The sequence below is a fragment of the Crinia signifera genome, chromosome 4 (genome assembly GCF_055691185.1).
Source record: "Crinia signifera chromosome 4, ASM5569118v1, whole genome shotgun sequence".
Lineage (NCBI taxonomy): Eukaryota > Metazoa > Chordata > Amphibia > Anura > Myobatrachidae > Crinia > Crinia signifera.
The window spans coordinates 259665582-259737670 of NC_139220.1; the positions used below are offsets into that span (position 1 = coordinate 259665582).

The window sequence follows — 72089 nt, forward strand, 5'->3', positions numbered from 1 at the left end:
TTTCAGAAGTTCGCTTCCAGTAAATAACTTGTAAACAACTATATGTTTAAAAAGAAAAAAAAAAAGTTTAGGTTAACTAAACTGTAAACTAATCTATGATTCAGAGTAAAACAAAATAGGGAACAAGCTTGCCCGGGCTCCGAATCAGTGGGGTCACTGAAGGCTGGAAGAAGGGTATATGGACCAATTAATCTTTGGTTCATCACACATTTGTTTGCATTTTGCCAAAGACGGAGCACAATAATGGTTACGCAGAGCGTGAGTCTATGTACTAAGCCTTTGCTTGTAATAGTTGCGGCTTTGTGGCGTAATTAAGCACAGAATTCGATATTTCAAAGGGCAAAGCTTTTAATTATAGCAGAACACCCATGTTTGGCTATTATTAGCTTCTACCTTTGTAATTGTGTGCTTAAATGTGCTGGGATGCTGCGGGTATTATAAGTCGCTGCTTAGTAAATAAACCCCTGTGACAATACCTGTCAAACATATATATGATGGGCTGGGCTCCTTTTTGACTGATCCTGAGTTGGCAACTTGCGCAGAATGACTGGCATCATGAAATTTAGTTTGATTCAGTTTTCTTAAGCAAAACGAGGATTCCTTTTTTTTCTGTAATTTTTTGTTTTCTGCAAAAAAAAAATTTCAATAAAAACTGGAAAAATGTTGGTGTTCTAAAAGTTTTGACCAGTAATGTACATACTGTAAGGCCCAATTCAGACCTGCTTGATAGGCTGCGTATATTTGCTGCCGAGTGAGAAGCTAAACGCCACACACAATAGATTCAATAAAGAATCTGATCCGGGGCTGGGATTCTAAATGAATGCAGCTGCTTAAATAAGGGGGTGTCAGTCCCTTATCAACAAAGAAAAATACATTCACAATCACGCTAAAAGCATGTAAGCAGCGCTTGAATGTTAAACAAGTACAAATGTGATATAAAATTTTAATCTTTACTGATGACACAATTAATGCATAAATACACACAACAAGATAGATAAATAAAAAAATTAATTAAAATAACATGAAAGAAATAGGGTAAGTATATATTAAAATTTGGATCGCTCATCCAGGATTAGGATGAAATGCATTCCTTGTAACCCAAGTGGAGAATAAATCAAAGGTAAGTGCACTTTACCAATATATACAGAATACCGTTCCTAGGTGGATTCCAGTCCCCAATGGGAATGATCCTCACGAGTTGTAAGGGTCTCCCAGCCACCGCTGGAGGATAGTGAAATTGGTGGGAGTCAGTTGAAGTTGTATCCTCTTATTCCGGGCTGAGAAGGTTGTTTCCACTAGAGGGGTCCACACTGCACAATCCACCTAGGAACGGTATTCTGTATATATTGGTAAAGTGCACATACCTTTGACTTATTCTCCACTTGGGTTACAAGGAATGCATTTCATCCCAATCCTGGATGAGCGATCCAAATTGTAATATATACTTATTTCTTTCATGTTATTTTAAGGTACTTGTGAGTTATCTGGACGCCCGATTTTTTGATTGTATGCCTTAAGTTAAGGCATACAATCAGATGCGATGCGATGCGATATCGCATCGCATCGCATGCGACCATCGGATGCAATGACCCGATTTTTCCATAGGAATCAATGTTAAAATGATTCCTATGGAAAAAGGGGTCCTTTTCATACCCCTACTATCCAAGTGGGCATGGAGTTGGATATAAACCTGTGGCGAGCGTAGCGAGCCACCGAGCCCGAAGCGTGGCGAGCGAAGCGTGGCGAGCGAAGCGAGCCCCGCGAGGGGACGGTATTCCGTGTCCCCTCGCGGGGCTCGCTACGCTCGCCACGCTTCGGGCTCGGTGGCTCGCTACGCTCGCCACAGGTTTATATCCAACTCCATGCCCACTTGGATAGTAGGGGTATAAAAAGGACCCCTTTTTCCCATTGAATTCCATGTTAAAATGGACTCAGTCCATTTTAACATTGATTCCTATGGAAAAATCGGGTCATCGCATCGCATCGCATCGCATCCGATGGTCGCATGCGATGCGATGCGATGTGCCCGATCCGACCCGATTTTGAAATCGGGCGTCCGGATAACTCACAAGTACCTATTTTAATTAATTTTTTATTTATCTATCTTGTTGTGTGTGCATTTATGCATAATTTGTGTCATCAGTAAAGATTTAAAATTTATATCACACTTGTACTTGATTAACATTCAAGCGCTGCTTACATGCTTTTAGTGTGGTTGAGAAGGTAAACGCCACCCTGCACTATGCTTACACATCCGCTTGCATGTGGCCTCACAGACGAAAAATCCTGACAAATTGGGGGCGGCACTGGTGTCATTTGATGTCTGCCACCCGTCCCAAAAGCTCTCTCTGCAGGGGGGGGGGGGATTTGCACACACGCATGGTCGCACATGCACAGATCCCCACCACCGAGGATGTGGCCAAATTCGGAACCTGTGCAATCGGCCCCATAGTACCCAGTTTCTGTGTCTGCCCAAAACATCGCTCGTCAGTAGGGTGGCCAATCCCGGGATTGGGATCGGCGGGATCCAGGGATTTGGCCCCTAAAACGCCGGGATTTTAATCCTGGGATTTCGGGATTAGACTGCGCATGCACAGTGTAATGCCGGGCAGCGTCTGAGCTAATGCTCAGACGCTGCCCGGCTACTCCCGTCCCAGGCAGTGCGGCTCTGCGCAGCGTGCCGACGTCAGAGGTGACGCTGCGCAGGCCACACAGCCGCCGCCGTCTCCTGTGTGCACCGCGCTGCTGACCTCCTGCTTTCGCCTCCATGAGAGCACCTGCCCAGGCTCCATCCTCCGCCCACACTGCACCTGTAAGTAAATATGCGTGTGGCCGGGGCGGGTTTTTGTATTTGTATGTTTTTTGTATTAGGGAAGCCAATCCCGGGATTGGGCATTTTTCAATCCAGAATTCCGTGATTGAAAAAATGTCCGGGATTGACATCCCTACTCGTCAGGTACTGTGGCAGCCATTTTAGATGAACATGAGGAAATCAGAGTACGCTATGGATGGAGCTGGCCAAAGCGACATTTACCAAATACTCAATAAACCCAAACTACTGCTCGTGTGAATAACGGGGACACCCGTATGGTCCCACAGAGTTGGGGTTATGAGTTTGGTAGCAAGTAGGTCCCTGTTTGGAGTTTGTATGTTTTGCCAGTATTTACACGAGGGTTACTTCTAGGTTAAATGGAGTCTGAAATAACATGTGGCATGGAATATGGATTTGCAATCACTATGGATGTGAATGATCATTCTCTGTAACACGTTGTGTAATCTGTACGGTAGGTGCTCTATTCAAAACTCAATAAAATAATACACAATGTACGAATAGATTGCTTTGAAGTAAGCTCATATGCATCAGCAGAGTTTAATATTACCGTGGCCTTCATATCCATTACAGCTGAGAGTGCTATGTGCCTGGAGTTTCCGTGTTTGCCTTGTGTACATGTGGGTTTCAAATCTGTGAAATGCTTTTCTCCTGCAATCCAAAGACATACTGGTAGGTTAATTGGCTTCTGCCGAAATTGGCTCTGATGTGTGTGTCTGGTGTAGAGAAAGATTGTAATCTCCACTGTGGCGGAACCGATCTGCTTGAATAAAATTCACTGTTCAGAGCTGTGGAATATGTTGTCGCTATATAAATGGAGGGTAATAATAACTGCATTCATGCAACAGGAGCATCCAACATCCACTTCAGCTCACTGCCAGCCTGTGCATTTTGTGTTTCCTGTGTAAAATGATTGATCTGATCTGACAAGCCCATTTATTGTACAAACTCTACCTAACCAAGATAGGTAAACTTAAAATGAATTGCTGGTTTGTTCTGTCTGCAGGGGCTCCATAATAACATCTATGGTAAAGAGTGAAACAAAGAGATATGGAACAGATGAGAGGAGAGATAAAGAGGGGAGACATGAGGAAAGTTGGGCTGGGGAGCTGAAGGGACAGTCTTCATCTAGCAGTTACAGAGCTGCCTGAAATTCTTTGGGAAACATGACTCAGGCGTTAGACCTCATCATATGTTAACCTCCTCCTTGCTGGCAGTGCTGTAATGTGCCGTAAGATGGGACAAGCTTTCCCAGTCTGTACTTCCCTCCATTCCCATTAGTAGTCAGAGCTCTTGGTGAAGTCTATTAAATATGCAGGTATGTGTCGAGTATGTTCTGATTATTATTACAGTTATCTATGGTTATTATGCCACCTTGAATGTTACTTTTCTAAAATATTTGAATTAACACCTTCATTTCCAGCAGATTTTTCCACATGTTTCAAGCAATGGTTTGGACACATCATAAGGTTGCTTGGGTTGCATAGATGGATCTCTCAAAGGTCTGCGGATATAACCATAAATACAGGTTGATTAGTTGCCTCTTTACTGCCATGTACAGTATAATAAGCACCATTTCCATTTTGGGTGTGGTATGACGGTAAGGATCCTGAAGTTCAGTTTAATGACATCAGAATCACAGCTGGGGGGGCAAAAAAGCCCCTTGTGGGTTTGCTGCACTCACCACGCTGTGGGCTCGGTGGCTCACTGCGCTTGCAACAGGTTCCATTCTCCCTCTATGTGCTGGTGGTGGACCCCCACTGGGGTAGAATAGTCCCTGTTGGTCTGAATTCTGACTGTTGGGCAGTTGAACGGTTGGGATTTCAGCGTCGGGATCCTGACTGTCGGCGTGTCATCCGGCGCCAGTCAATTTCAAGTATATCTTTCTTGATCACTGTGTTCATTTTATGCCAATGTCTCGCATTTGTGGCCCTAAGGGGCTCAATAACCAAACAATTTTTGGGATTTAGCTTCAAATTTGATGTATCCCCTCAATGTATATAGGAGAAACCACAGTCGGAGGACATTGCAGCAGGTATCTCTGATAGCTGCTGTAGTTCTTACCAGCAGCCACATACCCATTAGGGTGGTTGTGATTTATCCATTTCTGGAGGGCAAAACATTCTGGAGATTGACACCATCAGCTACAGCCATCTGAACTCGGCGGTAGCCCGTCGTAGCCTATGGGCTACTCACTGCATTTGTAGTTCCAGGCATGACCCGGAACCCTCTGGCAGATATGATCTCTGTAAATATGTGGTCAGCAGGACCGCACGTACACAGAATTCCCTGCAGCCCTTACAGCACATTGCAGGCTAGTGGATGTGCATACTGCAATGTGATCCTGGGTGCTAGTTTTGCACCCAGATTACCTATGCAATTAATGATTAATGGGCCTCTTAGAGCTGAATTTTCCAGGGGTAGGACAGTTAAGGAGTAAAACGTTGGCCTTTATTCACTATAAGACAGGGGGAAATAAGGATATTATAGAGCAGGCATGTCCAAACTATGGCCCTCCAGCTGTTGTGAAACTACACTTCCCAGCATGCCGTGCCATAGTTTCAGCATGAACTAATATAAAAACTGTGGCAAGGCATGATGGGACTTGTAGTTTCAGAACAGCTGGAGGGCCATAGTTTGGACATGCCTGTTATAGAGGATTCAAATATTTCCTACCTTGGAAATTATACTAGTGTGAAAAGGAGAGATGTTTTGTAACGGGGAATCCTGCTAATAGGTCCACACCAAAAGGTCAACATTAACAAATAGGTTGCCACAAGCAAAAGTTTGACGTGGCAATGGACAACACATGAAAAGGTGATGTGAGTTTTTCACAATTTTTCCATAATTTTTGACTTGTTCATACTTTACCATCCATGTGGACCATGATTGGGAACGGTAAAGTGTGCTGAGGTAACGGAGCGAGGCACCTGACCCACTGCATGGCGAACAAAGCGCTACACTAATTCTGGTCCCCGTGCTCAGGTGTTGACATTGACACCAATAAAAGTTTCAAACTCATGTTGACATTTCATGTACCAACCTTTTCCATGTCAACTTTTTGTGTGTTGTCCTTTTGTCAGTGTCGACCATGTGCATTCTGACCTTTTGTCAATGTAGAATTTTTGGTGTTGACCTATTGTCTGTCCACCCAGACACTGTCTACCATTGCATCATACCTGCCTTCTGTTGAAAACTAGTTTCGGGGAGATTATAATTGGTAGCAGAATTTTGCACAGAGCCCCATTGAGTGTCATGCTCCACTTAAAGGGCGTGTCTAGTTCCATATATGGAGAGATTGTGAAAAAAGATTGTGAACGTGGCACCAAGAAGCGTGGGTGTGTACTGCTACATCTGAGAGGAGTCTTTTACAATGAAATATCCAAATGTAGATGAGCCCCAAAAGCAGTTAGTAAGAGATACTATACTTCGTAAAGTGCTGGGAAATGGTGCTGATGATTCCATGTAAATGGAACTATCTCTTATTCCTTTTCCCCTAAAAAATGTAACAGTGTACTGTGGGCTAGGTGAAATGAGGGAGATTGCTAGACTAATGAGGGAGAGAGGGAGATTGCTGCTATTTCAGGGAGTCTCCTGCAGAATGCAGGAGGGTAGTCAGCTATGCATTGCATCCATAACCCTTGTGAAGTGCTAGAATGGATTTTGAGACCAGTGTATATTCCTATGTATGCCTGATCCACTGCTCAATGGGAAGGTTACCCTTTTTTCCTGTGCAACCCAAGTGCTTACATTACCACCTCCATTAACTGCCTGCTATGTATTCGCCTCACTGTATGGTAGAATGGGTAACTTGGATTTACAGTATAATCCCAGCAGCAATGTGTGTATAGAAAGGGGATTTTAGTTTTGTTGTGTTTTTACCTCCTTGAAATAGCAGCTCTAAGGATTCCCTGCTCGGTGCCACAGCAGCCATTTTGAGCACATGGCGCTAGAGGGATGATATATGGGTATCTTGTATGTGTACTAATGTCAGAGGTTTCCTTAATTGCATGAGCTGTGTAACAGAAATCAGTCTGTAGCCTCATAACTGGCTAAAATGATGGTTTACATGTGCTAACTCCTGAGCATGCTGAGAGTGGGTAGGCACGGATCACTTGCTGCCCAACCTTTACAATGTTCGGGTAATTGCATGTTCTATTTTTTGCATATAGAACAGAGACATGCACCTTTTTTATTTATTCATATTTTACTGGTATCTTTCTATCCTACTATTATCACAAATTACCATGCCATCTCTCCTATCTCTGAACCCTCCAAGCCGCTTCAGAGACTTAACTACACCCACCTCACCTACTTCAGTGCAACTCTTTTTCCAAAAATGTCATAGAATATGTACTGATGGTCAATAATTTAATGACTGCTAAATCTAAAGAGCCACATCATTCTTTATCTTTTAGCTGCATCTGTCACTGACTATGGACCACTCTCTTCCGAAATAAATGCTACTTTCCCAAGGCTTTCAGGGTCCTTCTATCCTGGTTCTTTGACTTGCTCTTAGGGGTAAAAAGTTTCCTAAAATGAAAAAGGTGATGTTGCCTATAGCAACCAATCAGATTCTGTCTTTCATTTCTCTATTGCATCGTAGAAAATGATATCTAAAACCTGATTGGTTTCTATGGGCAACATCAACTGTTTTTTTTTGTTTTGGTTTTCATTTTTCTAAATCAATAGTAGATGTACCCATTATACCCCTTTTGCATTGACTTAAAAATCCCGGGTTTTTGCATGTGAACACGCACCGACCCTGGGTTTTTGTCAGTGGAAAAGGTGAAAGTAAAAAAAAAAATGGTCTAGTGACCCTGGATTCCTACCCAGGAATCAAGCAGGGTTTTTAGCGGCTTTTGCAGGTTTTTGCAATTGTGCAGATGCCTCCCGCTGCCTGCCTATCCACTGCTGACAGCTTGCCCCCTGGCAGTGCCCATCCAACCATCACTGACCCCCCTGCTGATCCCCTGCCGGTTCCTGCCCATAGCTGACCCCCGTGCTGCTGTCCGCCAACTGCTGACATCCTGCCAGTGCTCCCACTGCCCTGCCTTCGCGGATTTCCCTTTTCAGTGGAAAAGAGGTCAACCTGGGAAAACAGGGCAGTGGAATCGGGGACCATGGAGGGGATCCGCCAAAAAAAAAATTGTCCGTTTGGTTTTATTTAAAAGCTGTTCATCATTGACAAAACTCTCTCTCTCACACATATATCAATCCTTGGAGAGAGATACAGTAGAGGAGTTGCCCAAAGCAAGCAATCAACTTCTAGCTGTCAATTCATAGGCGCTCTGACAGAAGTCATAGAAGCATTATTTTGGCGCGTGTGTTGCAACAAACTTGTGGATTCTTCTCTTACAAAGTTTTCTCCAGCTGAATGTACAGTACTATACCATTGGAGCCCAAGAACTGTTGGACATTAAGGTGGCACTAGAAGAATGGCTATATCTTCTGGAAGGTGCCACTCATGCTGATCTCATGAGTTTCACCTTCCAGCTAAATGTAACTATGCCAATAGGAGACCAAGAACTGCTGAACATTAAGTTGGCACTAGCCGAATGGCGATACCTTCTGGAAGGTGCCACTTATGAGATCAATATTAATACAGACCAGAAGAGCTTATCATATTTAAAGAAAGCCCATGCCTTAACCCTTGTGAAGGCAGATGGGTGTTATTCTTTTCACAATTTAACTTCAAGTTGTCTTTCTGTACAGGCTTGTCCAACCGTAAGGCAGATGCACTTTCCTGATCATGGGAGCTGGATAATGAATCACGTACAGTACCACAGAAAAGCACCTCATGATCGACCTGATGCCATTTTCTGTAGTGGGCATAGATTCTACACTTCCTTCTGGGAAATCATTTGTTAAACCAGCATTATGCAAGAAGCTGCTTCATTGGGCCCATGCTTTGAAATTTGCTGCTCACTCCGGCATCCAAAAAACCTGTAAGTTTCTCTTCAGGTCTTACTGGTAGTCATTTCTAAAGAAAGACGTTCAAGAATTTATCTTGTCACGTCCAAAGTATGTTCAACATAAAAGTTGTTGTCAAGCTCCTGCAGGGCAACTTATTCCATTGTCCATTCCTCATCATTCATGGACACATCTGTCCATGGACTTCATTACAGATCTGCCAGAATCTGTGAAATAGAGCACCAACTGGGTAGCCATTAACCGGTTTACAAAATGGCACATTCCATTGCTCTTATTAGTCTCTCATCTGCTTCAAAATTGGCCTCCTTATTCGTCCAGGAGATATTCAACCTGCATGATCTTTCTCTGAAAATCATCTCTGACTAGGGTGTTCAATTTGTGGCCAAAATTTCGCAAAGTTTATGTTCCTTGCTGCAAATCAAACTCAAGTTTACTACCGCATACCAACCTTAATGAAACGGTTAGATGGAAAGAGTCAAACAATATTTAGAATCATTTCTTCGCTTGTAGATCTCATCATCTCTGGACAACTGGGTAGAGAATTGCTGGTTTGTTCTGTCTGCAGGGCCTCCATAATAACATCTACGGTAAAGAGTGAAACAGAGACAGGGAATGGATGAGAGGAGAGATAAAGAGGGGAGACATGAGGAAAGTTGGGCTGGGGAGCCCGAAATTCTTTGGGAAACATGACTCAGGCTCCCACGCCCAATCTCAAGACCTCATCAAATGTTAACCTCCTCCTTGTTGGAAGTGCTGTAATGTGCCTTAAGAGGGGGCAAACTTTCCCAGTCTGTACTTCCCTTCACTCCCTTTAGTAGTCAGAGCTCTTGGTGAAGCCAATTAAATATGCAAGTATGTGTTGAGTATGTTATGATTATTATTACAGTTATCAATGTTCATAATGCCACCTTGAATGTTAATTTTTCTAATTTATTTGAATTTACACCTTCATTTTCAGCTGATTTTTCCACGTTTCAAGTGAGGATTTGGACACATCATAAGGTTGCTTGGGTCGCATTGATGGATCACACAAGGTTCTGTGAAAATTACCATAATTACAATTTGATTAGTGGCCTCTTTACTACCATGTATAATAAGCATCATGTCAATTTCGGGTGTGGTATGACTCATCAGTGTTCAGAATCCTGATGGTCAGTTTACCGACATCAGAATCCCAGCCGCCGATATTCCCACACAGGGGGGGGGGGCGGCATCACAAAAAGCCCCTTGGGATCACTGCACTCACCATGCTGTGGGCTCGGTGGTTCACTGCGCTTGCCACAGGTTCTCTTCTCCATCTATGGAGGTGGTGGACCGCCACTAACAGAGAATAGCCCATGTTGGGCGGAATCATGACTGTCGGTATACTGACTGACGGGATCCCGACTGTCGGCGAGTCACACGGCACCAGTCAATTTCAAGCATATCTTTCTTGGGCACTGTGTTCATTTTATGCCAATGTCTAGCATTTTTTGTGCTAAAGGGCTCATGAACCACCAATTTTTGTGCTTTAGCTGCAAATTTGAAGTATTCCCTCAATGTATGTAGGAGAAACCAATGCCGGCGGGCATTGCAGCAGGTATCTCTGATAGCTGCAGCAGTTCTTACCATCAGCCACATACCCATTATGGTGGTTGTGATGCTGCCCTTTTTATACAAGGAGGGCAAAACATCTATGACATTTCGCTCCAGGTTTCATCGGACCATTTTCAGTAGAACTAGTTATTAATCCTGCAGTTTATAGACTGAAACTTCCACCATTCTTGAAAATCTTGAACTTCCATTTTTCGCTTCTAAAACCATTAGTGTTTAACTGCTTTCATTCCAGTGTTTCAAAAATGCAGCGGAAACTTGAGTTTGAGGTTTCTAAGATCTTGGACTTGTATCCAGTTCAACAGCCTTCAATACCTTAATGACTGGAAAGGCTACGGGCTGGAAGAACGTTTATGGTCGAATGCCACCAATGTTCATGCTCCTAAACTGCTCCAAGAATTTAATTGCAAGTTTCCTCACAAAGCTAAGACGTGTCCTAGGGCCACCCATAAAGGAGGGGGTGCTGTCACGATCTGGTGTCTGAGAAACACTTTCTTACCATCTAAGTGTGTCTCCAGGCTTGCTCTGAGACTCTTTTCCTGCTACTGTCCTCCGGTGTCCGGCCGGCGTTGACCATGGGTGACTAAGTGATACACACATTACCCTCCCAGTGGTAAGTGCTGCCGCTGCTTGAGGCCTTCCTGTCAGTGCTCCACAGCATGTCACCACTACCTGGCGTGCACTCCTCAAGCCTATTCCGCACGCGTTCTGAATGCCCTCCAGTTCCTAGCATGGGTGCGGCCATCTTAAATTCATCCATGTGGGGTTTTCCAACCAAACCTGACCATGCCATTCTGACATCACTCCACAGTGACCAATCCTCTGCACTCATTTGCCTGACCTGGCAAATCATCAGTGCAATGATGTCCACAGAGTATCTGTGTCCTTGGACTCTCCAGTGCTCCTGTTGTTTATATCAGTGCATAATTTCCATTATGCTGACTCCCTCCAATGTCCAGAGTTACTTTGGTTCCAACCAAACCTATTTATTACTTGCCTCATTGGTCATCTGACTACCCTCGCAAATATCATCATCCATCTGCATTCACTGCTTACTTCATTTGCTACCTGCTCATCTTCCCAGTACCACCCAAGTTTACCAGCAACCTTCTCAGAGTGTCAAGATTGATATTACCAACATGGGTGTATCAACATCAGTTACAGTCATCATCCGGTGGACCTCTCCTGTTCCTCTGTTAGTGGTATCTGCTTGAATTCTATATTTACCTGCAGTGCTCCTCCGTGTTTTCATACACCATCCATGGTCAACATCGGTCAGAATCGATCTCAGCATTCAGAGATTCCAGCCTGGGGGCAATTCAGACCATGGGGGCGATTCAGAATTAGCTACCCTGGTCGATGTTTAGGGTTTGCGCATGTGCAAACCCCCAGAACAAACTCCTTCGGCGAGTTTCACACTCAACGGGGTGTTTGCTTCAGGGTGGGTGGGGATGGGGCAGATGCAAGGGACCGACGCATTTTATGGGTGCGCTAGTAGAATTGCTGGGTGTACCCCGACAAACGCAGGCGTATCCATGCCTGCTTGGGTTGGGCGGCTGAAGTCACATGACATCAGACCCAATACATCGGATAGCTGGCATCTGAACAGTAAGTACAGTATACACTTTTTGGGGTTTTCGGGGACGTTCCCGTGGGAATTGATACTGTTGGGAGGTATGGACATACAGTATAATAAAGGCAGCCTTAAACTGTGAATGCATTTGTGTACATCTCAGAATTAGACCCGTAGTCAAGATACACAAAGACATGGGTCGTGCTGACCTTATATTCACCATATAATGTAAATGATCAAGGACATGTTATGTTAAAAGTTGCACTAGGGGTACTTTTTGAGAAATGGGTCCCATTTTTCACTACCAGCTTTTAAATCAATGCAGCCCTATAGGATGCAGGTGTCCCTGATTAGCTGCTTTCTCATTTTAAATTCTGGTAGTAATTTCAGTTCACATTTTTTTGTTAGATCCCTGACTCAGAGGATAAGTACATGGTTGTGCTTGTGTCTCAACTCTTTGAAGTCACTCCTTACATCGGTCCCTTGAGTATGTGAGTGATGCAATGCTGTTTGCAGAGTGAGGTGATTTTACTGTGTAATTTATAGTGGCAGTAACTGCTATGTCAATGGTGACATTTAATGTGGGTACAAGCCCCACATAGATATTTATTTCCAAAATGATACTAAGGAAAAGATTGATTTGCTATAGCAAAACAAAACAGCAAAAAGGGGCTGTAGAAGTAACAAATAAGGAAATGCATACATTTTTGACTCAAAATAACAAGAATAAAAACATCAGGTTTGTGATACCATATAATGGTTAATTTAGGTGGCACAGTAGTCAGTACTGCTAGCTCACAGCACAGTGGCCTTGGATTTGATTCTGACTACAGCACATTATGTGGATTGTTTGTACAGTTTGCCCATGTTTGCTCGGATTTCCTCCAGGTACACCTGTATTCTCAGGCCAAAAACATACATATGGGTTATGCGCCTCCTACCTCAGTGCAGGAGGGGGCATGCCACTGACCGTGAATCCCCCCTTCCGCCACTACCGCTGCTGCCCCCTGCTGCCGTCCCTGCCGAGATCGCGGGACATACTTTCTTCTACTTTTGGAAATGAATTTCAGGGAGATTATAGTGGGTAATAGAATTTTGCAAAGCACCACATTGAGGGGGTGTCATGTTCCACCCAAATGTTCCATATATGGAGAGATTGTGAAAGTGGCAGCTAGAAGCGTGGGGTGTGCACTGCTACATCTGAGAGGAATCTTTTAAAATGAATTATATCCAAATGTAGTTGAGCCCCAAAGCAGTTAGTAAGAGATATTATACTTAGTAAAGTGCCGTGAAATGGTGCTGATGATTCGATGTAAATGTATCTATTTATTTATTTACAGTTTCTTATATAGCTCAGCAGATTCCATTGCGCTTTACAATTGTAAACAGAGATAAAACAAACTGTGTAACAACAGACAGACTTGGAGGTAAGAGGGCCCTGCTGCAAGCTTACAATCTATCTCTCATTCCTTTTTCCCCCAAAAAATGTAACAGTGTAATGTGGGCTAGGTGAATTGAGGAAGATTGCTAGAATAATGAGGGAGAGAGGGAGATTGCTGTTATTTCAGGGAGTCTACTGCAGAATGCAGGAGGGTAGGCAGTTATGAGTACCATCCTAGGTACTGCGCATGCACCAGCTTCTATGAGCTGCTTCGACTGCAGCTCATAGAAGCTAAATCACGGTCCCTGTACACTGCAGATGACAGGCACTGTGAATGGCGCATGTGCAGTATTGGCCTCGGTACTGCACATGCGCAGATACCGGATTCTATGGGCTGCAGCTGAAGCAGCCCATAGAGGCATCCTGGAGGATGGGAATACATTCCAATGGGACTGCCTTGGGTGACTGGCAGGTTGGACTTCCAAAAGGAAGTCACTGCAGTCTTAAAGACCAAGGGGGAGATTCTCTAAGAATCGCCGCCCAGCTCCGCCCCCCTTCGCCGCCCATCGCAGACATAATTATCGCATATGTTCTAACATTTGCGATAATTATGGCAAAGGACAGCTCTTGCGTTAAGAGCTGTCCTTTGCGATAGAGTCAGCGGGTCCCATGCACAATATTCCTGTTGATTACTCAACTGTACTGACACCATATTCCGTGATCTCTGTAACCCACAGAGTCTCTCGGTGCATTGTTTATGATAGCCCTCTATACTTACCATCCAGGAGGGGGCAGACAGTTTTGTGGCTTCACCCAACGTAGGTAGCTGCACGGATTTAGATGCTCGATCGTGTCAGCAAGGCCCCATCCAATGCCAGATTACCAGCATTCTAAAGTGGAGGGCAGGGCTATGAATGCTCAGGTAAGCGCAAATTGTCTCAGCGACCCCCTCTGACCACCCTATTTATCGGCTGGGTGCCGTTTGCTGTGGCTGGCGGAAGCAGAATCCGGGAGACTTGTCCACTTTCTTGGGAGGGAAGGCAAGTATGCTCTGAAACCATTTTAGATCCATCCATGGTTGGAGCCTCTTTCTTCCCCAGTATTCAAATAACACTGTTACTAAGGGGCAGATTTCTTAACATTATTTTGTATTATTATAGTTTAGTTTACTACGGTGCAGTCAGGCTCGGACTGGCCCAGCGGGAACGTCGGGATTCCCCGGTGGGCCCCATTGATTTATAACTCCACCCAGTTTTAAAGGGGGGTGGGGCGTGACACTATTTGTCATTATTATTATTAATCTTATTAATGCCGCCGGGTAGTCAGTGGCATTCCGTTAGTAGCGGATGACTGATCCGGTGGTGGAGGAGGCAGCTGACTGACAAGCTGGATAGCATTGGTCTCCGTTCCCACTACGGCGGGCTACGGGTGGACGTCATGTGACACACGTCGTGGATGTCTGCAGCATCATGACGTGTACGCATCTGGACCCGCCCGCGCTTGCAGTGTTCAGAACAGGTTGCTTCGTCACACACTGTGTGAGCTTCCCGCCCAGGCTTGCCTTCCCTCCCGGAAATCGCGTCCTTCTCCCGGCCCCCCAGGAAGGTGGGCAAGTCTCCCGCATTCTGCTAATTACCCCCGATCCACCCTTGACCGCTGGTGTAACTACCACCTAAAATCGTGGGTCCTTGGAGAGGGGGTGTGGCTAAAATGACGCGATTGCAGCATTTCACAGCATTTAAGCCCCGGCCCCTCTCCGCGGCCCGCGAATCACAGAGTTTTCCGGCATGGGGGGAGGGGCCAAGTGATGTCAGACTTACTCCCGCCCCCCTGACGTGTTGCCTCTCCGGGATTCTCCCGGGGAGGTGAAATTAAAAGTGGGCAAGTATGTTCCCACCCGCTCTGCTGGATGCACCTGCATGCACTGCTGGAAGTACCCGCCAGCCCACACCACTGGAAGCAACTCCTAGCCCGCACCACTGGAGGCACCCTGCAGCCCACACCACTGGAAGCACTTGCCAGCCCGCAACGCTGGAAGCACCCACCTGCTCCGCTGGACCTGCGACCTCAGTCCACTTCACTGCCTGCAGCAAGTTATTTTAACACGGTTGCATGAGTGAAACTGGTCTTATTTGAAAGTCACATTTTGTTTTCTTTATATATTATGCGAGGGGGCAACTATGATGATTAGCCACTCCTCTCTGGTCAGGTGGCCACACCCCTTCAAAAAGACCACGCCCCTTGGTGGGCCCCTGTGAGTGCATTTCCCTGGTGGGCCCTTCATGCCCCAGTCCGACACTGGGTGTGGTGGAAGAATAAAATAGTGTTCCGAGTGCAGCGAGGATGCGGTACCCTGAGACGGTGTCCATGTCGACTATGTCGACATTTGGTACAAAAAAACTCATGTGCACCTTTTGTTTCCATAATCCTTGTGTCATCATTCTGGCCCTGTCGACCTTAGCCATGTCAACCTATTTCCTGTGTCAACCTAAGGCCTGTCGACCTTCAGTGGTTGTTGACTCATTAAATGTCGACCTAATTGGGTCGACACAATGACCCATACTCCAATGAATATATAAATAATATGGACAATATAACATCACCTGACTGCTTTCTGGTCTAAGCAATGTCTAACCAATAATTATCTAGTCATTTCTTACATTAGCCCGCCACTTAGTGGTGAAAGAAAGAATTGCATATTAATTCATCTACTGCATTTAAAATAACATTAATATGACTATATACCAAATCTTGCAGGAATTAAATTGTGTCAGAGGCTCACATCCAGCTTCTTATGTATTTGTTTTATTCCCATTAATGATTTGAACAGTGGCTTTATATATCCCGTTACGTTTTAAGGCAGACAAGCATCTACATGGCAGAGTGTTTTCATTTTGGTGCACATCCCTAACCTCCTGCCTCATGTGATGCTGTGGAGCAGCAGGGGATGCTAACAGGTCATGGCTGGAATTCACAGCTGCCCTTGCTTTCATGAGGTCACTTTCTTTTCCTCATTAGTGGCTGACACAGCCTGAAGTGCTGGTGACAAGTGTGACTCACTGCTGGGCCGGGCCCTCACCCCCTGCGCTTGCCATCCTCAGGTTTCCTATTGTGTCGTGCCTTAATTATGGCTGTGCCCTGAGCCAGACATCCCCACCTCGTGTCTCACTGTGGGGTCACCTCAATCAGCTCAGGCTGTTTATGTGGGACACAGAAGTGGGGGTTGGAAAGGGATCAGCGGGTCCCATCAGGTCCTTTCCTCTGCCTCAAATTGGGAGAACATGGCAGCCTGCCAATTCTTCAATCAAGAATTAACTCTGAAATACTCTGTCACATTTCTAGCTCCCCTCTGGAGGAAGGGAGAGGGGGACTCAGGGAAGACAATGGAGGATAAACACAGAGATGAGCAGAACTTTGCAGAGGACTGGCATCTCATGCTGTGTGATATAATAACCTGTAGCGTAATACAGCGACACGCAGAGTGGTATAATAACTTGTGTACTATAATAAAACAGCACTCACAGTGATATAATATGATAGGCAGATTTCTACAGTATAACTACAGGGTTACAAATAGCAGACATACAAAAAAGTGACATAATAACCAGAAGGCAGCAGTGATGTACAGGAAAATATTGTTCTGCCGATCGTTAAACCGATGGGGCAGTAATACAATTTCTAGTGTATTTGTAAAGTGAGCGATGAGTAAAGTATACAGTGTAATTATAGAGGAAGACATGAAAATGTATATGATTAAATGTATCACCATTTAATTGTACAAACCAAAATCTATATCACAACATTTAGTTTAACTTGGTACTAAATCATTTTTGCACTGTGATAAATGTTGGAGGGTGCCCGGGAAGCTCTAGACACGTGGACACACATGTGCACCCTACACGGTGCTGTAATGCCAATCTCCTCTCCCCTTAAGGGCCAGATGTACTAAGCTTCAAAAGTGATCCGTGGGTTAGCGCTCACTTGCACCTATGCTCACCCATGACTCTGTCATGTTTGGGAGGCTCTGCTTCCTGTGTGAGTAGTGACCGCAACCCCTTCCCCTGTCACCCCCTATAATACAGCACTAGTGTTCATCATTTTGACGGGCTTTTAACCAGTATAAAGTCCCTGGTATAAAGTCGTTCTGGGTAATCTCAAGAACTGCTGGACGGATATTGATGTGGTTTTCACCATATTTTAGAGCACTTATTCAGGAAGGTTTAGGTGAATGAAATATTAAACTATGACAAAAGAGGGCTGCATAGTGATCATTTTAGTAAGAGTGAAAAATTCAGTAAGAGAAACATTGTTGTGCTCTACACTGCACACAATGGCCAAGAGTGGTACTGCAGTAGCTGTGCTCTCAGAAGGTTTCAGAATTCTGGAAATTCATCACAGCTAATCCTTCACATATGTCCCCAGCCTAATCTACTGTCAATGCTTCTCCTTCACCTGCTTCAATGTGGCATCAGCAATATAGGCAAGTCTTTCCTACAGTATAATAGCCTCTGTACCCTCCTTCCCCAAGTGTGCCTCTGATTCCCTTCCCATGAGTGGCTCTGCCTCATACCTCCCCATGTGCCTCATGTGTATAATCTCCTCTACCCATATGTACCTTTGCACCCTGCCTCATCACGCCTGATTCTGATCAGAATATCCCAATGTGCACCAACTCCTGTTTAATGACACAAAACTGGCAGCCCAAGCAAGCATATCGAGAAACAACAAAAGTGGGTCCATACACAATCTAATGTACAAACAAATAATTAACAAAATAGAAAGTCTCAAATACAATACATCCTTTTTTTTTTTTTTTAGTGAAGGCAGATATTTGATGTGAGTCCAGGGGTGACATTTATTAGAGATCGATGTTGGGTTTTTGGCGATTTATATCGCAAAAACGGCAGTTTTTTCATTTTTTTCTCAAATCGACTACTTAATGGGTGGCGATTTGCGGCATAAATCGCACTTTTTTCCGCTAATTCGCACTTTCTGAAGTGGCGATTTACAACATCGCATCCAGATGTTTTTCCATTGAAAAAGATACAAATCCCTAATTTAATGTCTGCCGCATTTGGAAATTGGCAGCAAAATGCGATTCCCCCCCCCCCCCCCCCCCCAAAAAAAAAATAGACCAAGTACAGGGTGGCGATTTGCTTAAAATCGCCAGCGTTTGAGCGTAGAAACGGTTAAATCTCTCACAGGTGACCCACATAGCACTTACTAACTCCCCTACATATACCCCCACATGATTATGGACACCTGTGAGGCTGTTTGAGATGGACATTTTGCAGAGTGGACTGGAGGTGCTAGTGTGTGAGCTGGGGCGTTTGGAGGAGCTACGCAGGAGGGATGCTGCTGCCCACCAGATCCAGGTACCCCGACCACTCCGTGCTTCTCGTCGGTACCGTGCTAGGGTGTACCTGGACTCCCTCTCTGATCAACAGGTGGTGGACATGTTTAGGTTGAACCGACAGAACCTGTTGAACTTATATGAGCAGGTTAGAGATGATTTGGACCCTTGTGGGGGGGCCAACTATGCAGTAACTGGGCTGCAGAAATTAATGTGCGCCCTCCACTTGTTTGCCACAGGCTCCACTCAGTCTGTGAGCTCATGGGCCTTGGGGGTGTCACAAGCCACTTTCTCTAAACATTTTTCTCAAGTGTTAAATGCATTAAAGAAGCTGTGGCGGACATATATCACATTCCCACGTTGTGAGTCCGAGTGGCAGGACCTGAAGGTGGCATTCTATCGGCTCTCAGCATTTCCAAATGTGCTGGGAGCCATAGACTGCACCCACATTGGGATTCGGGCCCCGCACGTGAGGGAGCATGTCTATGTGAATCGCAGGGGCAGACATTCCCTCAATGTGCAGGTGGTCTGCGATGCCAACCTCAGAATTCTCAGTGTGGTTGCAGGCTATCCCGGGAACTGCCATGATGCCTATATCCTGCGGCACTCAGCTCTCTGGGACCGTTTCCACAACCACACCATGCCAGAGGGCTGGCTACTTGGTAAGTCACTTACCACTGTTTACACGATGTTTGCTTACCTATGTCTTTCCCTTTAACATCCATGTGTGTAACCTTCTATTCAAGAGTAATTTCTGTTGTAATTGTTTAGACCACCCCAAACAATATAGTATAGGCTGCTACTATTATGTGCAAATTACCCACATGATATGTGACCACACAAATCCCTTTACACGTTAGGTGACTCAGGATATGGGTGTCATTCGTGGCTCATGACACCTCTGCGGAACCCACAAAGCCCTGCACAGCACCGCTACAATGCTGCACATATTGCTACCCGCAATGTAGTGGAACGCACCTTTGGGGTGCTGAAAAGCCGATTTCGGTGTTTGGACAGGTCAGCAGGTACACTGCTATACCACCCTGCCAGAGTGGTTTTGGTTGTCCAGGCTTGCTGCATGCTGCATAACATAGCTTTGGGTCAACCAAATTATGTAGATGTGGCCCCTGCAGCAGTCGTGCAGGAAGCTCAAACTACTGATGTTGTAGTGCGAAGTACACGGAGGGGGGATGTGGTTCGTACACAGAGGATCCTGCAGCATTTCACAGGTAATTTTTGTGTGTACAATGAATAGTAAAGGGGAACCTGTAACACACATACATTGGTAACATTACATTTTTCCCTGTCCATGTTAATTGCCCAGAAGCAGACCAACAATAATGGCCAACACCTGCAAGCTACCCCACCACAGCATACTTTATGCCTGGCAACATGATAACACCTATAACAATGTCAAGTAAGTACTGTAGTTTTCTGTGTGTAAAAATGTCGGCAAATACAAATTAACATAGGCTTAATGGATGGAGGTGACATGGATCATTGATTGAGGTGGTTGAAATGTAGCAAAACAAGTGGCGCCTACATACAGTATGCAATTCCCAATGCTTATCCCCTTCAAATGTGACTATTTCCTTAAAATTCCATGACAAATAAGCACACACAACCCAAAGTCCCGTGGCTGCTAAAATGTCACTAGTTGACAATACATAATAGAACAGTGTGGGTAATCATTTGTTAAGAATGAGAACAAGTTTGCTGGATGCAAATCATTTTTACTTGCTGAAACATTTAGCCATAGGCCATACCATATAAAAAAATTTCATGAACATTCACTGCATGAGTGAAGGAAAAAAAGAAAGAACATGATACACATGTAAATGCAAAGAACATTATTCATTTTTGAATACAGGCCGGGTATTAGCACCCTTACCACTAGTGGCACCACCACCCCTAGTACGGACACTACGCCGTGGGGGAGTAGTGGGGGATCCACTCATGGGTGTGGAGGACACACTACTACTTTGGGTAGATGTGGTTTGGTGCTGACCTAACAAACTAGTTGCACTGAGGCTGATTTGTGTTTGTAGGGACATCAACGCAGTTGTTTGGCCATTAATAGCTTGGGTCTGTTCAACCATATTGGCATTTAGTGCTCCAAAATTAGTAGTTTGACCCTGAATGGCTTGGCCAATTTCTACTAAGCGTGTGTCTAATGTGGACGAATTTGTGTCCCTACATTAGCCCGCACACTTTGAGAAATTCGTCTCATTTGCAGAGCTATGTTCCGCACATACCTCTTAACGTTTTCTAGTTGGGTGGTCTGCACCTCCATAAAAGCTAGTTGTTTCCCCTTGAAAAGATGGATGGATTGCGCCAACTCCTCCGCACTAGTGGGAGTGTTGGTGGCTGCACTGATTGGGGGCTGCTGCTTATGTGACTGCGTATATGGGGCCTCATTGACTGGGTGTGCTTGGTTTTGTGCAGGTTCCAACGATGGCACCGTCTCAAGGATGATTTCACTCATGTCGTCCATATTTTGCATGGGATCCGTAGGTTCAGGCATCGGTTGTGAAGGGCCTACAAATGAGAAAAGAGTGGTAAGTATGCTATGCAGATTGGTGTATGGTGGGTCATGTTACTTTAGTTGGAATGGTTAGGTGTTGCTCATGCTTTATGCATTGGCACAGGCTACTGTGGTGGGGACAGCCATGTGTGAAATGTGCAATGTGTTTGTGTAACACTATGATATCTCACCTGCAGACTGGACAGTGTGAACAATCGGATGTGGCTGATGTTGCTCAACAGCAGGCTGGGACTCCAGAGATGGAGCTGTTTAAAAGAAGAAGACATTTTCCATAATGTTCATTTGCACCTAACTGTCACTTTTTCAAATATGCTGATAAAAACTTTAACAAAATCAAACTTTTTTACTCTGATATGATTACATAAGGAATGTGAAGACTTTGAACTGAAGTGGTTTTTTCAGTATTATGACTGTGAACGATATTTTTAATCCCCTTGCAAATAACATGAAAGACCAGCAGATTACACATGTAAAAGTGACTGTAAAGTGCATTTCCAACTACCCAGAGGATTGATATGGATTAACAATCAAGTACACTGCAGGCCTACAGTGATTAGGACAGCACACATTAATTGGATCTGTGGAACTACATAACCCAGCCAAATGCAGAGTCCATTATTTAGCAATGCAAGCAAGTAAAATGTGATTTTGCTGGGATATGTAGTTCCACACACAGCAATCTTTTGAACACATAAAGCATACCACCATAATAGCATGCGCACATGACATAGCAAAATGTGTAGTTGACATGTGTGGACACTTACCAGTTGGCGGTGGAGTGGGGGGCCTGTCTGTGTCGGCAATGTGGATGCCGGGAAGCACCTCCGGTGGGATGATTCGGCGTAGCACCCTCTCATAGGCCTTAAAGCGGACTTCCTGCCTAGGGCCACCTCCTGTGCGACAGGCCTCTTTCTTCTCCAGGGCAAGCTTGGCTTTGAGGAGGCGCTTGATGTCATTGTATCGCTTCTTGACGTTCCGCACACTCCTCTTGTGTGTGCTAACTGCATTTACCGCGGAGGTGATATTGTCCCACATCCCCTTCTTTCTTGCCACACTTGTGCGGTGATGGTGAGGACCAAGTAGGCGGTCATACAGGGGCAAGAGTGCACGCACCAGGGCCATATTCTCCTCATATGAGAACCTGACTTTCCTCCCACTAGCTGTACGAGCTGCATCATCCTCCTCCTCCACATTTTCAGCCTCACCCTCTTCCACCTCCTCCTCCTCCTGTCCTGGTTCTTCCCCCAGCACCTCCAAGTCAGCTTCCTCTGCCTCCTGCACAGGCCAGTCCACCTCTGAGAAATACCCCTGTAATTAATGAAAGCATATGACAATCGGTCATGTATTTCTTCTTTTGATTAAAAATATGATACATTCAGCATTAATAAAGCATTTATTATAGTGATCTATTTATAGCCCGGTTGGACTGATCACCGCTTGTTAGACCCTCGCACATACTGTTAAAGTATTTATCACAGAGCTCTGTTGGTCACTACTGTAAGAAGAACACCCTCAGAACAGGGCACCACAGTTTGGTGTTTAAATCTCTGGTGTCCCTATTGCGTGCTGACTCCTCCCCATAGAGATGACGTGAGAAGCCATACTCCGCTATACAAGTTATACATGACTGCAGTTTTGCAATGTAATGCACATTTGTCAAATGTTTATCACGGTCTTTGAAAGGGGATTCCATCTTAAGATGATGTATTGCTTCAGTGTCAAATGTGCAACGTTTACTACACATTGATTTCTGGCTTTCCATTCAGAAGGACAGATATACTAAACCACGGCGAGAGATAAAGTACGGGTCAATCTGCCCCTAACTGTCATTTTTACACTCACTATGTCATATGCTAGGGCAATGCACTAAACATCTGCCTGGGTGATGTCATGGTTGTACTGAAGGAAACTATGGGCATTGCAACCAAGCAGGTATTTCATATTAAACCATTAACACTCCTCCTTAGTTTCCTGTGGTCATGAAAAAAAGTAGTTCCTAGTGATTGCATAGGGTTAAGTGTAATAGCCCTGTAGTTGCTGGTAGCAGCAAGATATTTCTGATTTTAGGCACTATTTTTTTTGGGGGGCGGGGGGGGGGGGGGGTACAATGTTGTGGCTAAATCATTTAAATTGTGAGACGGTCTGTTAACTCACAGGCTACTGCATTTACCATTATTGTATGTGTCTGAATATTTTGCAACACTCGCTAAATTATATAAGCTTTTCGTTTGACTCTGTCTTGACGTTGTGTAAAAGGATGTATCACTGGTGCCAAAATACTGATTACTGTTTTGTTTCTTTGTCTCATTAGACACCAGCCTCTCTCTTGACGCAAGCAAGCAAGGGCACTGGTGCAGTGTAGCGTATTGGGAGCACCGGACTCGTGTAGGCCGTCTCTACGCAGTGTGCCAGCCTTCAGTCAGCATCTTCTATGACCTACCTCAAGGGAGTGGCTTCTGCTTGGGCCAGCTGAGCCTGGAGAATAGGAGTGAGGCTGCAGCCAGGACACGGGGGAAGATCGGACTTGGTATCATGCTAAGCAAAGAGGCAGATGGGGTGTGGGCCTATAACCGCAGCGACCACCCCATCTTTGTTAACTCTCCGACGCTTGATGCACCCACCTGTCGATCCCTTGTGGTGCGCAAGGTGATGCCTGGATATTCCCTCAAAGTGTTTGACTATAAAAAATCGTGCGTCCTCCAGCATCTCCCCCCACCCCCCGAATACGCAGATGGACCTTACGACCCTCACAGTGTACGTATCAGTTTTGCTAAAGGCTGGGGGCCATGCTACTCTCGTCAGATGATCACTTCATGTCCTTGCTGGCTGGAGGTTCTGTTGGGGCGGTAGCGATCATTCTGCGTACCCCACTTCTCCCTGCAGTTGATATATATGAACAAGGAAGGATATGTACCACTCTGAGCAGACAAGTTGAGTGGGTGAGCTCCCGTGGTAAACCTCTTTGCGGTCGGGGAGGCATGTATTATCTTGCTAAGAGCTGTCTTAAGCACCACACCTCGTGCCTCTTTGTCAAAAAGATGGGTTTTCCGACCTGAAACACACCATAACTGAAATGAAAGGGGAGTCATTGCCTCAGTTGTATGTAGGGTATAAATGCCATTTTAATACTTCCATCATGGTTTTTAAGGAATGCTGCTGTGAACACCTATAACAGATTGGGTGGTGCACAACTATACACAGCTTTACAAAATGACGCCCACTTTGCTCACTTACAGGAGTTGCATAATGCCATGTGACAAACCTTTCAGGTGCCATATTTTATTAACCTCTTCCTTACAGCAGGGGCCTGTATCCGCCTTGCTTGCTTTCATTTGTATCCTGCTTTGCGGTGTTCTGCAGGCCTCTGGTAGGGAATGGGTTAACCTCCTTGTGAACAGCAAGGTCCCACCCACCTACTACCCCTCACAGTTTTCAGCGTGGAAACCCCCCCACACACACACTCCTTACAGAGAGACTCTCCCAAGTACCATGCCCTAGATTTAATATAAAATGTTTTATATATTATATGGAAATATATATTATACTTGTAAATACGGAGTCATTTTTACAATGTCCTTATTTATGTATGGTGCAATGTGTATATGAACCTAAATACAAATAAAATGCACTTTGGCTTTTACAGTTCTTCCAGCACAGAATCAATAAACAAAATCAATATAGTGAAAATCTTATTTGATTACCTGTTTTTGTATTTTATTTTAATATTTTTTTTTGTTTAGGAGTTATAACTACATGTAATACATGTGGGTGTAGTTTTCTGAACAAGTTTAAACAGAAAGTAATTATTAATCCAGAATGTTTTTTAGTTACACACTTGTGGGCTTGACTGTTCCCAAACATTAGTGGATTTTGATACTCTCTGGTGGTGTGCCTCTAGCGTTTCATACGGAACACGATACAAAGAGATAAAAACTTTTTTCTGGGGCACTCTTACTAATCGGTTTTAGTAATAGTGCTTACAATGATTATTTCTTTAACGCATTGTAAATACTATCTTATTTTGCTGAATATTCTTTGACTTATTCATACCTCTCGTACTTTCTCTCTCGCCAAAGCTTAGTACATATGCCCCCTAGTCACAATTTGCTCTTAACCCTTTGAGTGCCAACATCTGTGACCGATGTTCAAAATATCACATTTTTTATATAAATTCAAATAAAATAGATTGTGTAAAATAGATTATATTTCCTATATGTGGTAAATATTCCAGGTCATTATGATGTTTGCTTGACAATTTTCACACCTATCTTGACAAATTCACTAGTGTTGTGCATTCATATGTACTTATGTTGTTATGATCTGTTTTCTTTCTTTTCTTTGCCCCCCCCCCCCCTTTCCTATTGTACAGGGTAGTATGTGCTAAGTATCTAACATGTCCGATTAGTTTTGCAAAATGTTGGACTTCCTGGTCCTATGTGCATGTGAAGAGAGGAACATGGGGTTTTATGGAAGGGATCCAATTGGAGACCATTTAGGGAAGAATGTGAAACGACTCCCCATAGCCCAGTGGTTCCCAAACTGTGTGCCATGGAGGTTCCTCGGGTGGCAGTCTAAGACCACCAACCCGAGGAAACCCTGCAAGTGTCCCAAGACACCCCAGGATGACTGGCACACAGTTTGGGAACCACTAGCCTATTTTGAGCAATAGTGTTAGGACCTGCAGAAAAGTGGGGTCCCTTGAAGGGGGCTGCAGGCTTAAATGCATTGATCAATTCATGACTCCGGCCAGGAGGTTCCGTGAAGGTTGAGTATCACCTTTCCAAATATCCGTTATCCAAATTATTCTGAACGCCATACATTCCAGAATATAAAAAAATTCGGTACTTGTGAGTTATCTGGGCGCCCGATTTCTAAATCGGGTCGGATCGGGCACATCGCATCGCATGCGACCATCGGATGCGATGCGATGACCCGATTTTTCCATAGGAATCAATGTTAAAATGGACTGAGTCCATTTTAACATGGAATTCAATGGGAAAAAGGGGTCCTTTTCATACCCCTACTATCCAAGTGGGCATGGAGTTGGATATAAACCTGTGGCGAGCGTAGCGAGCCACCGAGCCCGAAGCGTAGCGAGCCCCGCGAGGGGACACAGAATACCGTCCCCTCGCGGGGCTCGCTTCGCTCGCCACGCTTCGGGCTCGGTGGCTCGCTACGCTCGCCACAGGTTTATATCCAACTCCATGCCCACTTGGATAGTAGGGGTATGAAAAGGACCCCTTTTTCCCACTGAATTCCATGTTAAAATGGACTCAGTCCATTTTAACATTGATTCCTATGGAAAAATCGGGTCATCGCATCCGATGGTCGCATGCGATGCGATATCGTATCGCATCGCATCTGATTGTATGCCTTAACTTAAGGCATACAATCAAAAAATCGGGCGCCCAGATAACTCATAAGTACCAAAAATTCTTGCTAAAAGCACTACTTGGGGACATCTGTAACAGCACTGCCGGGGACATCTGTAACAGCACTACTGGGGACATGATATGTAACTGCCACCAAATATGTGCAATAAAATTATTGGTTAGCATTTAAATTCCGTACCTGAGATAGTAGTACACAAACTGTTTTGTGTTTAAACCTTGTTTTATGCACAAATTAAATATATTTGTATGTATTCCATCTGTTTGTGCAACCTAAATGCAAGATACATCATTGAAATATAAAACTATTCTGAAATACAGAATAATCTGTTTATCCAAAAGCCTTCTGGTCCAGAGCATTTTTCGATAAGGGATGCTCAACCTGTTCATACAGTATGAGAAATGCAGCCAAAGTCCAAAAATGGCCAATTACAGTATGATCGCTATTTGCATGTGTAAATATTTTGCTGTCTAACATCCTGTGGAATGCAACCATAGGACGCAGTGCTTACTGCAGGTCACACACTTTTGCAAAGAGTGCTAACAAGGATTTAATGTTAATTTTTTTTAGATCTTCAAAAAGTTAATATTTTAAATGTGTCCGTGCAAAAAGCGAGTTTAACCTTGTACCCTACAACTAACCAGATATTGAAAATGAAAAGAACAAATCTCCCAGTGTTTGTTCATCGGCCATTATGGACTCCGAGAGGCTCAGGACCATTCTGCAGAGGCCTTTTATACAGCAGCATTAGAATTTTTCCAGGATCCACATTTCCAGGCTCAATCCTCTTTGGTGGTGGTTTCTATGGCAACGGAATAAAGACCTTGTACAGGAATGTGGATTTCATTAGTAGCAAATATAATTTGTTTGTCCAAAAAACACTTCATTAACAGTGATCTGCTTGAGAATGATCCAAGTTATGACAACTAAGAGCTTCCTCGTTAAAGTACCTCGCTTACTAGGACACTGCCTTTTTAGCTTAAACTGAGTAAATAATGTTGCACAATAAGCCACAAAGAACTTATGGATTTAATTAAATTGCTAGAGAAAATGATAGCCTTCCTGCAAGTCCCGTCTCCCCTGCCTGCAAACTTCATGTGTGCTCATATTACACAGCAATACTTGGCATGACACCTCTCGATTCAGTAAGTATGATCATTCTTAGGTATTGGAAAATTAGTTATATAGAAACAGCTACTAAAAATTCCTTTGGTGTATTCATACAGTTTAAACCTAGTAATAAAAATAATCATAGTCCTTTATACAGACCATTTCACACAATAGTACTATAACGGGTACATTTGCTAAGATGGGAGTTCTTTTGAAGATGGATGTTGCCCCAAGCCACCAATAAGATTCTACTTCATTATTTATCACCTTTTTAGAACAATGGTTCCCAACCTGGGGTACGCTGCAGACCAGTTGGAGGTATTTGAAAATAATATTGGTAGTGGTGGAAGAAGTTTCCCATTGCCGTGTAGATGAACCACGTTGCATCACTTCCGGTTCTGTGTGCAGCGTTCTCAGCATCTCATTGTGCTTTAGTCTGACCAGCAATCCACTGGGATCTACCAGCGCTGCCCTCAGACTTCTGCATTCATCTGCCCTGCGCTGACATGGGTGTGGAAGCCGCGGCATTAGTCCTACAGGCGTTACCGGGAACCCCAGAGACTGTACACAGCCAGCGGCCAGACACAGATTCTGACTGCATGCTACTTTTTATTATAAGGCCAAGCATAAGGATATGCATACTGCTCACTGCCACTGTAAGAATGAATAGCCTAATCAAGGGGTAGGGAGAGAAAAAAAGTTGGGAACAGCTGTTCTAAAAGATGCTAAATAAAGAAGTAGAATCTGATTGGTTGCTATGGGCAACATTCCATCTTCAGTAGAACTCTCATCGTGGGGCAGGTTTGTAGGGGGCCCGCTGGCCCATAGGAGCTTATGTTTTGCACTCAGACTACCATGGTGGCAATTAAACTAGAAAACACATTCGCAGTCCTGCACATAACTGGCACGTAATACTAGTTCTTCGTTGCTTGGAGTACCTGCGGTGTTTTCTCTGGGATTTGTGATGTCATTTATCCTAATTGCATTTGAAATTGAGACCAGTCTTCCACACATTGCCCCTAGCGTTAACTGGATTAGTGAGGGGGGGGGGGGGGGGGGGTGCATCAAAGGATCGACATGAAAAATGTAGACGTGAAAATGAAGTTTTTCATGTTTGGTGTCAAAACGAATGCCTTCACCATGCTTCCCTATTGTAGTCCAGGTAGATTGTAAATCTGCGCTATTTACGACCAATGCCAGTCGTAATCTGACGTACTAAGAATATGACTTATGACTGAGTCGTATTCGTATTCTTAGTAAATCCCCCCCCCCAATGTGTCCAGCTAAATACCACAAACCAGATCCCACATCTGTATCCTCAACATAGTTTGTTTGTCAGACCTGACCGCTGATGGAGGATTTTGCAAAGCCCTGCGATCGGTTAGTCGCCATCCGAATAGACTGAATACCCACCCTGTGCAAGTCTGTGAATTAATTGTGAATGGATCACTGATAAAATAATCCATTCGCAACTCGCCATAAAATTATTTTTCCAGTCTGTTCAGATTCGCATAATTCTGAGACCTCGCAACCTTTGTAAAAACGGGATGCGGTCATTTGGTCGAATGCATTATGGTTGAATGTCATTACATCGAATCCATTAGGTCGAATTGCTAAAAGGTCGACATGATTCTAGGTCGACATGGGAAAAGGTCGAAATGATTCTAGGTCGAAAGGTCATTAGTTCGACAGGTCATTAGGTCGACAAGGTCATTAGTTCGACATTGTCTAGGTCGACATTCACAAAGTCGACATGGGGTTTTTCACTGTTTTTTGAGCCGACATGTGCTGACAGGCGGTATTTCATGCCCTACCATCCACTAGGGCGTGGTGGGAGAATAAAATAGTGTGCCGAGCGTAGCGAGGCACCGTGCCCGACGCATAGCGAGCGATGCGAGGGGATGCAGTGCACTTTAAACTGTGTCCATGTCGACTGTGTTGACATTCAGGTAAAAAAACAGTGAAAAACCCCATGTCGACTTTGTGAATGTCGACCTAATGACCTTGTCGACCTAATGACCTGTCGAACTAATGACCTTTCGACCTAGAATCATTTCGACCTTTTCCCATGTCGACCTAGAATCATGTCGACCTTTTAGCAATTCGACCTAATGGATTCGATGTAATGACATTCGACCATAATGCATTCGACCAAACGATCCCAACCCGTAAAAACGCCTGCTGGGTTTTTTCTGACACTCCCATAAAGCGGCATACTGCTTCCCATAAACAGCGCATTCCTGTCAGCCGAGTTGTGAGGGGATTGCGATGATCTTTTTCATAGTTTTTTTTGGACAGTTTGGCCTACTGCTAGCCATGCGCATGTGCAGTTCTAGAATCAATAATCTTGCGAATTCACACAACAGCGACCACCTCCGAATAACCCCCTAGATCAGGCATGTCCAAACTAACCCTCCAGCTGTTGTGAAACTACAAGTCCCATCATGCCTTGCCACAGTTTTGCTATTAGGGAGTGCGAAAACAATAGCAAGGCTTGCTGGGATATGTAGTTTCACAACAGCTGGAGGGCCATAGTTTGGGCATGCCTGCCCTAGAGCGAGCCCTTCTGAGTACTAACCCTGCCCTGCAGTAGCTAAAGCTCACACAGCCTGACCCCCAACCGCCACTCTCCGCATCCTAACCAAGCACTCCCACAGCCTGGTTCCCCCAAGGTCCTAATGTGCCCATATATTTAAAGAGGCGCCGGATAATCACCAAAATATTTCAATTTAGTCCATTTTGCATTATGATCAGTACACCCATCTTGATTTTATCTCAATGTTTTACCTTTTTTTTTGTAATAAAACTTATTTTATGAGTTTCTCATCTCTCTTTTGAGATGGTCTGGGAGGAAGGATTATACCTGACGTCATCTGATGGTTGGTTAAGATAAGCTCTTTATCACTGGCACATTGGTATGAGACACAAATATTGTATGACTTTTGGGTTGGTTTATACACTTAGCACTAGGGGACACCCTTTTTTATTTATGGATCAAAAAGTTGCAAGTTCTCTTACATGCCCGGTTTTGATTGACATTTCAGAAGTTCGCTTCCAGTAAATAACTTGTAAACAACTATATGTTTAAAAAGAAAAAAAAAAAGTTTAGGTTAACTAAACTGTAAACTAATCTATGATTCAGAGTAAAACAAAATAGGGAACAAGCTTGCCCGGGCTCCGAATCAGTGGGGTCACTGAAGGCTGGAAGAAGGGTATATGGACCAATTAATCTTTGGTTCATCACACATTGGTTTGCATTTTGCCAAAGACGGAGCACAATAATGGTTACGCAGAGCGTGAGTCTATGTACTAAGCCTTTGCTTGTAATAGTTGCGGCTTTGTGGCGTAATTAAGCACAGAATTCGATATTTCAAAGGGCAAAGCTTTTAATTATAGCAGAACACCCATGTTTGGCTATTATTAGCTTCTACCTTTGTAATTGTGTGCTTAAATGTGCTGGGATGCTGCGGGTATTATAAGTCGCTGCTTAGTAAATAAACCCCTGTGACAATACCTGTCAAACATATATATGATGGGCTGGGCTCCTTTTTGACTGATCCTGAGTTGGCAACTTGCGCAGAATGACTGGCATCATGAAATTTAGTTTGATTCAGTTTTCTTAAGCAAAACGAGGATTCCTTTTTTTTCTGTAATTTTTTGTTTTCTGCAAAAAAAAAATTTCAATAAAAACTGGAAAAATGTTGGTGTTCTAAAAGTTTTGACCAGTAATGTACATACTGTAAGGCCCAATTCAGACCTGCTTGATAGGCTGCGTATATTTGCTGCCGAGTGAGAAGCTAAACGCCACACACAATAGATTCAATAAAGAATCTGATCCGGGGCTGGGATTCTAAATGAATGCAGCTGCTTAAATAAGGGGGTGTCAGTCCCTTATCAACAAAGAAAAATACATTCACAATCACGCTAAAAGCATGTAAGCAGCGCTTGAATGTTAAACAAGTACAAATGTGATATAAAATTTTAATCTTTACTGATGACACAATTAATGCATAAATACACACAACAAGATAGATAAATAAAAAAATTAATTAAAATAACATGAAAGAAATAGGGTAAGTATATATTAAAATTTGGATCGCTCATCCAGGATTAGGATGAAATGCATTCCTTGTAACCCAAGTGGAGAATAAATCAAAGGTAAGTGCACTTTACCAATATATACAGAATACCGTTCCTAGGTGGATTCCAGTCCCCAATGGGAATGATCCTCACGAGTTGTAAGGGTCTCCCAGCCACCGCTGGAGGATAGTGAAATTGGTGGGAGTCAGTTGAAGTTGTATCCTCTTATTCCGGGCTGAGAAGGTTGTTTCCACTAGAGGGGTCCACACTGCACAATCCACCTAGGAACGGTATTCTGTATATATTGGTAAAGTGCACATACCTTTGACTTATTCTCCACTTGGGTTACAAGGAATGCATTTCATCCCAATCCTGGATGAGCGATCCAAATTGTAATATATACTTATTTCTTTCATGTTATTTTAAGGTACTTGTGAGTTATCTGGACGCCCGATTTTTTGATTGTATGCCTTAAGTTAAGGCATACAATCAGATGCGATGCGATGCGATATCGCATCGCATCGCATGCGACCATCGGATGCAATGACCCGATTTTTCCATAGGAATCAATGTTAAAATGATTCCTATGGAAAAAGGGGTCCTTTTCATACCCCTACTATCCAAGTGGGCATGGAGTTGGATATAAACCTGTGGCGAGCGTAGCGAGCCACCGAGCCCGAAGCGTGGCGAGCGAAGCGTGGCGAGCGAAGCGAGCCCCGCGAGGGGACGGTATTCCGTGTCCCCTCGCGGGGCTCGCTACGCTCGCCACGCTTCGGGCTCGGTGGCTCGCTACGCTCGCCACAGGTTTATATCCAACTCCATGCCCACTTGGATAGTAGGGGTATAAAAAGGACCCCTTTTTCCCATTGAATTCCATGTTAAAATGGACTCAGTCCATTTTAACATTGATTCCTATGGAAAAATCGGGTCATCGCATCGCATCGCATCGCATCCGATGGTCGCATGCGATGCGATGCGATGTGCCCGATCCGACCCGATTTTGAAATCGGGCGTCCGGATAACTCACAAGTACCTATTTTAATTAATTTTTTATTTATCTATCTTGTTGTGTGTGCATTTATGCATAATTTGTGTCATCAGTAAAGATTTAAAATTTATATCACACTTGTACTTGATTAACATTCAAGCGCTGCTTACATGCTTTTAGTGTGGTTGAGAAGGTAAACGCCACCCTGCACTATGCTTACACATCCGCTTGCATGTGGCCTCACAGACGAAAAATCCTGACAAATTGGGGGCGGCACTGGTGTCATTTGATGTCTGCCACCCGTCCCAAAAGCTCTCTCTGCAGGGGGGGGGGGGATTTGCACACACGCATGGTCGCACATGCACAGATCCCCACCACCGAGGATGTGGCCAAATTCGGAACCTGTGCAATCGGCCCCATAGTACCCAGTTTCTGTGTCTGCCCAAAACATCGCTCGTCAGTAGGGTGGCCAATCCCGGGATTGGGATCGGCGGGATCCAGGGATTTGGCCCCTAAAACGCCGGGATTTTAATCCTGGGATTTCGGGATTAGACTGCGCATGCACAGTGTAATGCCGGGCAGCGTCTGAGCTAATGCTCAGACGCTGCCCGGCTACTCCCGTCCCAGGCAGTGCGGCTCTGCGCAGCGTGCCGACGTCAGAGGTGACGCTGCGCAGGCCACACAGCCGCCGCCGTCTCCTGTGTGCACCGCGCTGCTGACCTCCTGCTTTCGCCTCCATGAGAGCACCTGCCCAGGCTCCATCCTCCGCCCACACTGCACCTGTAAGTAAATATGCGTGTGGCCGGGGCGGGTTTTTGTATTTGTATGTTTTTTGTATTAGGGAAGCCAATCCCGGGATTGGGCATTTTTCAATCCAGAATTCCGTGATTGAAAAAATGTCCGGGATTGACATCCCTACTCGTCAGGTACTGTGGCAGCCATTTTAGATGAACATGAGGAAATCAGAGTACGCTATGGATGGAGCTGGCCAAAGCGACATTTACCAAATACTCAATAAACCCAAACTACTGCTCGTGTGAATAACGGGGACACCCGTATGGTCCCACAGAGTTGGGGTTATGAGTTTGGTAGCAAGTAGGTCCCTGTTTGGAGTTTGTATGTTTTGCCAGTATTTACACGAGGGTTACTTCTAGGTTAAATGGAGTCTGAAATAACATGTGGCATGGAATATGGATTTGCAATCACTATGGATGTGAATGATCATTCTCTGTAACACGTTGTGTAATCTGTACGGTAGGTGCTCTATTCAAAACTCAATAAAATAATACACAATGTACGAATAGATTGCTTTGAAGTAAGCTCATATGCATCAGCAGAGTTTAATATTACCGTGGCCTTCATATCCATTACAGCTGAGAGTGCTATGTGCCTGGAGTTTCCGTGTTTGCCTTGTGTACATGTGGGTTTCAAATCTGTGAAATGCTTTTCTCCTGCAATCCAAAGACATACTGGTAGGTTAATTGGCTTCTGCCGAAATTGGCTCTGATGTGTGTGTCTGGTGTAGAGAAAGATTGTAATCTCCACTGTGGCGGAACCGATCTGCTTGAATAAAATTCACTGTTCAGAGCTGTGGAATATGTTGTCGCTATATAAATGGAGGGTAATAATAACTGCATTCATGCAACAGGAGCATCCAACATCCACTTCAGCTCACTGCCAGCCTGTGCATTTTGTGTTTCCTGTGTAAAATGATTGATCTGATCTGACAAGCCCATTTATTGTACAAACTCTACCTAACCAAGATAGGTAAACTTAAAATGAATTGCTGGTTTGTTCTGTCTGCAGGGGCTCCATAATAACATCTATGGTAAAGAGTGAAACAAAGAGATATGGAACAGATGAGAGGAAAGATAAAGAGGGGAGACATGAGGAAAGTTGGGCTGGGGAGCTGAAGGGACAGTCTTCATCTAGCAGTTACAGAGCTGCCTGAAATTCTTTGGGAAACATGACTCAGGCGTTAGACCTCATCATATGTTAACCTCCTCCTTGCTGGCAGTGCTGTAATGTGCCGTAAGATGGGACAAGCTTTCCCAGTCTGTACTTCCCTCCATTCCCATTAGTAGTCAGAGCTCTTGGTGAAGTCTATTAAATATGCAGGTATGTGTCGAGTATGTTCTGATTATTATTACAGTTATCTATGGTTATTATGCCACCTTGAATGTTACTTTTCTAAAATATTTGAATTAACACCTTCATTTCCAGCAGATTTTTCCACATGTTTCAAGCAATGGTTTGGACACATCATAAGGTTGCTTGGGTTGCATAGATGGATCTCTCAAAGGTCTGCGGATATAACCATAAATACAGGTTGATTAGTTGCCTCTTTACTGCCATGTACAGTATAATAAGCACCATTTCCATTTTGGGTGTGGTATGACGGTAAGGATCCTGAAGTTCAGTTTAATGACATCAGAATCACAGCTGGGGGGGCAAAAAAGCCCCTTGTGGGTTTGCTGCACTCACCACGCTGTGGGCTCGGTGGCTCACTGCGCTTGCAACAGGTTCCATTCTCCCTCTATGTGCTGGTGGTGGACCCCCACTGGGGTAGAATAGTCCCTGTTGGTCTGAATTCTGACTGTTGGGCAGTTGAACGGTTGGGATTTCAGCGTCGGGATCCTGACTGTCGGCGTGTCATCCGGCGCCAGTCAATTTCAAGTATATCTTTCTTGATCACTGTGTTCATTTTATGCCAATGTCTCGCATTTGTGGCCCTAAGGGGCTCAATAACCAAACAATTTTTGGGATTTAGCTTCAAATTTGATGTATCCCCTCAATGTATATAGGAGAAACCACAGTCGGAGGACATTGCAGCAGGTATCTCTGATAGCTGCTGTAGTTCTTACCAGCAGCCACATACCCATTAGGGTGGTTGTGATTTATCCATTTCTGGAGGGCAAAACATTCTGGAGATTGACACCATCAGCTACAGCCATCTGAACTCGGCGGTAGCCCGTCGTAGCCTATGGGCTACTCACTGCATTTGTAGTTCCAGGCATGACCCGGAACCCTCTGGCAGATATGATCTCTGTAAATATGTGGTCAGCAGGACCGCACGTACACAGAATTCCCTGCAGCCCTTACAGCACATTGCAGGCTAGTGGATGTGCATACTGCAATGTGATCCTGGGTGCTAGTTTTGCACCCAGATTACCTATGCAATTAATGATTAATGGGCCTCTTAGAGCTGAATTTTCCAGGGGTAGGACAGTTAAGGAGTAAAACGTTGGCCTTTATTCACTATAAGACAGGGGGAAATAAGGATATTATAGAGCAGGCATGTCCAAACTATGGCCCTCCAGCTGTTGTGAAACTACACTTCCCAGCATGCCGTGCCATAGTTTCAGCATGAACTAATATAAAAACTGTGGCAAGGCATGATGGGACTTGTAGTTTCAGAACAGCTGGAGGGCCATAGTTTGGACATGCCTGTTATAGAGGATTCAAATATTTCCTACCTTGGAAATTATACTAGTGTGAAAAGGAGAGATGTTTTGTAACGGGGAATCCTGCTAATAGGTCCACACCAAAAGGTCAACATTAACAAATAGGTTGCCACAAGCAAAAGTTTGACGTGGCAATGGACAACACATGAAAAGGTGATGTGAGTTTTTCACAATTTTTCCATAATTTTTGACTTGTTCATACTTTACCATCCATGTGGACCATGATTGGGAACGGTAAAGTGTGCTGAGGTAACGGAGCGAGGCACCTGACCCACTGCATGGCGAACAAAGCGCTACACTAATTCTGGTCCCCGTGCTCAGGTGTTGACATTGACACCAATAAAAGTTTCAAACTCATGTTGACATTTCATGTACCAACCTTTTCCATGTCAACTTTTTGTGTGTTGTCCTTTTGTCAGTGTCGACCATGTGCATTCTGACCTTTTGTCAATGTAGAATTTTTGGTGTTGACCTATTGTCTGTCCACCCAGACACTGTCTACCATTGCATCATACCTGCCTTCTGTTGAAAACTAGTTTCGGGGAGATTATAATTGGTAGCAGAATTTTGCACAGAGCCCCATTGAGTGTCATGCTCCACTTAAAGGGCGTGTCTAGTTCCATATATGGAGAGATTGTGAAAAAAGATTGTGAACGTGGCACCAAGAAGCGTGGGTGTGTACTGCTACATCTGAGAGGAGTCTTTTACAATGAAATATCCAAATGTAGATGAGCCCCAAAAGCAGTTAGTAAGAGATACTATACTTCGTAAAGTGCTGGGAAATGGTGCTGATGATTCCATGTAAATGGAACTATCTCTTATTCCTTTTCCCCTAAAAAATGTAACAGTGTACTGTGGGCTAGGTGAAATGAGGGAGATTGCTAGACTAATGAGGGAGAGAGGGAGATTGCTGCTATTTCAGGGAGTCTCCTGCAGAATGCAGGAGGGTAGTCAGCTATGCATTGCATCCATAACCCTTGTGAAGTGCTAGAATGGATTTTGAGACCAGTGTATATTCCTATGTATGCCTGATCCACTGCTCAATGGGAAGGTTACCCTTTTTTCCTGTGCAACCCAAGTGCTTACATTACCACCTCCATTAACTGCCTGCTATGTATTCGCCTCACTGTATGGTAGAATGGGTAACTTGGATTTACAGTATAATCCCAGCAGCAATGTGTGTATAGAAAGGGGATTTTAGTTTTGTTGTGTTTTTACCTCCTTGAAATAGCAGCTCTAAGGATTCCCTGCTCGGTGCCACAGCAGCCATTTTGAGCACATGGCGCTAGAGGGATGATATATGGGTATCTTGTATGTGTACTAATGTCAGAGGTTTCCTTAATTGCATGAGCTGTGTAACAGAAATCAGTCTGCAGCCTCATAACTGGCTAAAATGATGGTTTACATGTGCTAACTCCTGAGCATGCTGAGAGTGGGTAGGCACGGATCACTTGCTGCCCAACCTTTACAATGTTCGGGTAATTGCATGTTCTATTTTTTGCATATAGAACAGAGACATGCACCTTTTTTATTTATTCATATTTTACTGGTATCTTTCTATCCTACTATTATCACAAATTACCATGCCATCTCTCCTATCTCTGAACCCTCCAAGCCGCTTCAGAGACTTAACTACACCCACCTCACCTACTTCAGTGCAACTCTTTTTCCAAAAATGTCATAGAATATGTACTGATGGTCAATAATTTAATGACTGCTAAATCTAAAGAGCCACATCATTCTTTATCTTTTAGCTGCATCTGTCACTGACTATGGACCACTCTCTTCCGAAATAAATGCTACTTTCCCAAGGCTTTCAGGGTCCTTCTATCCTGGTTCTTTGACTTGCTCTTAGGGGTAAAAAGTTTCCTAAAATGAAAAAGGTGATGTTGCCTATAGCAACCAATCAGATTCTGTCTTTCATTTCTCTATTGCATCGTAGAAAATGATATCTAAAACCTGATTGGTTTCTATGGGCAACATCAACTGTTTTTTTTTGTTTTGGTTTTCATTTTTCTAAATCAATAGTAGATGTACCCATTATACCCCTTTTGCATTGACTTAAAAATCCCGGGTTTTTGCATGTGAACACGCACCGACCCTGGGTTTTTGTCAGTGGAAAAGGTGAAAGTAAAAAAAAAAATGGTCTAGTGACCCTGGATTCCTACCCAGGAATCAAGCAGGGTTTTTAGCGGCTTTTGCAGGTTTTTGCAATTGTGCAGATGCCTCCCGCTGCCTGCCTATCCACTGCTGACAGCTTGCCCCCTGGCAGTGCCCATCCAACCATCACTGACCCCCCTGCTGATCCCCTGCCGGTTCCTGCCCATAGCTGACCCCCGTGCTGCTGTCCGCCAACTGCTGACATCCTGCCAGTGCTCCCACTGCCCTGCCTTCGCGGATTTCCCTTTTCAGTGGAAAAGAGGTCAACCTGGGAAAACAGGGCAGTGGAATCGGGGACCATGGAGGGGATCCGCCAAAAAAAAAATTGTCCGTTTGGTTTTATTTAAAAGCTGTTCATCATTGACAAAACTCTCTCTCTCACACATATATCAATCCTTGGAGAGAGATACAGTAGAGGAGTTGCCCAAAGCAAGCAATCAACTTCTAGCTGTCAATTCATAGGCGCTCTGACAGAAGTCATAGAAGCATTATTTTGGCGCGTGTGTTGCAACAAACTTGTGGATTCTTCTCTTACAAAGTTTTCTCCAGCTGAATGTACAGTACTATACCATTGGAGCCCAAGAACTGTTGGACATTAAGGTGGCACTAGAAGAATGGCTATATCTTCTGGAAGGTGCCACTCATGCTGATCTCATGAGTTTCACCTTCCAGCTAAATGTAACTATGCCAATAGGAGACCAAGAACTGCTGAACATTAAGTTGGCACTAGCCGAATGGCGATACCTTCTGGAAGGTGCCACTTATGAGATCAATATTAATACAGACCAGAAGAGCTTATCATATTTAAAGAAAGCCCATGCCTTAACCCTTGTGAAGGCAGATGGGTGTTATTCTTTTCACAATTTAACTTCAAGTTGTCTTTCTGTACAGGCTTGTCCAACCGTAAGGCAGATGCACTTTCCTGATCATGGGAGCTGGATAATGAATCACGTACAGTACCACAGAAAAGCACCTCATGATCGACCTGATGCCATTTTCTGTAGTGGGCATAGATTCTACACTTCCTTCTGGGAAATCATTTGTTAAACCAGCATTATGCAAGAAGCTGCTTCATTGGGCCCATGCTTTGAAATTTGCTGCTCACTCCGGCATCCAAAAAACCTGTAAGTTTCTCTTCAGGTCTTACTGGTAGTCATTTCTAAAGAAAGACGTTCAAGAATTTATCTTGTCACGTCCAAAGTATGTTCAACATAAAAGTTGTTGTCAAGCTCCTGCAGGGCAACTTATTCCATTGTCCATTCCTCATCATTCATGGACACATCTGTCCATGGACTTCATTACAGATCTGCCAGAATCTGTGAAATAGAGCACCAACTGGGTAGCCATTAACCGGTTTACAAAATGGCACATTCCATTGCTCTTATTAGTCTCTCATCTGCTTCAAAATTGGCCTCCTTATTCGTCCAGGAGATATTCAACCTGCATGATCTTTCTCTGAAAATCATCTCTGACTAGGGTGTTCAATTTGTGGCCAAAATTTCGCAAAGTTTATGTTCCTTGCTGCAAATCAAACTCAAGTTTACTACCGCATACCAACCTTAATGAAACGGTTAGATGGAAAGAGTCAAACAATATTTAGAATCATTTCTTCGCTTGTAGATCTCATCATCTCTGGACAACTGGGTAGAGAATTGCTGGTTTGTTCTGTCTGCAGGGCCTCCATAATAACATCTACGGTAAAGAGTGAAACAGAGACAGGGAATGGATGAGAGGAGAGATAAAGAGGGGAGACATGAGGAAAGTTGGGCTGGGGAGCCCGAAATTCTTTGGGAAACATGACTCAGGCTCCCACGCCCAATCTCAAGACCTCATCAAATGTTAACCTCCTCCTTGTTGGAAGTGCTGTAATGTGCCTTAAGAGGGGGCAAACTTTCCCAGTCTGTACTTCCCTTCACTCCCTTTAGTAGTCAGAGCTCTTGGTGAAGCCAATTAAATATGCAAGTATGTGTTGAGTATGTTATGATTATTATTACAGTTATCAATGTTCATAATGCCACCTTGAATGTTAATTTTTCTAATTTATTTGAATTTACACCTTCATTTTCAGCTGATTTTTCCACGTTTCAAGTGAGGATTTGGACACATCATAAGGTTGCTTGGGTCGCATTGATGGATCACACAAGGTTCTGTGAAAATTACCATAATTACAATTTGATTAGTGGCCTCTTTACTACCATGTATAATAAGCATCATGTCAATTTCGGGTGTGGTATGACTCATCAGTGTTCAGAATCCTGATGGTCAGTTTACCGACATCAGAATCCCAGCCGCCGATATTCCCACACAGGGGGGGGGGGCGGCATCACAAAAAGCCCCTTGGGATCACTGCACTCACCATGCTGTGGGCTCGGTGGTTCACTGCGCTTGCCACAGGTTCTCTTCTCCATCTATGGAGGTGGTGGACCGCCACTAACAGAGAATAGCCCATGTTGGGCGGAATCATGACTGTCGGTATACTGACTGACGGGATCCCGACTGTCGGCGAGTCACACGGCACCAGTCAATTTCAAGCATATCTTTCTTGGGCACTGTGTTCATTTTATGCCAATGTCTAGCATTTTTTGTGCTAAAGGGCTCATGAACCACCAATTTTTGTGCTTTAGCTGCAAATTTGAAGTATTCCCTCAATGTATGTAGGAGAAACCAATGCCGGCGGGCATTGCAGCAGGTATCTCTGATAGCTGCAGCAGTTCTTACCATCAGCCACATACCCATTATGGTGGTTGTGATGCTGCCCTTTTTATACAAGGAGGGCAAAACATCTATGACATTTCGCTCCAGGTTTCATCGGACCATTTTCAGTAGAACTAGTTATTAATCCTGCAGTTTATAGACTGAAACTTCCACCATTCTTGAAAATCTTGAACTTCCATTTTTCGCTTCTAAAACCATTAGTGTTTAACTGCTTTCATTCCAGTGTTTCAAAAATGCAGCGGAAACTTGAGTTTGAGGTTTCTAAGATCTTGGACTTGTATCCAGTTCAACAGCCTTCAATACCTTAATGACTGGAAAGGCTACGGGCTGGAAGAACGTTTATGGTCGAATGCCACCAATGTTCATGCTCCTAAACTGCTCCAAGAATTTAATTGCAAGTTTCCTCACAAAGCTAAGACGTGTCCTAGGGCCACCCATAAAGGAGGGGGTGCTGTCACGATCTGGTGTCTGAGAAACACTTTCTTACCATCTAAGTGTGTCTCCAGGCTTGCTCTGAGACTCTTTTCCTGCTACTGTCCTCCGGTGTCCGGCCGGCGTTGACCATGGGTGACTAAGTGATACACACATTACCCTCCCAGTGGTAAGTGCTGCCGCTGCTTGAGGCCTTCCTGTCAGTGCTCCACAGCATGTCACCACTACCTGGCGTGCACTCCTCAAGCCTATTCCGCACGCGTTCTGAATGCCCTCCAGTTCCTAGCATGGGTGCGGCCATCTTAAATTCATCCATGTGGGGTTTTCCAACCAAACCTGACCATGCCATTCTGACATCACTCCACAGTGACCAATCCTCTGCACTCATTTGCCTGACCTGGCAAATCATCAGTGCAATGATGTCCACAGAGTATCTGTGTCCTTGGACTCTCCAGTGCTCCTGTTGTTTATATCAGTGCATAATTTCCATTATGCTGACTCCCTCCAATGTCCAGAGTTACTTTGGTTCCAACCAAACCTATTTATTACTTGCCTCATTGGTCATCTGACTACCCTCGCAAATATCATCATCCATCTGCATTCACTGCTTACTTCATTTGCTACCTGCTCATCTTCCCAGTACCACCCAAGTTTACCAGCAACCTTCTCAGAGTGTCAAGATTGATATTACCAACATGGGTGTATCAACATCAGTTACAGTCATCATCCGGTGGACCTCTCCTGTTCCTCTGTTAGTGGTATCTGCTTGAATTCTATATTTACCTGCAGTGCTCCTCCGTGTTTTCATACACCATCCATGGTCAACATCGGTCAGAATCGATCTCAGCATTCAGAGATTCCAGCCTGGGGGCAATTCAGACCATGGGGGCGATTCAGAATTAGCTACCCTGGTCGATGTTTAGGGTTTGCGCATGTGCAAACCCCCAGAACAAACTCCTTCGGCGAGTTTCACACTCAACGGGGTGTTTGCTTCAGGGTGGGTGGGGATGGGGCAGATGCAAGGGACCGACGCATTTTATGGGTGCGCTAGTAGAATTGCTGGGTGTACCCCGACAAACGCAGGCGTATCCATGCCTGCTTGGGTTGGGCGGCTGAAGTCACATGACATCAGACCCAATACATCGGATAGCTGGCATCTGAACAGTAAGTACAGTATACACTTTTTGGGGTTTTCGGGGACGTTCCCGTGGGAATTGATACTGTTGGGAGGTATGGACATACAGTATAATAAAGGCAGCCTTAAACTGTGAATGCATTTGTGTACATCTCAGAATTAGACCCGTAGTCAAGATACACAAAGACATGGGTCGTGCTGACCTTATATTCACCATATAATGTAAATGATCAAGGACATGTTATGTTAAAAGTTGCACTAGGGGTACTTTTTGAGAAATGGGTCCCATTTTTCACTACCAGCTTTTAAATCAATGCAGCCCTATAGGATGCAGGTGTCCCTGATTAGCTGCTTTCTCATTTTAAATTCTGGTAGTAATTTCAGTTCACATTTTTTTGTTAGATCCCTGACTCAGAGGATAAGTACATGGTTGTGCTTGTGTCTCAACTCTTTGAAGTCACTCCTTACATCGGTCCCTTGAGTATGTGAGTGATGCAATGCTGTTTGCAGAGTGAGGTGATTTTACTGTGTAATTTATAGTGGCAGTAACTGCTATGTCAATGGTGACATTTAATGTGGGTACAAGCCCCACATAGATATTTATTTCCAAAATGATACTAAGGAAAAGATTGATTTGCTATAGCAAAACAAAACAGCAAAAAGGGGCTGTAGAAGTAACAAATAAGGAAATGCATACATTTTTGACTCAAAATAACAAGAATAAAAACATCAGGTTTGTGATACCATATAATGGTTAATTTAGGTGGCACAGTAGTCAGTACTGCTAGCTCACAGCACAGTGGCCTTGGATTTGATTCTGACTACAGCACATTATGTGGATTGTTTGTACAGTTTGCCCATGTTTGCTCGGATTTCCTCCAGGTACACCTGTATTCTCAGGCCAAAAACATACATATGGGTTATGCGCCTCCTACCTCAGTGCAGGAGGGGGCATGCCACTGACCGTGAATCCCCCCTTCCGCCACTACCGCTGCTGCCCCCTGCTGCCGTCCCTGCCGAGATCGCGGGACATACTTTCTTCTACTTTTGGAAATGAATTTCAGGGAGATTATAGTGGGTAATATAATTTTGCAAAGCACCACATTGAGGGGGTGTCATGTTCCACCCAAATGTTCCATATATGGAGAGATTGTGAAAGTGGCAGCTAGAAGCGTGGGGTGTGCACTGCTACATCTGAGAGGAATCTTTTAAAATGAATTATATCCAAATGTAGTTGAGCCCCAAAGCAGTTAGTAAGAGATATTATACTTAGTAAAGTGCCGTGAAATGGTGCTGATGATTCGATGTAAATGTATCTATTTATTTATTTACAGTTTCTTATATAGCTCAGCAGATTCCATTGCGCTTTACAATTGTAAACAGAGATAAAACAAACTGTGTAACAACAGACAGACTTGGAGGTAAGAGGGCCCTGCTGCAAGCTTACAATCTATCTCTCATTCCTTTTTCCCCCAAAAAATGTAACAGTGTAATGTGGGCTAGGTGAATTGAGGAAGATTGCTAGAATAATGAGGGAGAGAGGGAGATTGCTGTTATTTCAGGGAGTCTACTGCAGAATGCAGGAGGGTAGGCAGTTATGAGTACCATCCTAGGTACTGCGCATGCACCAGCTTCTATGAGCTGCTTCGACTGCAGCTCATAGAAGCTAAATCACGGTCCCTGTACACTGCAGATGACAGGCACTGTGAATGGCGCATGTGCAGTATTGGCCTCGGTACTGCACATGCGCAGATACCGGATTCTATGGGCTGCAGCTGAAGCAGCCCATAGAGGCATCCTGGAGGATGGGAATACATTCCAATGGGACTGCCTTGGGTGACTGGCAGGTTGGACTTCCAAAAGGAAGTCACTGCAGTCTTAAAGACCAAGGGGGAGATTCTCTAAGAATCGCCGCCCAGCTCCGCCCCCCTTCGCCGCCCATCGCAGACATAATTATCGCATATGTTCTAACATTTGCGATAATTATGGCAAAGGACAGCTCTTGCGTTAAGAGCTGTCCTTTGCGATAGAGTCAGCGGGTCCCATGCACAATATTCCTGTTGATTACTCAACTGTACTGACACCATATTCCGTGATCTCTGTAACCCACAGAGTCTCTCGGTGCATTGTTTATGATAGCCCTCTATACTTACCATCCAGGAGGGGGCAGACAGTTTTGTGGCTTCACCCAACGTAGGTAGCTGCACGGATTTAGATGCTCGATCGTGTCAGCAAGGCCCCATCCAATGCCAGATTACCAGCATTCTAAAGTGGAGGGCAGGGCTATGAATGCTCAGGTAAGCGCAAATTGTCTCAGCGACCCCCTCTGACCACCCTATTTATCGGCTGGGTGCCGTTTGCTGTGGCTGGCGGAAGCAGAATCCGGGAGACTTGTCCACTTTCTTGGGAGGGAAGGCAAGTATGCTCTGAAACCATTTTAGATCCATCCATGGTTGGAGCCTCTTTCTTCCCCAGTATTCAAATAACACTGTTACTAAGGGGCAGATTTCTTAACATTATTTTGTATTATTATAGTTTAGTTTACTACGGTGCAGTCAGGCTCGGACTGGCCCAGCGGGAACGTCGGGATTCCCCGGTGGGCCCCATTGATTTATAACTCCACCCAGTTTTAAAGGGGGGTGGGGCGTGACACTATTTGTCATTATTATTATTAATCTTATTAATGCCGCCGGGTAGTCAGTGGCATTCCGTTAGTAGCGGATGACTGATCCGGTGGTGGAGGAGGCAGCTGACTGACAAGCTGGATAGCATTGGTCTCCGTTCCCACTACGGCGGGCTACGGGTGGACGTCATGTGACACACGTCGTGGATGTCTGCAGCATCATGACGTGTACGCATCTGGACCCGCCCGCGCTTGCAGTGTTCAGAACAGGTTGCTTCGTCACACACTGTGTGAGCTTCCCGCCCAGGCTTGCCTTCCCTCCCGGAAATCGCGTCCTTCTCCCGGCCCCCCAGGAAGGTGGGCAAGTCTCCCGCATTCTGCTAATTACCCCCGATCCACCCTTGACCGCTGGTGTAACTACCACCTAAAATCGTGGGTCCTTGGAGAGGGGGTGTGGCTAAAATGACGCGATTGCAGCATTTCACAGCATTTAAGCCCCGGCCCCTCTCCGCGGCCCGCGAATCACAGAGTTTTCCGGCATGGGGGGAGGGGCCAAGTGATGTCAGACTTACTCCCGCCCCCCTGACGTGTTGCCTCTCCGGGATTCTCCCGGGGAGGTGAAATTAAAAGTGGGCAAGTATGTTCCCACCCGCTCTGCTGGATGCACCTGCATGCACTGCTGGAAGTACCCGCCAGCCCACACCACTGGAAGCAACTCCTAGCCCGCACCACTGGAGGCACCCTGCAGCCCACACCACTGGAAGCACTTGCCAGCCCGCAACGCTGGAAGCACCCACCTGCTCCGCTGGACCTGCGACCTCAGTCCACTTCACTGCCTGCAGCAAGTTATTTTAACACGGTTGCATGAGTGAAACTGGTCTTATTTGAAAGTCACATTTTGTTTTCTTTATATATTATGCGAGGGGGCAACTATGATGATTAGCCACTCCTCTCTGGTCAGGTGGCCACACCCCTTCAAAAAGACCACGCCCCTTGGTGGGCCCCTGTGAGTGCATTTCCCTGGTGGGCCCTTCATGCCCCAGTCCGACACTGGGTGTGGTGGAAGAATAAAATAGTGTTCCGAGTGCAGCGAGGATGCGGTACCCTGAGACGGTGTCCATGTCGACTATGTCGACATTTGGTACAAAAAAACTCATGTGCACCTTTTGTTTCCATAATCCTTGTGTCATCATTCTGGCCCTGTCGACCTTAGCCATGTCAACCTATTTCCTGTGTCAACCTAAGGCCTGTCGACCTTCAGTGGTTGTTGACTCATTAAATGTCGACCTAATTGGGTCGACACAATGACCCATACTCCAATGAATATATAAATAATATGGACAATATAACATCACCTGACTGCTTTCTGGTCTAAGCAATGTCTAACCAATAATTATCTAGTCATTTCTTACATTAGCCCGCCACTTAGTGGTGAAAGAAAGAATTGCATATTAATTCATCTACTGCATTTAAAATAACATTAATATGACTATATACCAAATCTTGCAGGAATTAAATTGTGTCAGAGGCTCACATCCAGCTTCTTATGTATTTGTTTTATTCCCATTAATGATTTGAACAGTGGCTTTATATATCCCGTTACGTTTTAAGGCAGACAAGCATCTACATGGCAGAGTGTTTTCATTTTGGTGCACATCCCTAACCTCCTGCCTCATGTGATGCTGTGGAGCAGCAGGGGATGCTAACAGGTCATGGCTGGAATTCACAGCTGCCCTTGCTTTCATGAGGTCACTTTCTTTTCCTCATTAGTGGCTGACACAGCCTGAAGTGCTGGTGACAAGTGTGACTCACTGCTGGGCCGGGCCCTCACCCCCTGCGCTTGCCATCCTCAGGTTTCCTATTGTGTCGTGCCTTAATTATGGCTGTGCCCTGAGCCAGACATCCCCACCTCGTGTCTCACTGTGGGGTCACCTCAATCAGCTCAGGCTGTTTATGTGGGACACAGAAGTGGGGGTTGGAAAGGGATCAGCGGGTCCCATCAGGTCCTTTCCTCTGCCTCAAATTGGGAGAACATGGCAGCCTGCCAATTCTTCAATCAAGAATTAACTCTGAAATACTCTGTCACATTTCTAGCTCCCCTCTGGAGGAAGGGAGAGGGGGACTCAGGGAAGACAATGGAGGATAAACACAGAGATGAGCAGAACTTTGCAGAGGACTGGCATCTCATGCTGTGTGATATAATAACCTGTAGCGTAATACAGCGACACGCAGAGTGGTATAATAACTTGTGTACTATAATAAAACAGCACTCACAGTGATATAATATGATAGGCAGATTTCTACAGTATAACTACAGGGTTACAAATAGCAGACATACAAAAAAGTGACATAATAACCAGAAGGCAGCAGTGATGTACAGGAAAATATTGTTCTGCCGATCGTTAAACCGATGGGGCAGTAATACAATTTCTAGTGTATTTGTAAAGTGAGCGATGAGTAAAGTATACAGTGTAATTATAGAGGAAGACATGAAAATGTATATGATTAAATGTATCACCATTTAATTGTACAAACCAAAATCTATATCACAACATTTAGTTTAACTTGGTACTAAATCATTTTTGCACTGTGATAAATGTTGGAGGGTGCCCGGGAAGCTCTAGACACGTGGACACACATGTGCACCCTACACGGTGCTGTAATGCCAATCTCCTCTCCCCTTAAGGGCCAGATGTACTAAGCTTCAAAAGTGATCCGTGGGTTAGCGCTCACTTGCACCTATGCTCACCCATGACTCTGTCATGTTTGGGAGGCTCTGCTTCCTGTGTGAGTAGTGACCGCAACCCCTTCCCCTGTCACCCCCTATAATACAGCACTAGTGTTCATCATTTTGACGGGCTTTTAACCAGTATAAAGTCCCTGGTATAAAGTCGTTCTGGGTAATCTCAAGAACTGCTGGACGGATATTGATGTGGTTTTCACCATATTTTAGAGCACTTATTCAGGAAGGTTTAGGTGAATGAAATATTAAACTATGACAAAAGAGGGCTGCATAGTGATCATTTTAGTAAGAGTGAAAAATTCAGTAAGAGAAACATTGTTGTGCTCTACACTGCACACAATGGCCAAGAGTGGTACTGCAGTAGCTGTGCTCTCAGAAGGTTTCAGAATTCTGGAAATTCATCACAGCTAATCCTTCACATATGTCCCCAGCCTAATCTACTGTCAATGCTTCTCCTTCACCTGCTTCAATGTGGCATCAGCAATATAGGCAAGTCTTTCCTACAGTATAATAGCCTCTGTACCCTCCTTCCCCAAGTGTGCCTCTGATTCCCTTCCCATGAGTGGCTCTGCCTCATACCTCCCCATGTGCCTCATGTGTATAATCTCCTCTACCCATATGTACCTTTGCACCCTGCCTCATCACGCCTGATTCTGATCAGAATATCCCAATGTGCACCAACTCCTGTTTAATGACACAAAACTGGCAGCCCAAGCAAGCATATCGAGAAACAACAAAAGTGGGTCCATACACAATCTAATGTACAAACAAATAATTAACAAAATAGAAAGTCTCAAATACAATACATCCTTTTTTTTTTTTTTTAGTGAAGGCAGATATTTGATGTGAGTCCAGGGGTGACATTTATTAGAGATCGATGTTGGGTTTTTGGCGATTTATATCGCAAAAACGGCAGTTTTTTCATTTTTTTCTCAAATCGACTACTTAATGGGTGGCGATTTGCGGCATAAATCGCACTTTTTTCCGCTAATTCGCACTTTCTGAAGTGGCGATTTACAACATCGCATCCAGATGTTTTTCCATTGAAAAAGATACAAATCCCTAATTTAATGTCTGCCGCATTTGGAAATTGGCAGCAAAATGCGATTCCCCCCCCCCCCCCCCCCCCAAAAAAAAAATAGACCAAGTACAGGGTGGCGATTTGCTTAAAATCGCCAGCGTTTGAGCGTAGAAACGGTTAAATCTCTCACAGGTGACCCACATAGCACTTACTAACTCCCCTACATATACCCCCACATGATTATGGACACCTGTGAGGCTGTTTGAGATGGACATTTTGCAGAGTGGACTGGAGGTGCTAGTGTGTGAGCTGGGGCGTTTGGAGGAGCTACGCAGGAGGGATGCTGCTGCCCACCAGATCCAGGTACCCCGACCACTCCGTGCTTCTCGTCGGTACCGTGCTAGGGTGTACCTGGACTCCCTCTCTGATCAACAGGTGGTGGACATGTTTAGGTTGAACCGACAGAACCTGTTGAACTTATATGAGCAGGTTAGAGATGATTTGGACCCTTGTGGGGGGGCCAACTATGCAGTAACTGGGCTGCAGAAATTAATGTGCGCCCTCCACTTGTTTGCCACAGGCTCCACTCAGTCTGTGAGCTCATGGGCCTTGGGGGTGTCACAAGCCACTTTCTCTAAACATTTTTCTCAAGTGTTAAATGCATTAAAGAAGCTGTGGCGGACATATATCACATTCCCACGTTGTGAGTCCGAGTGGCAGGACCTGAAGGTGGCATTCTATCGGCTCTCAGCATTTCCAAATGTGCTGGGAGCCATAGACTGCACCCACATTGGGATTCGGGCCCCGCACGTGAGGGAGCATGTCTATGTGAATCGCAGGGGCAGACATTCCCTCAATGTGCAGGTGGTCTGCGATGCCAACCTCAGAATTCTCAGTGTGGTTGCAGGCTATCCCGGGAACTGCCATGATGCCTATATCCTGCGGCACTCAGCTCTCTGGGACCGTTTCCACAACCACACCATGCCAGAGGGCTGGCTACTTGGTAAGTCACTTACCACTGTTTACACGATGTTTGCTTACCTATGTCTTTCCCTTTAACATCCATGTGTGTAACCTTCTATTCAAGAGTAATTTCTGTTGTAATTGTTTAGACCACCCCAAACAATATAGTATAGGCTGCTACTATTATGTGCAAATTACCCACATGATATGTGACCACACAAATCCCTTTACACGTTAGGTGACTCAGGATATGGGTGTCATTCGTGGCTCATGACACCTCTGCGGAACCCACAAAGCCCTGCACAGCACCGCTACAATGCTGCACATATTGCTACCCGCAATGTAGTGGAACGCACCTTTGGGGTGCTGAAAAGCCGATTTCGGTGTTTGGACAGGTCAGCAGGTACACTGCTATACCACCCTGCCAGAGTGGTTTTGGTTGTCCAGGCTTGCTGCATGCTGCATAACATAGCTTTGGGTCAACCAAATTATGTAGATGTGGCCCCTGCAGCAGTCGTGCAGGAAGCTCAAACTACTGATGTTGTAGTGCGAAGTACACGGAGGGGGGATGTGGTTCGTACACAGAGGATCCTGCAGCATTTCACAGGTAATTTTTGTGTGTACAATGAATAGTAAAGGGGAACCTGTAACACACATACATTGGTAACATTACATTTTTCCCTGTCCATGTTAATTGCCCAGAAGCAGACCAACAATAATGGCCAACACCTGCAAGCTACCCCACCACAGCATACTTTATGCCTGGCAACATGATAACACCTATAACAATGTCAAGTAAGTACTGTAGTTTTCTGTGTGTAAAAATGTCGGCAAATACAAATTAACATAGGCTTAATGGATGGAGGTGACATGGATCATTGATTGAGGTGGTTGAAATGTAGCAAAACAAGTGGCGCCTACATACAGTATGCAATTCCCAATGCTTATCCCCTTCAAATGTGACTATTTCCTTAAAATTCCATGACAAATAAGCACACACAACCCAAAGTCCCGTGGCTGCTAAAATGTCACTAGTTGACAATACATAATAGAACAGTGTGGGTAATCATTTGTTAAGAATGAGAACAAGTTTGCTGGATGCAAATCATTTTTACTTGCTGAAACATTTAGCCATAGGCCATACCATATAAAAAAATTTCATGAACATTCACTGCATGAGTGAAGGAAAAAAAGAAAGAACATGATACACATGTAAATGCAAAGAACATTATTCATTTTTGAATACAGGCCGGGTATTAGCACCCTTACCACTAGTGGCACCACCACCCCTAGTACGGACACTACGCCGTGGGGGAGTAGTGGGGGATCCACTCATGGGTGTGGAGGACACACTACTACTTTGGGTAGATGTGGTTTGGTGCTGACCTAACAAACTAGTTGCACTGAGGCTGATTTGTGTTTGTAGGGACATCAACGCAGTTGTTTGGCCATTAATAGCTTGGGTCTGTTCAACCATATTGGCATTTAGTGCTCCAAAATTAGTAGTTTGACCCTGAATGGCTTGGCCAATTTCTACTAAGCGTGTGTCTAATGTGGACGAATTTGTGTCCCTACATTAGCCCGCACACTTTGAGAAATTCGTCTCATTTGCAGAGCTATGTTCCGCACATACCTCTTAACGTTTTCTAGTTGGGTGGTCTGCACCTCCATAAAAGCTAGTTGTTTCCCCTTGAAAAGATGGATGGATTGCGCCAACTCCTCCGCACTAGTGGGAGTGTTGGTGGCTGCACTGATTGGGGGCTGCTGCTTATGTGACTGCGTATATGGGGCCTCATTGACTGGGTGTGCTTGGTTTTGTGCAGGTTCCAACGATGGCACCGTCTCAAGGATGATTTCACTCATGTCGTCCATATTTTGCATGGGATCCGTAGGTTCAGGCATCGGTTGTGAAGGGCCTACAAATGAGAAAAGAGTGGTAAGTATGCTATGCAGATTGGTGTATGGTGGGTCATGTTACTTTAGTTGGAATGGTTAGGTGTTGCTCATGCTTTATGCATTGGCACAGGCTACTGTGGTGGGGACAGCCATGTGTGAAATGTGCAATGTGTTTGTGTAACACTATGATATCTCACCTGCAGACTGGACAGTGTGAACAATCGGATGTGGCTGATGTTGCTCAACAGCAGGCTGGGACTCCAGAGATGGAGCTGTTTAAAAGAAGAAGACATTTTCCATAATGTTCATTTGCACCTAACTGTCACTTTTTCAAATATGCTGATAAAAACTTTAACAAAATCAAACTTTTTTACTCTGATATGATTACATAAGGAATGTGAAGACTTTGAACTGAAGTGGTTTTTTCAGTATTATGACTGTGAACGATATTTTTAATCCCCTTGCAAATAACATGAAAGACCAGCAGATTACACATGTAAAAGTGACTGTAAAGTGCATTTCCAACTACCCAGAGGATTGATATGGATTAACAATCAAGTACACTGCAGGCCTACAGTGATTAGGACAGCACACATTAATTGGATCTGTGGAACTACATAACCCAGCCAAATGCAGAGTCCATTATTTAGCAATGCAAGCAAGTAAAATGTGATTTTGCTGGGATATGTAGTTCCACACACAGCAATCTTTTGAACACATAAAGCATACCACCATAATAGCATGCGCACATGACATAGCAAAATGTGTAGTTGACATGTGTGGACACTTACCAGTTGGCGGTGGAGTGGGGGGCCTGTCTGTGTCGGCAATGTGGATGCCGGGAAGCACCTCCGGTGGGATGATTCGGCGTAGCACCCTCTCATAGGCCTTAAAGCGGACTTCCTGCCTAGGGCCACCTCCTGTGCGACAGGCCTCTTTCTTCTCCAGGGCAAGCTTGGCTTTGAGGAGGCGCTTGATGTCATTGTATCGCTTCTTGACGTTCCGCACACTCCTCTTGTGTGTGCTAACTGCATTTACCGCGGAGGTGATATTGTCCCACATCCCCTTCTTTCTTGCCACACTTGTGCGGTGATGGTGAGGACCAAGTAGGCGGTCATACAGGGGCAAGAGTGCACGCACCAGGGCCATATTCTCCTCATATGAGAACCTGACTTTCCTCCCACTAGCTGTACGAGCTGCATCATCCTCCTCCTCCACATTTTCAGCCTCACCCTCTTCCACCTCCTCCTCCTCCTGTCCTGGTTCTTCCCCCAGCACCTCCAAGTCAGCTTCCTCTGCCTCCTGCACAGGCCAGTCCACCTCTGAGAAATACCCCTCTTGCAGCTCCTCCTCTGTGTGCCTGGCACTCTGTTCCTCCTGTGAGGACACCTGGCTTGTGCCTGCTTCCTCCTTATCCTCCATAGCCACCTGCTCAGCTTCCACCATGTGGCCTCTCCCTGGCGCAGCTCTTGCTGGGAGCATGCTGGCTCTCCCTGTCCTGCCTCTGGCAGTGCTACCTCTCACTCCCCTACCTCTCCCAGTGGTTGGCTGTCCCTCTACCTCCTCTGCACCTTATGACTGCTCCTCTCCATCTCAAACGCCTTACTCCCTTTCAAAGGGTAAAATGGCATCTGTGCCCCTTTATATAGGGGGTATTGCAAGGGACTAAGGTGGGCCAATAGGTTAGCATGTTGTACGGGCTGATCAGGTGTATTGGTGTAAATCGCATTCCGGTTGGCCGCAAATACGCACATGATCTAACCCGGAAATCGCACTTTTATGGCGTATTACATCGACTCAATTCGCACCTTATTGCCGTCTATCGCACTTTTCAGGCGGCTTTGCGCCAGCCATTCAATACGCGATTTCTGGAAAAAAATGCGATTTAAAAAAATGGCGATACACAGCGATTTAAGTTAAAATCGCATTTTCTGAAAAACGGTCAACACAATAAATCTCGCCCCAGGTGTTTAACACCCAGAGGCAAGAGAGGTCCCAGCCTCCGGGCTCCAAGCTCTGAATGGGCACCTGCATGTACAGCAGCACCTGTGTGGATGGTAAATACTGGGTAAGGGGACCGCACGTAATTTTATTTATTTCTCATATCTTTTACACAGAGATGCATGGCAAGTCATTTGGATTTGGCTGCAGGTAATTCGGTAGCCAAATATGAATGACTTCATCATCAAAAAATACAAATCCTGAGAATACGGCAGCTTACGTATTATCCGTATTCTCAGGTCATATTTTAGGGACGTTCACGGTTGATCCTGTTCGTACAGGATAGTGCAGGGATCGGCCATTTTTGGCTGATCTTAGTAAATTCATCCGAAAGTGTGTGTGTGCACCAAGCCATTAAAAGAGCAAAAGTGCAACTGTCTCTGTCATTCTCAAAACATTTTGGGATTTTGGAATACTTTGGATAATGAATATTCAGATATGGGAGACTCAGTCTGTACTACTCCCACAAGTAAATCGATTTTTAAACATCCAATACTCACCCACCGGTGGTTTACCTAGTGCATGAAGATGTATGTAATATATGTGCTGGCAGTATAACCGGGGATCGTCGGCATTGGCGATGCATTCCAAAGTTGCCATGCAGAACCCAGGTCTTGGAATTAGGCTTCACTTTCCTAAACCTGGACCCAGACAATATTTACATAGTTTTACATGAGCCTGGGGTGGGTTTAGGAGATGAGTCTGGGCTGGGCATCAACTGATTAAAGATCTGAAAGTCAGTTACAGAAGCAATAGTAGTAGCGTAGTAGTCTGCTTGCATGTCCGTACACCGAGGACAGAAAACAGCTCCCATCCACTTATCCAATTTTACCCGATCCCGACATATCGGCCCAAATCGGATGTGTTTGACATCCCCTCCAACCAGATGCGCGGTCCTGTGCGCATCGGGTTGGACCCTACAGATTTCAGCAGCTGCTGAATTTAAAAAAAGGACTGGCCGGCTGCTGATTGGCTTAGAGAATTCTCACAGTCAATCAGATAGGAGGCCGCTGATTGGCTGAGACAATTTTCTCAGCCAATAACCAGCCGGCCAGTCTTTTGAAAATATTTTTTAAATTCAGCAGCAGTTTCGCGCCCGCCACCTGGCACCAGACACTACCTGCTCCCTGCAGCTACCATCTGCCCGGACCCAGCCGCTACCAGCAGCCCAGACTCCGAATAAGATTTATTGCATGTGAAAATGGCACATTAAGTGCCAAATTGCAAGTGAGCCTCCCGGGGAGCTCAAGGGTATATTGGTCTGTCTTGTCAAGTCGGACTAGTGAATGGGGGCCCACACACATCCAACGATGCCTCCAGAACTTGTGGTTTCAGCTTACGAATAATTCAGTCTGACCCATACAGACTCTTCTCTTTTGTTATCTACACTGCAGTAAGTGCAGATAATGGGTCCTCAGAATAGCTCAAAGACAAAATGCTTTGGGAGAGGCACAATTATAGGAGAATGTATTTCAGGCAGGGTCTCTGGTAGAATGTGTTCATTAGAAATGCTACACACTGTTCTGGGAAACCTCAGGAGCTGCCAACTCCTTGATCCTCTAGCAATCTCAGCTGTAGGCCACCGCTGCCTACTGCCTCTGGACTGGGCTGTAAGTCCCTGGCCTTGCTTCCTTGCTTGAACGCTTTGTACTCAAAAATAAATAGCCGTCGGACTGTGGACCTTATTCTGATTGACTTGCAAGGCTGCGAAATTCGCAGCCTTGTGAGTCCATCAGCCGCCACCCGCAGTGCCGGCCGCCCCCCCCTCTCGCACGCACAACCCCCCACACAGCTGTGAACAGATGCTTTACATAATCGTCCATTCGCAGGTGGGGAGACATCATTTGACGGTCGGTGACCATCGAATAATTTCTCCAGCGCTTGCAGTTCAGAGACATCTATATAGTGACTCTAAACTGCGGGTGCCCTGTGCGAGGACAGGGCGAGCAGCTGACATCCCGTGATGTCAGCTGCCCACCCCCCGCACCCATGTCATGGCCTCATTACCATGGGAACGCCCATGAAAATGCTGGGCGTTCCCATATGGTGATGGGGCTGCCCTGCGCCCCCGTCCTTCTACGCCCCCCGCCCGCGGTGTAGGGTGCATGCACCCTGTTGCTGCACATGTGCAGAAATGCACTGAGCAGTGAGGACTGAATGGATCTGAATAAGGTTGTGTGTGTGTGTGTGTGTGTATGTATGTATGTATGTTAACGCAGCACTTGGGCGCACTACAGTAGTTCTGGTGGGTAAAAATAAAATATGAAATAAAAGAACTACAGTAGGTACAGGATAGCCAGCGATTCATCATTTCCACAGGTTTTTCATCTCACCCACAAAAGCACTAGACAAGGCAGCCATCTTGGGCACACATCATAGGTTACAATGGGTGGAATGAGCTATACCCGGAGAAGTAGATGTTTGACACTGAAGATGTAAATGCAGTAAACAGATAGCCACAGATTAATCACCTATATGGATTCTTTATCCCACCCAAAAATGTGCCAGATGAGATATTACATGTAAGAAATACATAAAGATCCATAATGAGGAAATACTTGGCTCACACAGGTCTAGAGCAATGCTTTGGGGATGATTCCTCTCCAGGACTAGGAACTGAGAACCTGGCAACACAGCAAAACTGAAAGTAAGCAGATGCATGTGGTCCACTAAGGGTGGAAATGTGTGTGACATTGTGTGGCATACGCTACTAGGGCAGAGCTGGATGCACCTTAGGGTGCCTGTGACTCGGTATATGGGGCTAGAGTGTGTGGCATACGCTACTAGGGCAGAGCTGGATGCACCTTAGGGTGCCTGTGACTCGGTATATGGGGCTAGAGTGTGTGGCATACGCTACTAGGGCAGAGCTGGATGCACCTTACGGTGCCTGTGACTCGGTACATGGGGCTAGAGCGTGTGGCATACGCTACTAGGGCAGAGCTGGAGGCACCTTAAGGAGCCTGTGACTCGGTATATGGGGCTAGAGCGTGTGGCATACGCTACTAGGGCAGAGTTGGAGGCACCTTACGGTGCCTGTGACTCAGTATATGGGGCTAGAGCGTGTGGCATACGCTACTAGAGCAGAGCTGGAGGCACCTTACGGTGCCTGTGACTCGGTATATGGGGCTAGAGTGTGTGGCATACGCTACTATGGCAGAGCTGGATGCACCCTACGGTGCCTGTGACTCGGTATATGGGGCTAGAGTGTGTGGCATACGCTACTAGGGCAGAGCTGGAGGCACCTTACGGAGCCTGTGACTCGGTATATGGGACTAGAGTGTGTGGCATACGCTACTATGGCAGAGCTGGATGCACCCTACGGTGCCTGTGACTCGGTATATGGGGCTAGAGTGTGTGGCATACGCTACTAGGGCAGAGCTGGAGGCACCTTACGGAGCCTGTGACTCGGTACAGATGGAGCCCTCCCCAGTCAGCCTTCTCTGGATAGCCATGGTGAGCCAAGGCCTATTGTTCTCAGCTGCAAAACAGTACATAGAACAATACAGCAGAGGATTAGCATAGTAATCCTATTACTCACTTAGGGGCCCATTTATCATCTATCTCATTTACAATGCGATCTGGGCGGAATGTTACCACGCAGGATAACATTTTAATATGCACTCCTAGTGCTGGGACGTATCATCCCACAAGCACAGGGACAGGGCTCCGAAAGGAGCCCGTTCCTGCGATGCGCTCCGCCAGAAGCCAGGAAGTCATCGATGGCGGCAGTGAAGGGGGGATCACAGCAGGTATCGGAGATTCCTGCTGCGGTCCCCCTTTGGTACTTTCGGTGGATACTTAGTATTTGTGGCTAACCCCCCAAAACGGGTGTTTTCAGGGATTTAGCCGCAAATATTGTTGGATAAATGCTCCTATTAAAGGGCTAGATTTGGATGTCTCTATCGGTATATGGGGTGGTCCAAAGCTGGATGCACCTTACGTTGTCTGTGACTCGGTATATGGGGCTAGAGTGTGTGACATACACTACGGGTGCAGGCTATATGGGTGAAAAACTATTTTTAGATACAACTGATTGTAATTTATGTTCAATATGTATCCAACCGTTCATCTCAGTCACCCGGAGGCAAGTTGGAGTTTGGTGCCCCCCACCCAAGTATGGTGTGTAACAACATCACCTATGCACATCATCTCAGAGTCGAGCAGCATTGCTTGCTGCAGAGCAGGCCGAGTGGTACCAGGCAGGAGCCATCCTGTCCCCTATTGCAGATGTTAGCAGGGCTCCAATTAACTACAGGTGTGCCGCAGAGCTCTATTGCAAGGGCAGTGGTCACACTTGGAACCGCTGTGAACCACACAGGTGCTGCTTTACATGCAGGTGCCCCTTCAGGGCTTGGAGCCCAGAGGTTGGAGCCTCCATTGCCTCTGGGAGTTACGCCTCTGTATCCAGCACAGGTTTGGTTCCTGCCATATCTTATCCCGACCTGGCTATACTGTGTCAGCAACTCTGTGTCAGCACAATGTGCTATCACACAGGAATGTTGGTCAGTCAGAGGTTGCTTTGCTGTAATTACGCACAAGGTGTGCTGCTGTTGCTGCACATTGCGGGCGATTGCATTGCTCTCTTTACTTGTCTACTGATCACAACTCCCCCAACTCATCCTTTGAGCTTTTATTGTAAATATCTAAAATGTGAAGAACAGGAACCGCACAGACATAAAATACTTACGGCTGAATTGACAGATACTTGTGCCTCTATGCTCAAATCTCCTTCAAGATGAGAACTGTGCTGCAGTATAGTTATTTTGGGTGGTATTTACAAGAACATCTGGTGATGTTGTTTGCTATGAAGTGAACATTACTGAGGAAGTGGAATATGTTACACCAGAATTACTCATAGTACTGCGATGTTGACACAGGCAGTACTTGACTGTGTAGTTGATCTAGTGCCTGTCAGAGACATTAATGGAATGTTCTAGGTCCCAAACAACATTGGTTGAAACACTTTATTTATTCAAAAACTAGTGCAGGTTCCAAAATCTTATTTACACTCGGTGAGAGAGATCGGATGTAAATTTGGATTATTTGAACATTTTTCTGCAAGTTTCTGCAGCTCGTTAAGCGCTCGTTATATTCACAATGAGCTATAGGCAAGATTGACACAAACTCAAGAATTAACATGGTAAATCTATATGGTAAGTTCAATGACGATTGAGCTGGCCATGTGGTTTGGTCATTTAATGCAAAGTGCCTTTTACGTCTCAGTAGGGTGGTTCTATCAAACAAAATAAAACTCATCAAATGAAGGTGTGACTGGATAGAACCGAACATGTCATTGCCTTTCTTATTTATGCAGCCTCTACCGTGCTTTACATAGAATGTTCTATCATTCACCTCAGTCCCTTGCCTTGTTTAGAGATGGAAGTAAGAGAAGCCTGGAGAGAAAATGTTGGTGACCATTTCAGTGGGCAGGTTTGGGCACTGGCGACCCTACCTGACTTGACTCCCGTTGCAGGGAGGATTGTAAATTGTGCACCCGCCTGTGAAAGTGGTGTGGACTCACCACCCAGACCCCCGTTTTCCTCACTCCGCTTGCCCCCGATGAACCCTTTTGGCTGTAGTGCCGAATCCTACACTTTGACAGGAGGCGTTTGCTGCACATTATGGAGGTCATTCTGGTTGACCCGCAAAACTGCGAAAGTCGCAGTTTTGCAGGTCATCTAAGGTCATCTAAGTGCTGGCGAATGGAAGTTTTGCATAAACATCCATTCAAAGCTTGTGTGTGTGGGGCAGAAATCAAATGTTTTCTCTAGTGCTCGCAGATCTAAGACACTCTCTGGTGTCTTAGATCTGCGGCGCCCCTGTATGGGAAGAGGGCGGGCAGCTGACATCCGCTGCCCATCCCCCGCGCTCGCATCACTGCATGAAACGATGGGTGTTCCCATGGACGTGACTGCAGTGTGCGCCCCCTCCCCCCCGCCCACACTGCTAGGTGCGAATGGGCTGGCGAATAATCAATGCACCTCGCCCGCTCACACAAAGCAGCTACGCATACCCATAAATGCTTATGCGCAAAACATCGCTCCCTTGTGCGAACGCACACCATCCTTGCTGCCTGGCTAAACGGCCTCCACAAAATATGTTGCGGTAGGTCAATTTTTTAATTGCCTTTTTCTTTCTACAATTGTACCTGTAAACAATATCTAGAATTTGATTGGTTGACATTTTCACCACTTGTCCTCTTAATAAAAATATGATACATCTCCCCCTAAGACCACCAGCTACCAGCTTTCCTACCATTAGGTACAGAACCAACCATCCTTGCACAGAACCATCCCTTCACACTATGGGCCTATGTGTGTGATTTCTTAAGGCCACAGAAGTGATCACATTCCATCCTCTCGCCAGTTCCTCTTCTTGACATTGGCTAAAGATATAAATCCACCATTGGCACCAACAGTGGCACTTCTATGACATTGCAGCCCAAGCGGTGGCTTGGGGGGGGGGGCTCAGGGCTTGCCGCTGTTGTCTGGTTCAGGTGCACTCTTCTTGGTGGGTGTGCAGCCCTCAATAAATTGAACAAAATTAGGGAAGTAGTACTCTGAGACTTGTAACGCAGGTGTAGAGGAAATTGTTGGTTTTATTCCATGAACATGGTATAAAACTATCAATTTCCTCTATACTCGCGTTATAAGTGGGTGTACAAAATGAACATGAAATCCCTAGCAAGGAGCATTTAACTCCTGGCAACGATCACTAAACCCCTGGTAAGGAGCATGTAACTCCTGGCAATGAGCATAAAATCCATACTTGCCGACTCCTATGCCGTCTTCTAGGGGGGGGGCGTGGCCATCGCCGGGAGGGGAAAGGGGCAGTCCGGGGGCGGAGCAATGGACGGGCTGCTCTATTGGGAGTGTGGCTATAGCAAACTTGTCCTTTTAGCCCCGCCCCCGGCAGTGCAATGTCGGTATTTCAGTCATTGCACTGCGGGGGGCGGGGCTAAAATGATGCAATCGCGTCATTTGACCCGCGGACCCCCCCCCCCCCCCCCCCCCGCCGGGTGGGGGTTCCGGGTGATGGATGGAAATGCTGGAAGGTTGCCCCCCTTTCCGGGGGGGCCGGGAGGGGGACCCGATTTCCGGGACCTTCCCGGCCTTTCCGAGAGGGTTGGCAACCCTGATAAAATCCCTGGGAATTAGCATTTAGGTTAAAAAAAATAATTACATTTTTTATGGGGGTTGGGCGCCATTATGTAATTTTTTTGGGGGGGGGGGGCACCACAAAATATCAATAAATAATAAAGGTGGGATTCATACAGTATGGAGCTCCATGTTTCTGCATCTATGGAGAACCTTCTCAAACGGTTTGCAATAGGTGACGCTCATCTCCAGTTCTGATATCATACTACCACCCTGTGGCCATCTATACAATTACAAGCCACTGACTTTTTCTATCTACAATACAGTATCTGTATAGCATCTCTACATACATACATACATACATACATACATACATACATACATACATACATACATACATACTGTATAACTGTTCATATACAATGTGATCCTTAAGGGGTATACACACTTTTAACAAATTAAATCACTTATAAAAATGTCCTTTAAATGTGCAATAATAAGAATCTTTACATTTACAGTATATAACTTATTTATCTGCTACATTTACAGGGTAAGAAGTAATTTAAAAAAAGGTAACAAAAGACACTGCAATATCTAGTATAATAATTTTTAAAAAATGGCATCACAATGATCGACTCTGGGAATCCGCCTAATAACGAAATATTTCAAATCTACAGACTTACACGGGGCGGACTGATTTGTCTCGACTATAAACATTTTCTATGTCATATGCGTTGTTTCACCTAACTGTTATTTCAAATACTGGGGCAGATGTATTAAGCCTTAACAAGAGATAAATGCAAGGGTGATAAAGAGAGATAAATGTATAGCCAATCACCTGCTAACTGCCATGGGCAGTTAGCAGGTGATTATTAACTATCAGCAAATTAATTGACACAGTGGATATAAATCTCTTTTTCCTGGTAATGACCATTGTAACTGTGAAACCTCTTAGAAAAATTTGGAACCATGTAGGAATAGTCTAGTTTCTTAACGTTGCATAGACAACAGAATGTTGGCTGACTTACTTATTGATTCCAGTGATCCATGCCCAGCAGAGAACCAGCTGGCACTTGGAAGGTACACTGGGTACCAGTTTAGTTTAGGTCATCCAAGTTGATAGACAAAAGCAAACAAAGGAGAATTGTTACAAAGAGGACATAGAGAAGCACATAAACACCCCACCACCCAAATATGATTAGATGGAAGTTTGTATGTGTCAGCGGTTATGGGTGTGAATTAAATTTCTCCAAAGGTCATGGTGGGGGTCAGTGAGCATGAACAGGGTGCTGTGGCTTTTCTCATACCTCCCAACTTCTGTGTTGGGGAAATAGGGACACTCGCGCGAGCGCCCGAAAAGGGGGCGGGGCGTATGCAAATGAGGGCACAACTTATGCTAATTAGCCGCAACCTCATTTTCATACGAGAATAGACGCTGTGCGCATGCGCACAGCGTCTATTCTATTAGATTGGGGGTCTCCCAACTGCCACCCCCCGCAGCGGAACAATGCCTGCCGCGGGTGGGACAGCGGGACAGGACCCGAAAATCGGGACTGTCCCGCTGTAATCGTGACAGTTGGGAGGTATGCTTTTCTGGTATATAAGTGGCATTACCAGGTGGCACTAAGAATATAAGTGGCATTACCAGGGGGCATTATGAATATAAGTGGCATTACCAGATGGCATTATGAATATAAGTGGCATTACCAGGGGGCATTATGAATATAATGCCCCCTGGTAATGCCACTTATATTCATAATGCCCCCTGTAGTGATCACTCACCACAGCTGTTGACACAGGGGATGAGTGCAGCAATTCACAAAGACACTGATGGTAGTGGGAGTATGAGAAGGCACCGCTGGCCTGGCTGCCTGCTCCTGCCGCCGCCGCCGCCACCCATCAGATCATCATCCAGCCCTGCGCGCTGCTGGGATGGATCACGTGGGGGAAGCGCCAGCTCAGACGTCCTTCGGACCGCGGGAGCAGCTGAGTGCGCCTGCGCATTCGCACCAGCGCTCCCGCGGCCATTTTAGGTTTGGGAGAACTCGATGCTGGCCGCGGCCATCTTTACTTTTGGCACAGTGCCGCGGCCAGCACGGAGACGCTGCTGCGGGCGGACCAGGTAGTTGCCCTAAATATATTATACTTAGAATTTCTTAAAATGCACTGGGCCGCATTACTACCCGACCTGGGCCGCATGCGGCCCGCGGGCTGGACAAGCCTGCACTAGGGCGTGGTGGGAGAATAAAATAGTGTGCGGTATGTTTCCGTATCCATGTCGACATGACATGTACCGACAGGCGGTAATTCAAGCCCTACCATCCACTAGGGCGTGGTGGGAAAATAAAATAGTGTGCCCGAAGCATGGCGTGCGCAGCGCGCCATGTGATGGGACGCAGTGCTGCATTTTAGTGTTTATGTTGACTGTTTTAACATTCTGGTAAAAAAAAAAATGACGACTTTTTCAATGTCCACCTTACTCATGTTGACCTAATGACCCTGTCGACCTTACCCATGTCGACGTAATGACCCTGTTGACCTAAAGTCATGTCGACCTTCCTGCATGTCTACCTTAACTCATGTCTACCTAAATGCTTTTTGACCATAATGCTGGTGACCTAGTGATCCATACCCCCTTAAACATGTGACCGCTGATAGCCAATCAGAAAAATCCGAACTTGCTCTAATTTTGTAGATAAGAATCGATTAATCCGAACTACACATGTCTAATATTTGTATGATGAGCCTTTTGCTCTAATCTCATAAAGGAGCTGATGCGCAGTTGAACAGTGCTGAGCAAAAATAAACATAGCTGCCCCAGGGCTTCTTGTTAGTGATCGCTGGTCTCTGACTGAATAGTTCTGGGCAATATACAGGGGGGAGTAGCGAGATTCAACCCATGGCTAATGGAATCTACCCTATAATGTGTAGGGTCATTTGTCCTGTTAATTACCCAATGAATCCTGGGAAAAAGCATTGGAGAGGTAAGTAGGATTATCTCCAGGGGTATGTAATCAAGTATATTGGGTTACACCAACACAGACAGCCAGGGGGATACTTGTAAACTTCTATATACATTTTTAAACATTCATTGACACAGTAGATCAAAATTAGTATTTTGTTCCTGGCAATGGCGAATGGATACCGCTAAGAAATATTTGTCACCGTGTAGGAATAGTCCAGCCTGGATTCTTAGTGTTGCGTAGACAACAGAATGTTGGCTGACTTCATTACTTATTGATTCCAGTGATCCATGCCCAGCAGAGAACCAGCTGGCATTTGGAAGGTACATTGGGTACCAGGTTATCTTAGGTCATTCAAGTTGATAGATCCAGAGGAAACAAAGCTGGATTGTTACATAGAGGACATGGGGAAGTGCACAAACATTGCCAGCTAACCAGAAGAGAACATTGGGGGCGAGACGTTATTAGTTGCTATTTTTTTTAAGACAGCTAAAAAAACGCACCACATCGCACATGTAATAGGGTGCGAATTTTTAGACAAAGTCAGAAATCAGTAATGGGAATGTGCATTCTTTTAGTAATGGGAGTGTTCGTTTTATCATAGAATAAAAAAAACAGCGTGAGGTCCCCCCACGAGCATTCCAGCATCTTTTACTTTTTCTGCTTCTCACAAATGTTCTTCTATGTGATCCAAACATCTCAAACTTTAATTTATCTGTCCATAACACTTTTTTCCAATCTTCCTCTGTCCAATGCCCTGTGTTCTTTTGCCCATATTATTTTATTGGCCAGTATCAGATATGGCTTTTTGTTTGCCACTCTGCCTAGAAGGCCAGCATCCCAGAGTCGCCTCTTCACTGTAGACATGTTGCTGGCATTTTGTGGGTACCATTTAAACAAGCTGCCAGTGGATGAACTTTGTGGCATCTATTTCTGAAACTAAAGACTCTAATGTACTTGTCTTCTTGCTCAGTTGTACATCGGGGCCTCCCACTTCTCTTTCTACTCTGGTTAGAGCCTGTTTGTGCTGTTCGTTAAGGGAGTAGTACACAACATTATAGGAAATGTTCAGATACTCCTGCATCGACTACCTTTTTATCTCCCCAAGTATTTTTCCCAAAATATCTCAGACAACCATTACTAACATTGTGATTTCAGATCACGCCCCAATTACTATGACCTTACAGCTTTCCCTACCTCAAATTTTCTCTAGATGCTGGCGGTTTCCAGCATACCTCCGCCATTCCCACGATTTCTTATTACACCTAAGGTATATGTGGCAGCTATACTCCGCTGACAATGAAGCCCAAAACTCTAATACACCTTTGTTCTGGGGGGCCTCTAAGGCTGTTCTTAGAGGTCACATCATGTCCTACATCCACTCAAAAAAAAAGAAATTCCAGACTAGTCTGCGGGATTTAAGCAATACACTTACCTCGGCTTACAGGAACTACAGGCAACACGATACCACCTCTAACAAAGAGATATACCTCTCTGCCAAAAAAATATATGATACCTTTCTCACTGAACATGCCCAGACATCTTATGGTTTCCAACGGAATAAGTTCCACAGATGGGGCAATAAATCGGGCAAACTCTTGGCCAATTTGGTTAAGGGACAAAGGCCCCGAACATGGGTCAATATGATAAACACTACAGTAGCTAAGGTAACCGATCCCTCCCTTATATGCTCGGAATTCATGGCGATCTATAAAACCCTTTACACTAAAGGTCCGGATAATGCACAAGCGGGCCTATCCTTCCTGGAAACAGCCCAACTACCTGCTCTCTCCCAAGAGGATAGGGACCGTTTAGATAGCCCATTCACTGAACAGGAGGTTAAAGACACCATTAAATCCCTACCCAATAATAAAAGCCCTGGTCCCGACGGATTCGGAGTGGAGTACTACAAGATGTTAAGCGATGAGCTAACCCCGACCCTTACCAATCTTTACAATCACATTCTCCATTCCAGAGAAATGCCCCTCCGCTTTAATGAAGCCAAAATCATAGTACTTGCGAAGCCTGGTAAGGACCCCTCACTTGTTAGCTCCTACAGACCCATCTTACTCCTCAACCAGGATTTTAAAATCCTGACTAAGTTGATGGCCAACCGACTCCAGGCTTGCCTCCCTAGTCTGATTTCACCCGCGCAACTTGGCTTCGTCAAAAGTAGACAATCAGTGCAGGGAATTAGAGCTGCCATTGCTGCCATAACACATTCCCGCATCCAGAAAAAACTCACAAACATTCTTATTAATTTAGATGCAGAAAAAGCATTTGACAAAATAGCCTGGTCACACTTGGATAGGGTACTGCACTTCCAACACTTTGGTCCAACTTTCTGCGATCTTGTACGCACCCTCTATGATACACCCACAGCACAAGTAACAGTCAACAACGTCACCTCCCTACCGTTCATTTTGGAGAGAGGCACTAGGCAGGGATGCCCCCTGTCCCCTCTTCTCTTTAACCTAGCTTTAGAGCCCCTTATACGCTACATTCTACTACTCCCTGGATTCAAGGGAATCCATATTGGTAATAGGGAACTCCGTATTACTGCATTTGCGGATGATATCCTACTATTCATCTCCGAACCTCATCACACTGTCCCCTTACTCATAGAGACCATAAATGAATTTTCAACTTTTGCAGGCTTCTCGGTTAATTTTGAAAAATCAGAGGCACTTGCTATACATGGCCAGGCGAGACTAGATTGGACCACCCCATTCCCTTTCCGTTGGACTAATTCTTATATCACCTACCTAGGCATCCAATTGCCCTCTAACCCTATCCATCTTTACTCTAAAAACTTACAACTGATTATACACAAAATTAAAACGGAGCTTAGCCTCTGGAACACCCTACCACTCAATTTTCTAGGTAGATGTAATTTAATTAAAATGGCCAGTTTTCCTAAACTGCTGTATGTGCTTCAAATGACCCCACTCTTAATCTCTAAATCAGACCTCTCCACCCTTAACTCTGCAATTACTAAATTTATCTGGAATAATAAAAGACCCAGGATTAGTGCCAAAAAACTCTCTCAAACAACATTTAAAGGGGGTGTAAACCTACCAGACATTAGACAGTATAACGTGGCTTGTCTTCTCCGCTTTGCCATGGACTGGATTAGAGACACAAATATATATACAGATGTGGCCTTAGAATCCCAATTATGTACCCCCCTCTCTCTTAGTTACTTTTTGCATGCCACTCCTTCCACCTTAAAAATCCCCCACTCAGATAATATCTTGTTACGCTCTACTGCCCAGGCTTGGAGGCTGTCTAGAAAATCTCTTGGTCTCCAATTTCAACATTCCCTTTTTCTCCCGCTAGTTGGTAATTTAGAATTTCAACGGGGAACCGCTGCACTACCTTTCACTGCTTGGCGCTCACACGGTATTTTGAATATCCGTAACCTCCTAAACTCTAATACACCAATTTCATTTGATGAAGTGAAAGAAAAATTTAACATTAACCCTACCCATGGTTTTTTCTATGCCCAAGTGGTCCATTATATACAGACAGTACTACCTAAGTTACAAGACGCTGATTATACCAACCCTATGGACTCACTTATACGTATAGGCTCCTACTCTACGTCTTTAATTTATTCACAAATCCGAGTCGAGATAGACCCCGAGACTGAATTACCACAAGTCGACAGATGGGCTTCCCAGATTGCCTCCATTTCATCTGAACAGATAGTTGAAACCTTTGGTGCATCTTTGAAGCTTATTCCGGCAAGTTCTTACCAGGAAATGACATATAAGATGTTTCACCGGGCATACCTATCCCCCAAAAGAAGACATTTAATGGGTATCTCTGACACTGCAGGTTGCACCAAATGTCTTGCCACAGAGGCCGATATAATGCATTGCTTTTGGGAATGCCCTCCTATTCGACAATTCTGGTCCGACCTACACATATATGGCACCACAGTCCTGGGTATCCCATTTAGCTGCACGGCTCCTTGGGCAATCTTTGGCTATCTAGCAAATCAATCGGGCATACCCAGAAATGATAAAAAATGAATAATGATCCTGTCAGCCGTAGGCCGTAAAGCAATCCTGCAACAATGGATCCATGATGTGGGACCTACTCTACCCATGGCTACCTCACGTTTAATCTTTTTGTTTACAATGGATTGGCTCGAGACCTCCCAGTACAAAGAAACCTTAACACCTGCTCTGTTTCGATGCTGGAATAAATGTATCCAGACCTTACCCCCAGCAACTAAACTTGCTCTAAAGCAATGTTTTCAATCTACAACCTGGTACTCTTATCAACTCCTTGGCAATACAGACCCTATTCCCATATAAGACTATTTCAATTCCCTTACTCTACGACTTTGATACCCCCCCTTCCTCTTTCCTTCTTTTTCCCTCCTCACTCTTTCCCTCTTCCTCTTCTTACTCGAGCCTCTTCTATGGATGGATTGCCCCATGGATGGATCGGCAGCCTTGGGAACCGGGTAGGCGGCAATGGTTTGTTTTATTGAAGTTATCTATATTGTTTTGTCCTCCGTTTTGGACAAAAGCCAGTTTGACTACACACACACATCTTTCTAGGTGAAACACAGAATATGACAAATTATTGTTATAAGGTTATACAATATATATACGCATAAACTAAATCCGTTGTGAACCGCACAGCTTTCTTCTTACAAGATAGATCATCACTCTAAGTGTGTGTGGAGTGCCCTCATGATTTGAGCTGTTATATTAAGTTAGGAAAAAGTTACTTGAAGCTTCTCATTGTTTCAGACCGCCACAAGACATACATGTACAATTTATTGTTGGACCACTCTTGTGCATTATATGTGTACACATTTTCATTGTATATTGTCTAATTATTTAAGCTTCAATAAAATATATATTGGAAGGAAATGTTCAGATTCTTGGCAATTTAATTTAGAAGCACAAGAATAATCTGTTGAGGTATCACGTGAAAGTTCTATTTTTCTGGCCATTTTGAGAGTATAATCGAAAACCACAAATGTGAAGCTGCAGATACTCAACTAGCTCAAATGAAGGCCAGCTTTATAGCTTCTCTAATGAGCAAACCAGTTTTCAGCTGTGCTAACATAATTGCACAATGGTTTTTGTAATCATCCATTAGTCTTCTAAGGTGATTAGCAAACACAATGTACCATTAGAACGCTAGAGTGATGGTTGCTGGAAATGGGCCTCTATACACCTACAGTGTGTATATATTCCTTTAAAAAACAGACGTTTGCAGCTAGTATAGTCATTTACCACATTAACCATGTATAGAGCAGTGGTTCTTAGTTTTGGTCAATGTAATAGACAAAGCTAGTGCTGTTAGCTGCCAATCATAACATATATACAAATAGAAGCACATCATGTCCCTCACCACATAACAGAACCTAAAGCCCCATACACACCGGGGGATATTGTGAAAGATATCACTCAGAAAAGGCTTTCTGAGCGATATCTTTCAAAGTATCGTCTAGTGTGTACACTCAATACTGTAAACAATGAGCGCTTCCACACTTCATTAACAACCACTGATGTCTGCTGAACATGTCAAATGACCCGAATGTTCATCACACCCCAGTGAGGTCACAGAAAATAATCTGATACTCTAGGGTGCTGTAATTAAAAAAGTTTGGGATTGGGAACCACTGGTAGAGTGTATTTAATGTTATCTTCTTTGAAAAAAACAATGCTTTTCTCTCAAAGATAAGGCAATTTCTAAGTGACCTCAAACTTTTGAATGGTAGAATATGTGTGTTTAATTGTAGAGTTAAGCATGCATGCACAATAGATTACATACCTCCAAACTTTTGGTGTATCCAGGCAGGGACATCTTTGCACGCCGGAGGCGCGGCGTGAAATTAGGGGGTGTGGCCTCATGATAATGGGGCATGGCCTATAAATCGCATCATTTCGTGAAGCCACGCCACCATTTCCCGACTCTGTGTAAGCTGCTGGCCAGCTCGGGTGTGGTATAGTGTTCCGACAGTTGGGATCCCGACAGTCATTAGCCCGACATCGGAATCCCAAACGGCCGGACTCAGACAGCATGGCAAGCGCAGCAAAGCCCCTTGCGCACACGGTGGCTCACTACGCTCTCCAACTATTCTAATCTCCCTCTATGGGGGTCATGGTCCCCCACGAGGGAGAATAGCCGGTGGCCGTCAGGAACCCGTCTGTCAGTGTTTTCTCAGTCGGGATCCCGACTGTCGGGACCCCATCCGGCACCCGGCCAGCCCCTCTGCTTGCGGGAATTACAATTACACTTGGCAGCACCCCTGGAAATATACATGACACATGGCTGCACCCCTGGAATTATACATGACATATGTCGGCACTCCCTGGAATTATACTCTACACATTGGGGCACCCCTGGAATTATACATGACACATGGGGCACCCCTGGAATTATACACGACACATGGCAGCAACCCTGGACTGATATGGCACACATGGGGTACCCCTGAAATTATACAAGACACATGGCAGCACCCCTGACATTATACATGACACATGGCAGCAACCCTGGACTGATACGGCACACACAGAGCACCCCTGGAATTTTACATGGCATATGTCGGCACTCCCTGGAATTATACTCTACACATTGGGGCACCCCTGGTATTATACCTGACACATGGGACACCCCTGGAATTATACATGACACATGGCAGCGACCGTGGACTGATATGGCACACACAGAGCACCCCTGGAATTATACAGCACATATGGCAGCATGCCTGGAATTATACACGACACATGGCAACACCCCTGAAATTATACAAGACATGTGGCAGCACCCTTTAAATTATAAATTACACATGACAGCACCCCGGGACTGATACAGTACACATGGAGCACCCCTGTACTGATATGGCACACATGGCGGCTACCCTGCAAATATACATGACACATGGCTGCACCCCTGGAATTATACATGACACATGGCTGCACCTCTGGAATTATACATGACACATGGCTGCACCCCTGGAGTTATACATGCCACATTTCGGCACCCCTGGAATTATATATGACTCATGGGGCACCCCTGGAATAATATATGATATATAATATATATATAATATATGTCCCTGGAATATACAGCACACATGGAATTATATATCGCACATGACAGCACCCCTGGAATTATACGGCATACTTGATTATTTTTAAATAAAGTGCCCCTTGGTAGTCCCTAATAGTAATCCCCAATAATAGGCACCCTTTAGTAGTCGCCCATTCTAATCCCCCTTAGAAGACCCCTATAATAATCATTCCTGCAGCTTCCCCCCACCTGACAGCATGGACACATCTGTGCTGTATGAAATCACAACCAGAAAGAAAATGGCGCAGATCGCTGAGACATATATATATTGGGTTCGGTTCTTGCAGTAAGATTTCTCCAAAGTATGACTAGGATACGCCATGAGGGTTGATCATGCTGTGGTGACTGTGAACGCTCAACCAACAAACCCCCCCCCCCCCCACACACACACACATCACAGAGAGATAGAGAACACTTCTTTTGCAGCTGCCTCTCTCCTCAGCACAACAGGCTCATGTCATGAGTATCTACCTCCTTCTCTGCGCCACTGCAAAAATGGGGGAAAAGTGTCCAGTATGGGGATAAAACATATTGAAGTTAATAAGAGCCCTCCCCCCCTAGAACCCTAACTATCCCCCCGCTGTAGCCTGACCGTGCCTGCTAGTACCTAAACCTACCCCCCTACCGTAGCCTAACCCCTAACCTTCACCTCTCCACAGCTTAACCCTCTTTCCCCCCCTAGTGCCTAAACTTTACCCTCCTCCATCCCCGGTCCCCTCTACTGCTCACCGCATACACCGGTATAGGTATTGTGGCAAAAGTCAGGATGCTAGGATCGGTATCTTGATCACCAGCATCCTGACCACTGGGATACTTACCACATCCCATCTGCAGGCAGTAAGACTACCACAGAGTAAGTTCATGCAACCTCTGGCATCGAGCATGAAGCCCCTGGCATTGAGCATGAAACTGATAGTAACGTGCATGTAGGTAAGCAACACTTATGTGGCATAAAATGTAATAGGCATTGAGGCGTGTGGCATCATGTGTA

General features: G+C 45.1%; 1 protein-coding gene and 2 long non-coding RNA genes across 5 annotated transcripts; all 3 read left to right on the forward strand.

Moving 5' to 3' along the window:
• Positions 1-19697: 19697 nt before the first annotated feature.
• LOC146072573 (uncharacterized) lies at positions 19698-21458 on the forward strand. 2 transcript variants are annotated; one of them, XR_014473193.1, is made up of 3 exons: positions 19698-20081; positions 21110-21226; positions 21386-21458. It is a non-coding gene; the product is annotated as an uncharacterized LOC146072573 (long non-coding RNA). The 2 variants fall into 2 exon arrangements; XR_014473194.1 differs by having other exon boundaries at positions 21110-21222; positions 21386-21448.
• A 2046-nt stretch (positions 21459-23504) lies between these two features.
• LOC146075296 (SMAD family member 6-like) lies at positions 23505-24932 on the forward strand (the record flags this gene model as incomplete). The annotated part of the gene is made up of 1 exon (XM_083184365.1): positions 23505-24932. A coding segment is annotated over one exon (555 nt), but the record flags the coding sequence as incomplete, so codon positions are not given.
• A 25513-nt stretch (positions 24933-50445) lies between these two features.
• Positions 50446-52206, forward strand: LOC146072574 (uncharacterized). Of its 2 annotated transcripts, none has more exons than XR_014473195.1 (3): positions 50446-50829; positions 51858-51974; positions 52134-52206. It is a non-coding gene; the product is annotated as an uncharacterized LOC146072574 (long non-coding RNA). The 2 variants fall into 2 exon arrangements; XR_014473196.1 differs by having other exon boundaries at positions 51858-51970; positions 52134-52196.
• Positions 52207-72089: the final 19883 nt, after the last annotated feature.